General features: G+C 44.1%; 1 protein-coding gene, 2 non-coding genes and 1 pseudogene across 5 annotated transcripts; 2 read left to right on the forward strand and 2 right to left on the reverse strand.

The window, feature by feature from the left end:
• Positions 1–13,068: 13,068 nt before the first annotated feature.
• On the reverse strand, positions 13,069–34,664 carry PARP16 (poly(ADP-ribose) polymerase family member 16). Of its 3 annotated transcripts, XM_032342895.1 has the most exons (7): positions 34,587–34,664; positions 33,792–34,091; positions 23,054–23,191; positions 20,624–20,830; positions 17,818–17,989; positions 15,873–16,014; positions 13,069–14,520 (listed from the first exon to the last, which is right to left on the reverse strand). In XM_032342895.1, exons 2-7 carry the CDS (start codon positions 33,963–33,965, stop codon positions 14,385–14,387), a joined length of 969 nt encoding a protein of 322 aa, XP_032198786.1. In that variant the 5' UTR covers positions 33,966–34,091; positions 34,587–34,664; the 3' UTR covers positions 13,069–14,384. The 3 variants fall into 3 exon arrangements, with proteins under 3 accessions (XP_032198786.1, XP_032198787.1, XP_032198788.1); XM_032342896.1 differs by lacking the exon at positions 34,587–34,664 and having other exon boundaries at positions 23,111–23,191; positions 33,792–34,579; XM_032342897.1 differs by lacking the exons at positions 20,624–20,830; positions 34,587–34,664 and having other exon boundaries at positions 33,792–34,579.
• Positions 34,665–35,125: 461 nt separating this feature from the next.
• Positions 35,126–60,724, reverse strand: LOC116590075 (annotated as a pseudogene).
• Positions 45,121–45,238, forward strand: LOC116592102. The gene has a single exon (XR_004286296.1). It is a non-coding gene; the product is annotated as a U5 spliceosomal RNA (small nuclear RNA).
• Positions 50,258–50,373, forward strand: LOC116592101. Its single transcript, XR_004286295.1, has one exon. It is a non-coding gene; the product is annotated as a U5 spliceosomal RNA (small nuclear RNA).
• Positions 60,725–69,407: the final 8,683 nt, after the last annotated feature.

Here is a 69,407-nt window from a genome sequence, read left to right on the forward strand (position 1 = left end):
CTCTCCCTATGTGATCTCATCCTTTCATTTGACAAGTATACACTTGGATAAGTTTGACATATGTATATACCCATGAAATTATCAGTACAAGAAACATAAAGCACATATTTATTGTCCCAAAAGTTTCTTTGTGCTTCTTAGAAATACAACCCTCCCTCCCCCACCTCCCATCCCTAGGCAACCACTGATCTGCTTTCCATCACTATAGACTAGTTGGCATTTTCTAGAATTTTATATAAATGGAATAATATAGTATATACTCTTTTATATGTGGTTTAATGATTTTGACATTCATCCATGTTGTTCACTGTATCAATAATTTGTTTCTTTTTGTTGTTGAGTAGTATTCCATTATATGGATGTACCACAATTTAACCATTCACCTGATGGTGGACCTTTGGGTTGTTTCCAGTTTTCAGCTGTCATATATAAAGCTGCTATAAACATTCACATGTGGACTTAACAGTAAATACCTAGGGAAGGAATGACTGGATCATATAGGAGGTGTATGTTTAACTTTTTGAGAAATGGCCAAACTGTTTTCTGAAGTGTTTATACTATTTACATTCCCACAGCAGTGTAAAAGAGTTACAGCTGCTCCACATGCTTGCCAACATTTGGTATGATCAGTCTCTTCATTGTAGCTTTTCTGACTAGAATGTAATGCTATCTCATTGTGTATTAATTCACATTTCCCTGATAACCAAGAAAACATCTTTTCATGTGCTTATTTGCCATTTGTATATCTTCTTTGGAGAAATATCTGTCCACAATTTTTGCTGAGCTGCATATACTTTTAAAATATATTTTAGATACAAATCCTTTGTTCTTTATATATTCTAGGAATATAAAGAGGTTTTTTAAAAGTATATTTAAAAAGTATAAAAGTATATTTTAAAAAGTATATTTTTATAAAGTGTACTTTTAAAAAGTATATTTTAAAAAGTATATATTCAGGTTTTTTAAAAGTATATTTAAAAAGTATATTATAGGGACGCCTGGGTGGCTCAGTTGGTTGGACGACTGCCTTCGGCTCAGGTCATGATCCCGGAGTCCTGGGATCGAGTCCCACATCGGGCTCCCAGCTCCATGGGGAGTCTGCTTCTCCCTCTGATTTCTCCTTGCTCATGCTCTCTCTCGCTACCTCTCTCTCAATAAATAAATAAAAATCTTTAAAAAAAAAGTATATTATAAAATGTCTATATCTTTTAAAAAGTTTTTTAAAAGTATATTAAATAGTATAAAAAGTATATTTTGAAAGTATATACAAGTCCTTTGTTTAATATATGTTTTGCAAATATTTTCTACTGGTGACTGTGTTTTCACTTTCCTAATGGTAGAAAGCAAATCTCATTTGTCAACTTTTTTTTTATTGCTAGCTTTTTTGTGTGTGTCACATCTAAGAATTCTTTGCCCATCCCAAATTTATAAATATATTTCCTTCTGGAAATTCTATAGATTTGCTGTTACACTTAGATTTGTGATCTGTTTTGAATTTGTTTTTGTGTATGGTGTAAGGTAAGGGTAGAGGTTCCCCCACCCCCACCACAAACAGATACCCAGTTGTTCCAATGCCATATGTTGAAAGGACGATCTTTTCCCCGAACTATTCAATCTTTTACCATTAACTATGGTGTTAGCCTTAAGTTTTTCACAGATATCAGGTTGAGGGTATTCAAATTGAGGGAGTCCCCTTCTTTTCTTACTTTGCTGAGGGTTTTTATCAAGAATAAATGTTGGATTTTGTCAAACCCTTTTCTAGAATCTACTGAGGTGATCATATTTTTTTTCTTTTTAAATTGTTAATATGGTGAATTACATTACTTGATTTTCAAATATTTCTCCAACCTGGCCTTTCTCAATAAGTCCTAGTTATTTGATGAATTATTCTTTTAAAATTTTTTTTTGGCAAAAAAAAAATTTTTTTTGCATTTGTGTTCATAAAGTGTATTATTCTGTAATTTTCTTTTCTTGGAATGTTTTTGTCTGATTTACATTCTTAATTATCCAGTTATCATTAGTTGTCATTTATTGGTATTAGAGTAATGTTGGCCTTATAGAATAACTTGGGAAGTATTCATTCCTCTTCACTTTTCTGGAAGATTTTATATAAAATTGGTATTTTTTTTTTCTTCCTTAAATGTTTGGTAGAATTCACCAGTAAAGGCATCTAGGCCTGGAGTTTTCTCTGTGGGAAGATATTTAGATTATTTATTTACAGAGAGAGAGAGAGAGCGTGCACAAGCAGGGGAGCAGCAGGCAGAGAGAGAGGGAGAAGCAGACTCCTCACTGAGCAGGGTGCCTGACATGGGGCTCAATCCCAGGACCCGAGATCATGACCTGAGCCAAAGGCAGACACTTAGCAAACTGAGCTACCCAGGTGCCCCTATGGGAAGATTTTTAACTATAAATTTAATTTCTTTATTGGATATAGGGTTTTCATCTTATCTATTTCTTCCTGAATGTGTGTCATACTTTTGCTTAAAGCCCTGGGTGTTTCCCCGTACACCTACCTAAACTCTGGCTGTAGCTTATGAGGCGCTGTCTGGTCTGTCCCTGCCCTCCTTCCCAGCCTCATCTACAACAGTAGCTTCCCCTCACTCACCATGTTTCAGTCACGTTGGGTCTTCTAGGTATTCCAAGATTATGTCAAACTCTTCCTCAGCTCAAGGCCTTAGCATTGCTTTTCCCTCTCTGGAAAGCTCTTCCACAGGCTCTTTACTCTCATCCCTTAGGTCTCAGATTATGTGTCAAGGAGGTCTTCCCTGACTATTATATTCATGGTAGGGCCTGCTGGATATTCTGTCACACAGAATCCTGTTAACTTCCCATCCATAATATATTTATCACATTCTGTCACCATTCTTTCTGTTTGCTTATTGTTAGCTAAGAGCGGGGATTTTCCCTTTATGTTCACCACTGCATCCTCTGCACCCAGCATGAGATCTGACACAAGTGAGGTGGTCAATTACTATTTTTTGTATAGGTGGGCTCACTTAGAGGGTCAGTCAGGCAGTGAGGCAGGCAGTAAGTCTTCTGTGAGCCTGCGTATCAGGCTGAGGTCAGCCTGAAGTAGGTCAGGCAGGCACTGAATGGGCCGTTTACTCTATGGAGAGGATCTATGTGACTTATGAGCCACGCTGTGAAGTCAGGTCACGGTTCTGGGGGACACAAAAAAGTGCAAGGCCACGGCCCACCCCCAAGAAGCTTCTGGCCCACCTGTCTAATTGGAGGCTCCCTGCTTCCTATTGCCCAACCAGAAGGTGAAATGGGGATGAGACAGGGCAAGTCAGGGAAGGCTGCAGCGTCTGGCCAGGCCACTGGCAGCTCCTGAGCTTCTCGGCCACAAGCCTTTCAAAGCCCATAAAAATCTCACCTGGCGACTGCTGTGCTCAGGGAGAGCCTGTGTGGGAGACACAGAGAGACCTTTGTGGCTTCTTTCCCACCCCACCTCCCAACCTTCCCTGACCTGGGCCCTCTGGTCATGGAAAGTGCCCCACTGGACCTGGCTGCCTGGTCCCAGGAGACAGGCCATGGTGCATACTGGCCCTGCCTGCTCTCCACGGGGGCAGGACATAGGCCTGTACCCAGCTCCAGGGGCCACTCCTTGCAACTGAACCCATCCTTGGTGCCCCTCGTCATAGACCAGAGGAGGCCCAACTCTCTGGGCGAGGAAGAGACCTTGCATGGAAGCTAGTGACTTCACAGTTAATCCAAATTTCCCAAAGAATATCCCCAGCTCTGGGTCATGGGTGGGGCTGGAATCCCATCATTGATGAGTATGTGTAGGAGGGAGAAGCAGCTGCTTGCAATAATTAGGCAGCAGCACCCAGGCTGCCAGGGATCACCAAGATTCACTCCTGCTCACCGACAAACTCCAGGACTAGGAGGTCCTGCTCCGGTGACATCATCCTCCTCGCATACTGCTGAGGGAAATGAGCTCAGGGCGGCCATCAGAGGCAGTCTGTTTACTTACAGGGACCCTGGCTGTCAGCAGTGCTTTGACCAGACAGTCCCTGGCCTAGCCAGCATGAAGCAGAAATTTCCTTAAACATATTATTTTGGCTTCAACCCACCACTTGCTCCCTTGCTTTCAGTTTTTGTGGGTTTTTTGGTTTTTTTTTTTTTTTCAAGAGGAAAATTCCCAAGTCTAGCCCCAAATTGAGCAGCCCAGGGGTAGTGGGGGGAGATCACAATGACTCCCAGAAGACCTTTTGGAGGTAAAGTTGCTTCCACCTCCCCAGTAATCCCTGGAACTGGGAGAGTATCAAACCAATTCTCAGTCACCCATGTGTGCATGGGATCAGGGGGATGGCCAGCATGACCTCCAGGGCAGACCCTCTCTTTCAGGCCTCCCTCATGGCCTCAGCCACCCTGAGCTCATACACAAAGCATTTCCCAACTCAGCAACCCTGGCTAGGCCCTAGACCCCTCCCTCATTCCCTTCGGGTCAGAGATATTTCAGGAGAGTCCAAGAGCCGCCAGTTTTCACAGGCTCCAGAGGATTCCCAAGATGGTCACCCTCCCTGCCAGCCCTGGCTGAGAGGCACTATCACTTGTCCCACCCCAACTGTCTTCATGTTGTTCCTGCTGGAACTTAGCCATTCTAGGGGCCTTGAGAGGATAGGGGTCACACAAAGGGCTCCTCAGTCTCCCCACTGCTCCAGGATCCTCAGGCTACCTGTGCCAGGCAGAGCCATGCCCTCTCAGGAGTATCAATCATGGGGAACAGGTGCCCTCTGCCTAGCTGGATCTGCCCACTGCTGGGGCTGGTCAGGCAGGCCCAGACATGTCGGGGAGCCTGAGGCCTTTCCTGACCCAGCTCTGTCGTGTGGCTTGATCCTACTTAGCTCAGCATCCTACAGCACCAGGGAGGGGCTCATGGGCAGAAAGGTCAGAAGAGGGCATTGGATGTGTACTTCATAGCGCTTTACCTAATAGTGAGAAAATGTCAAGGGTCCATGTTAGAGAATGGGATAGAGGGTATGGCTCACACCCAGATCTGATTGGCAGCTTCTTAGAATACACTGATTTTCTTACCCAACTGTCCTTTTCCCCCCAGCAAGGCCAGAACTCTCTGAACATGTGGTCCCAATCATTGCCATTAGTCAACATGTCTACTGAACCCAGAATCCGTAAGGTATGGAAGCTGGAAAGAGCCTTGGTAAGGACAGAAGCTAGTATTTATTGAACACCTACTGTGAGCCTGACAGTATTCAACACTTCACATACATTATTTTATTACTCTTCATAACTCTAAGGAAGATTAACTAACTCTAAAGGAGATACAGTGGGACGCTGGGTGGGTCAGTTGGTTAATTCAGTTCAGGTCATGATCCTGGGGTCATGGGCTGGAGCCCTGCGTAGGGCTCCACACTCAGCAGGGAGTCTGCTTCTCTCCTTCTCCCTCCTCACCTCCCCTTCAAATAAATAAATAAATCTTTTTTTAAAAAATGAAGGAGATTCAGCTTGTATACAGCAGAGCTGGGATTCAAACACAGTTCTGTCTGAACCCACAGATTCTACACTTAGGCATTCTTCCATCTGACTTCTAGAAAATAATTAATTCAGGAAATCAATCACACTCCTACTGTAAACCAAGCAAGCAAGAGCTGCAAGTTAAAGATGTGGTCATGCAGCCCCTCCATTCTATAGATGAGGAAAATGAGGCCAGACCATGGAGTGAGTCCTCAGTTGAGTCTAGGACAGTGGCTCAAACTCAGATCACTGCTCCTTGTTCTGTGTTGCTGAATTCCAGCAAAAAGTGAGAGGAGTTGGGAATTCAAAATCAAATCCATGCCTCTGGCTTACTGGGATTAAATATTTTATTTAGCAGTTTGTTGTTGTGACTTACAACATTTTAAATATTTAGGCCTATGAATTTAAGCCATCATTTGTACTCTTGCCCTGGTTCTTGCAAACATTAGGAGCTGCCCTGGAAACCTCTCTAAACTCCCCCTGCCTGGTGCTTACAAAGTGCAAGCACTTTAAAGATGGCTGTTAGCAAATGAGAAAATCATTTTATGAACGAGTGAATAAAGTCTTCTGCACAAATCTAAATGTACGGGCATATACATGCTTTCAGGCACTCACCAACACATTATTGACAAAGATCTACCCAGAGACACACATGCCTAAACTTAAACCTAGGAGTGGTATGTCTTATACCAAAGTAACCTAAATGCTCATTTGAACCTAAATGCTCCCATAGAAGCATGTAGGCAGGCGTAGACCCGTTCACCTAGGCAGAGGCCCCCATGTTCACTAGAACATACCCACACTCATGAGCTTACACAGAGATGTGGACTCCTAGATAGGCTAGCTAGCAAACACACAAGTACATGCTTTCCCACCAAGGAAGCCAGCTCCAACCAGAAATGCCGCCAGCCAGACATACAAACACGGAACAGTCCCATCAATTCACACTGATACACGCAGCTAGACAAAGACAAGACTGTGAGCCTGAGACGGACTGGGAGGGAGACACCTGTCCACAGAGACCCCTGGGCTGCCCTGGGCTCCCACACTGTCTGCCTCCCTCCCCCTTCTGTCTGAGGCCAGAGGGGACTCCTAGAGGAATTTCTTTTGCAGACTTGCTGAGAAAGGCCGCTCTCTCTCCTCCCCCGCAATCCCAGGCCAGAGTCCTACAGGCAGAGAAGCAGATGGTGTGTGCTGGGGGTGCTCCCCTTTGCCAAGGACTCTGCCCTCCACAGATGGTGTGTGCTGGGGGTACTGCCCCTTGCCAAGGACTCTGCCCTCTGTCCTCAGGCACCGCCCATAGCCTGCCAAGCCCAGGCTGGACACTGGCCTCTAGACGGTAACAGAGCCCCACTCAGGTCCTGCTGCCCCAGCTCTGCTCCCAAACGCATGATTTAGGAGGGGCTGGTGAACAGTGCTTTTCCAGAGGCCTTACTTCCTCAGGAAATGGCTCGGCCACAAGCCTGATCTCCAAAACAGGCGTAGGATGAAAACACCTCTGCTCCTCTCCAAAAACATGGGCCGCCCCTCTCACTCAGAGCCCCTATGTCATTCCAGCCACAGCAGCCACGGCATCCCAAGGCAGTGGAGAGCAGTGAAAGGTCCAGCGTCTGGTCCTGCTTCTGCTGCTGACTTGCTATGTCCGCCTCTGCAGAACGAGCCATTTGGGCGTGATGCTTCGGGCATAGCTAGAGTGATATAGGTGTCTCAGATTTCCCCGGGCAGTCTCTGGGTAAGGGTGAGGGCCTCCAACCCTGGGGACAATGGCCTGGTGTGGGCCTCCTCTTAAGTCACAGGGTCATTATTACAAGCGCTAGGAGTGGCCTGAAACGGAGGTGCCTACGGTGAGGCAAAATGAGGACTCAGGCAGGGGAATGTCCTGTGTGGCCCAGAGACAATGACCTCTCCTCCCCTTTCCCACCCTCCTGCCAGGTTCCTTAGGCCTCTGCTGGAGGTGGACACAGGGCTGCAGCCCCACCCAGCCGGGTGGGCCGAGAGACAGGAATGCTGCTCAGCACAGCTGGCCGGACAGGGGAGACTGTTTATTCTCTGCTGTCGGGAACATCCCAGACAATCAGGGGGATCTGGCTATTGGCAGCCCCTGGATTGGAGGACTCCAAGAAGTCAGCTTAATCAGAGCAGGCTGGTGGCACGAGCTCTGAGAAGGCAGTGGAGGTGGAAGGGAGGGGCCACCCCTCCCTGCCCCACATTCCATGCCCCGTGTTTCTGAGCTCATCTCCTGGGTCTGCAGGGATGGGGTGGAAAGGTGAATGGAGCTGAACCCAAAGCTCTTGTTAATAGTGTGGCTGTCGGGAAAGACTTTCCACGGTCCCACACCCAACATCCCAGGTGCCCCCTGATTAGGACACAGCAGAGCTCATGGCCTTAGCCCAGGAAAGGAGCTCATTTTGCATCCCCCAGACCCAGTATTGCCGGTTCCAACCTCCCTACACCACCAGCCCAGATCTTTTTTGCTCTGGCAGCCCCTTGAGCTGCAGCCTTATGCTTGTCTGACTTACCATTACTCCAGCTTTAGGCTCAGCTTTGGCACTGTCTCTTTCAGGACTTTTCACCTTGGGCAAGTCACTTCTCTAGTGTGTGTGTGTGTATATATATATATATATATTTATTTATATATTATATAATAATAATATATTATATTTATATATATAAAAATTATAGTGCCTGCCTCACAAGGATATTATGAAGACTAAATCATTCTTTCAATACGCCCACCACGCAGGAGGCTCTGCTCTCCACTGTGATGTTTAACACCAGGACCAGTCTCCCACGTTGAGGACTTGGCGGGGTTTGGGGGGGTGGACAGTGGGGATGAATGCAAGCACCTCTTTCCCAACAGCACCGGCGAAAACCTTATAGTCTCCTATTGAATCACATATTAGTATCTGAACCAGTCTTTAAGGTCAGCAGAATGCAGCTTGCTGATTGGCTCAGGCCTGAGCCACTGCTCTGCCCCTAGAGTGTGTGGGTAGAAGGGACAGTCTGCTTTACCCAGAACCAATGAGGGTGGCAGAGATTGGTGTCCCAGAGGGAAGGTGGGGTATGGCACCAGGAGAGTAAATGGACCATGGGCCATGAGAACAACAGCTGTCATCCAAAGGTTCAAAGAGCTAACAAGACTAGTACTTTTCAAGCACCCCCAAGCCCTCTAAGAATAGATTGCCAGTTTTAAATCCCTGCAGATCTCTGATAGGCAATGTGTTACTGGGCCCATTTGGAATAGCCTATATTTGCCTAGGATCAGTAAAACTTCATCTTTTTTTTTCTTTTTTTTTTTTTTAAGATTTTATTTATTTATTTGAGAGAGAGCATGAAGAGTGGGAGGGTCAGAGGGAGAAGTAGACTCCCCGCCGAGAAGGAAGCCCGATGCGGGACTCGATCCCAGGACTCCAGGATCATGACCAGAGCCAAAGGCAGTCGTCCAACCAACTGAGACACCCAGACCTCCCAGTAAAGCTACATCTTTAAGCCAATCTGTAATCCATACGTCCCAGGAATCAGACTGGCCATGTCTTCTTCCTGCCCCCATTAGCAGGCAGTTTGACTGACCTGTCCAATGCTGTGGGGGCTGGAAGGCCCTGTCGGCTCCACAGACTGTTTGCACACGGATCTTCTCTCAGCTACGTGGGCACTGAAAGAAGTTTGATGCTAAGTGGGCATTGAAGGAAATTTGATTCCAGTAGCCCCAGCCTTCCCTTTCTCCCCCTACCCCCTCAAATCCCTTGCTCTTTAATCTCCCGTGGTTGCTTTTTCTCTACCACCACTCTCTCCAGCTTATTCCTAAATCCTGTTCTTAGAAAGGACATTATCACCAGTCACTTATGTGTGTATGAATAAGCATCATATAAATAGCTTAACCTTTCACTGGACAATTTGCATTTTAATTCAGTCTTTTCAGTGAAACAAAAGGCCCTGTCCTGCCCACCCCTGACTATTCACAAAAGGTACAGAGAGCAAATGGGACTCTGAAACCAAGCATCAAATATCCACAACCTTCCCAGAAACCCTCACCCATGCACATGGCCTTGCCAATGGGTTTTTTCTCAAGTCTAATTTCAGTCATCTTTGCTGACATTCAGTCATTACTCTCTGCTATGGCAGGGAAGTTTCTTGCATGTTTTCATCCATTTATTCCCTCAACAAACTTTTTTTGAGTCCCACCATATTTGAGATTCTTGGGTATACCAAGACAGCCTGGGCCCTGCCCACAGCTTGCAGTTGATTTAAATGCAGGAAATGTCACCTTCACCACCAGATTTTTAAGGCACACAAAGCCAAGCCCAGTGGCTGGTATACAGTAGGTATTCAATAAGTGCGGTGTCCCCTTCTCAGGGCTGCATGATGTGGAAAACACTGGAAATTTTCTAAAACCCTTTCCAGGTGGACAAGTGTGCCAACAGGAGTGGGTGGAGATGGTGGTTTCTATCTTGCTTCAGAATGTCATGATTTGTTTTGGATGTTCCAAATGTCAGGTTGGAGATCATACAAAGGAGAGGGGCTTATTCTAACCAGATCAGGACTAGAGGCAGCCCAGGACACCGTCTCCCTGGTACACAGCCCCAGACAGTTTGGAAACAAACACAAACCCATCCAGAGGAGGGAGACTGACAAAAGCAAAACAAACAAAGGCCAAGAGATGGAAAACTCACGAGGTGGGGCAGGGTGGAAGGGCGGGGAGCAGGGAGAGAGATGGGTGGGGGCTGTGAGGGAGCTTAGGGAAGGGAATGGTCGTGGGTGTGGGTGTGTGTGTGAGAGAGAGAGAGAGAGAGGCTGAACCCAGCTCCCTTCAACCAGTCCAAGAATCACCATGGCAATGGGGAAGGCGAGTGCAGCTGATTCCAAGCCAACACAAACCTCCAGGGCTCAGCGTCAGGAATGGTCTCAGATGGATGGGGTCATGTTCTAAAGTAAAAAATCCAAATTGCGCTCTTCATGTCACAAACTCCTCACATACTCCTGGTTTTGTTGGCAATCAGCGTTTAATGAAATGAATTAATCAGAAACAACAGTGAACCACATTCCTCCTCCATGTCCCTCTCACATACACACATACACTTATCCAAAAACCCCTTCCCTTTGTTGGGGGTACTGACAGCTCATCGGATTCTTGGCACTTTCCAGAAGCAGGGCCCAAACCTATGGGAGTTCTACTTGCCACCCCTCCCCAAACTGTCCCCCATGACAGTGGCATTAGTGACAGAGGGTTGATGGGGTTGCTTTCACAAGACCAAGGCAGCTGGGGCTCCCATGTGAGGTGACTCCAAATGAACCACCATCTGGTCTTCTCTGCCATCAGCCACCTGCTGAAGCTCCTGGCCCAGAAGGGGTTTGTCAGCAAGGAGACCGCTTCTTCCCGCTCCATGAAAAGGTGTTTGCAGCATGAGCCCCCCTGAGCTCCCAAACCCCAGCACCCAAAATTGTCCTTCCCTAGCGCTGGCTGCTTTATGGGGTCTGCCTTGGATATCAGGTTGGAGCTAAACAAAACATAAGTCTTTGTCCCCTTCCTGTCTCTCCATTCCCAGCTACCCAGGGATCTCACACTATCCCCCATTACCCTGGTCCAGGGTTGACTCATCCATTAGCATAGTAGGCACAGGGCCTAGAGTTCACATTATAAAAATGTTTTAATTTCCTTTAAAATCAGAAGGAAAAAACAAGCTTTTAAGTGGAAGCGAACATTTTAGTATTTAGCAGTAATATTAATCTTTATACCAATACAATCATAGAACAATTTTTAAAAAAAATTTTTTTTTTCGTTTGAGAGAGAAAGAATGAGCAGGGGGAGGGGAAGAGGGAGAGGGACAAGCAGACTCCCTGCTGAGTGTGATTGCAGGATCTGGAGATCATACCCTGAGCCAAAGTCAGATGTTTAACGAACTGAGCCACCCAGGCACCCCATAAAATATAATTTTAGATATTTTTTATTGAGGAAGGAGTCCAGAAAGGCAAAAGGGCCCGTAAAGTCATGAAGTCATAATGTCGTTCTGCTCTCATCTCACTTTCTGCTCATTTCAACCCTCGAGCCTCCAGGGATTTCCTTCTGCCATATTAAAATATACCTGTCCAATGGCCCTCCACTAGCCTAGGAGGTCCTGGAGGATAGGACCATTCTTCATTCATAATGTCCCTGCCCTCCCCATATGCTCAAATGCCTGTCCCGCACTCACATAAGGAATTGCATTGACTCTGGGGGAGGCAGAAGGGCAGAAACCTCAGAAAAAAAGAAAGGCTAGGTTTGGTTTTTTTTTTTTTTAAGATTTTATTTATTTATTTGACAGACAGAGATCACAAGTAGGCAGAGAGGCAGGCAGAGAGAGAGAAGGAAGCAGGCTCCCTGCTGAGCAGAGAGCCCGATGCGGGGCTGGATCCCAAGACCCGAGGATCATGACCTGAGCCAAAGGCAGAGGCTTTAACCCACTGAGCCACCCAAGTGCCCCGAAAGGCTAGTTTTTAAAGAAATATTGCTTGCGAATTGCTGGAAACGGTGAACATTTCATGTCTATGCAGTCAGACTTTGTCCACATCCCCTGAGCTGAACTCTACTGAAACTGTTCCCACCAAATTCACCAGTGATCTCCAACTCGGTAAATCCAAAGGATACCTCTCAGGTATAATCTTGACCATTCCGAAGCATTTGACAGAGCACATCAAGACTTCCCTTTTGGCTTCCATGACAATCTGCTGTCTTGGTTTCCTCCCATTTCCCTGGACGTTGCTGCTGGGTCTCCTTTGCATTCTCATTCCCTCTACTGGGCCATTAAAAACTAAACTCACCAGCTCTTTGCTCTTTGCCGAGCCCTACTGTGTCAGTCCTGTTAATCCTCAAAACCATGCTAAATCTAAATCTGCAACCACCAGCCAGAGGGGTCTTCCTGGAAAGCAAACCTGATCCTATCATTTCCTTGCTTAAGACCTAGTGGCTCTCCCTCAGTTCTGATGGTCTTGCATGACCTGGCCCCTGCATACCTCTCCAGCCCCACTGCTCACCACTGTACGGCCCTCCTGCTTTTAACTTCTCCAGCGAGAACTCTGGGTCTTTACATGTGCTGTTCCCACTGCCTGAAACACTCTTCCTCCCCTTCTTAGCCTAACACCCATGGCTCTGTCGGGTTTCAGTTGGATATCACCTTTGCCAGGAACCCCTGGGTGCCATCGAGGATACTGGTTATGACAGTCACACTGGAACCTGCCCAGCGCAGCTCCCAGCTCTGTGCCACTTCCTATGACCACGCAGCCATGGGCTAGCTAGGAAACTCTGGGACTTCAATTTTTCATCTGGTGTCAGGATTAAATAAATCAGTACCCATAGGTGCTCTGTAGTGCCACACATGTCATCTCCGTATTTCCTGACCCCAGATGAAGGTGAGGCTCCTGGCCAAGTATTTCCCAAAATTCCTTTGTAATATCATATAATCCAACCTCACTCCTGGGAATGCCTGCCCATACCCCACCTGGCCAGACCTCGGCTCCAGGAGGGCGGGGCATTTTGACCTTGATCCTGCTACTATTTTTAGTGCCCAGCACACAGCAGGGCAGGCTCTCACTGAGGCTAAAAGCAGTCACAGCTCAGTAATTAGGAAAATACCTTTATTATTTTTGAAATGTTGCCATACTCAATGTAAAAACCATGATAGTGGCTTTTTCACAACTTCACAGATTATAGAAAGCTGACTTTCCACCATCTTTATAGAAATCTACCCCCCACATCAGATGCGGCTCCACGATGGCTGAAACAGGGCAGGAAGGAAGGGCAGAGAATCAGCAAGGACAACTGCAGCTCCCGCGGGCAGCCAGAGGCTTCCTCGGCACTTTTAAAGCCCAGGCTGAGTCCCAAAGACCTGCAACCCCTCTAAGGAAGGCTCAGTCCATGCACCTTTGTGGCAGACTGAGGCAGACCTCTGTCCTGAAGGCCGGCAGCCCACAGAAGGCCTGCGACGTGGCACTTGTGGCTGGGAGGCCACAGTCAAGGCAGCTTCGTGAGAATGAGAAGAGGGGGAAGGCCTGCGGCTCTCTAAAACATGGCCAAGAAAGAGACTACAGGCACTGGCCAAAGAGTGCTCTAGGTTTAGAAATCTCCCTTTTACTCAGCTCCCGAAGATGAATTTGTCAAATAGCTATTTAAAAAAAAGAAAAAAAAGAAAAGAAAAACAAAAGAACACAAACATGTGTTTCCATTTCAGCTGTAATCAGCAGTTGGTAATTTTTAGAAAAAGATGACATGAGTTGCTCATTGTCAAGTTTGTCTTTTTTATCAAGTCTCTGGCTCCTTCCTTTCTCTTCCATGGTTAGGGCAGGGGGGTGACAACTGTAGCAGAAGGCTGTTTGTGGATTTGAGAAAACTGCGAAAATGTTTTGCACTCACGTACAAAGGCTGATGGAATTCAGAAACGATCCCACCGATTTTTATGAGAAACATGACTGTTCCTCTTGGGTGTCTCAAGTCAAAACAAGGCAACCACCTCGTGATTTATAGTCCCCACTACACATATTCCGCCTTCCAGAAGGCATTAGAGAAAGGGCCAACGTCCGCCAGGAGCGATTGTAAACATACCACTGACAGCTTGGACACTTTGTTTTTAAATGCAGCAGGGTTTTTTCCTTTGGCCCTGACAGAAAAGCCAACTCCCTAGGATTGTTTAGGAAGGAGCAGACAGGAGGACTCCCCTGAAACTTCAGAGTGAGGAGCCTCCTGGTCCCCACTGACCGGAGTGTGGCCAGGAGCATTGTCAAAGGCAATCAATACATTTATGGCGTATGAAAATTGTCCTGTGGTCCCCAGCTGGCCCCCAGACTCCACCCAGTTGGACATGGGGCAAGGGAGATACAGAACAGATCATATCGTAAGGCACGTGGTTGAGGTGGCCCCCACACCAGGCCCCAAGGGATTATCTCTTTGCACGATTCCAAAAGTGATGGAAAGCTGAGGAATTGATGGCACTCACAATAAGCAGCAGCAGCAGATACAGGGATATCATGACCATAAACCAATGGCTGGAAAACCAGGACAGCTGGCTGGAAGCCCTGCATAAGGGGGGGGGGGGGGGTTGGCAAGAAGAGAAAAACATTTTTTTTTAAGTGTATGCAAAAACTTCTGGCTCAAAGAAGATGAAATGATGAATTTCATCCTCTGGGTAAGCCATGAAATGAAGCTTCATGCATGCTACTTTGCTCAAAAAATCTGGGGCTATTTGCCCTGGCACAGACACATCTTTCACCAGAACATTTTCTAAATGTGCAAAGACAGCTATGCAATTAGCTCATCCTGATCATCTCTCTTATGGCTCCTCTTGTACCTTTTATGACCTGTTTTTTCTTTGGTGAGACTTTGGGATCTAGAAGATTCTTGCTCAGGGTGTTTGCCCAGATGGCAGCAGGTGGCAGGTTACTTAGCAAAAGTCTCTTCATGGTGCACTTGTACAGATATCAGTCGGAGCTGGGGGAGCCCTCTTTGGCCCACCAGGAGATGATCTAAAGTGTCCGAGTGTACACTAAGAGACTCTCCAGGGAGAAGTGGGAGAGGAATGGAATTTTCAAGTAGAAAAAGCCAGATGGTTTTAAACCAAAGGATAATGTTCCTCAGACTCAGTAACCCTATCCAAATTTCCCCAAATGTGGGGGACGGCCGGGGGAGGGGAGGATTTTACTGGTTTATGAAGTCTTGAAGCGTGGAAACCACTGGAGTGGGGCATATTAAAGGTGACCCCTTTTCCTATCTTACCTGCTTCTCTACTGCTTATCCCCATCAGAAGCCCTGCCACAGATCCCAACAAGGCAATAGGATCTTAAAACAACCCTTGACCCTAGAGATCCCTGCACATCCACCAACTACCACATTGCTGAGATGAGATGAGGCATCGGCCATGGCTATGACGGGCTGAAAGGTCTCATCTGCTGTTGAATTCAACTCCCATTTTAGAGATAAAGAGGAAGCAGCTCAGGTGCAGAGAGCAGCAGGTGGTGGGTCCACACCACCGCAGGGAGTGACCAAGCAGGGTGCACACATTCCCAGCTGGTGTCCAGGCACCACCCAGCCTCTCAGCTTCACCTCAGTCAGTGGGTGCCAGAGCACAATCAGGAGCCTGGGTGGTGATGGGGGCCTCGTGCTCTGGGGCAGCCAATTTGGCTTCATTTAGTCCCTCATGTCATTTGTGTTTACAAGTCTCTACCTTCTTCACTAGGAACACACAGTCCCTCTTAGGGCCAGGACCCCATCTCCTCAGACCCGTCTTCCTCATCCCTCGTGTTTTATATACTTCACACACTGCTCAAGTCTAAGGCCGGGGAGCAAGGGACGCTGGCAGCAGAGAACCCACCACTCTGAATGCAGCTTTGCGGTGCTGCCCTGGGCCTCTCACGGGGACCGCCTGCCTTACCTGCTGGGCTGCCTCTGTGAGTACACCAGCAGGTACTTCACTCGCAGGAGTTGGTTATTTGTGACCACAAAGTACTTTGGGGGGACGTCTCCCCCTTCGCTGTGTTTGATTCTTGCTCTCCTGCGATCCATCTCCTTGGAATCTGAACAAGGAGAATGAAGCACAGCTTTACTTGGGGACATTCAGGAATAAGAGAAGCAAATTATGAATAGAAACAGGTCAAGCCTCCTGGTCATGAGGGTGGAGAAACCCCAGCAGGCTGAGGAAAGGTCTGGGTGTATAGAGGAACACCAAAAAAATGGGAGAATCTGACAAAAAAGATAAGAGGGGATGGGCACCTGGGTGGCTCAGTGGGTTAAGCCACTGCCTTCAGCTCAGGTCATGATCTCAGGGTCCTGGGATCAAGACCCACATCGGGCTCTCTGCTCAGTGGGGAGCCTGCTTCCCCCTCTCTCTCTGCCTGTCTCTCTGCTTACTTGTGATCTCTCTGTCCGTCAAATAAATAAATAAAATCTTTAAAAAAAAAAAAAAAGATAAGAGGGGAAAAAAACCACAAAAACAAAAACAACAAAACAAAACAAAAACCAGGAAAATAATAAGGGATACAAGGGAAAAAAAACTGAGTTGGGAAAGCAGAGGGAAGAAGCAGACTGATGGCCATCACAAAAAAATTATCTGGGCTTAGGTACAGGACTTGACCTAAAATGAGTCCCTTAGCAGGCATTTTAAATTAACCATCCAGATTTTCGAGCTTCTTAGAACTCTCATGTTCCATCCTTTGTACCAAGACTTGTTTAAAAAATAAAACAAAAAAACACCAAACTTTTTAATAACATGATGAAGCTTGATAAAAACAAACAAGCAAAGTTATGTGACAGCAGACACTGCAAGGTCTTGTTCTGTTGTTTAAGGTCAGAGTTTGCAAACTTCCTAAGAATTATAAATGCAGATATTCATGCTGCCTGCTTTGGAAGGGTGGCGTCAGACCTGGGCCCATTCCTCAGGATTCCAGTTGTTTTACATTAGAGGCCAAGGAACAGACAGTTTTCTCAGTGGAACCAACCAGTCAGCTCTGGAGACTAGAGTAAGAGTTCTGGGACTCTTTTGCCACTAAGGGCAAAACAGCAGAGCACACAAGGCAGAGACTCGAAGGAATGGATCAGACTAGAGGTGGCTAGCTAGTCATCCGCTCCCCAGAGAGCCCAGGATTTACTCCTCACAGCTTCAGGTGCCTCTCACGTCATCTGGGTGCCTACCCAGGCACACACCAAAGTAGCCTGGAGGGATGGGTCTGGACATGTGTCTTTAGCTTCAGTTGACCAAATACCTACTAAATGCCAAGTAGGTTCCAGGTTCTCTGCAGATACCAGGTGCCCAAGAGTGACTGAAACCCAGTTTCTGCCTTCAAAGAGCCCACATTCTGGCCTCACACCTTTCATCTACTTTTTAAATTATTTATTTATTTGCAAGAGAGAGAGAGAGAGAGCACAGAGTGCGAGGGAGAAGCAGACTCACCATCAAGTGGAGAGCCCGATGTGGGGCTCGATCCCAGGACCCCAAGATCATGACCCAAGCCAAAGGCAGACACTTAACCAACTGAACCACTCAGGTGTCCCTTACCTATTGAAGCTCCCTCTACCCCAGAGCTTTCCCTGAGCACTTGGACATACTATGATTGTACCTTCCTCTCAGCTGCCCCTGTGGACCTTATCAGCCGCCTCCCGTGGTATGCTCTGCCTACCACCTTGTAGTAAGTGTACCTTTTTTATCACGTGTCCCCAAGGAGACTGCTCGCTCTGTGAAGGCGAGCTCCTGTCCCACGTTGCTTTGGACCCAGCCCATTCCGTGGCAGGCAATGGGTATTCCATTTAACAGATGAGCCAACGGTAAGAGCCTGTACATTTAATAGGCCTGCAGCCCGGGCCCAGGCCAAGCGCTCACTTACCCTTCTTCTTCATTTGGCACTTGACATCTGGATGATCAATGACTTCACACACAGCCACGCAGCTGAGGATGGGGCCAAGGAGGCTGCGCTGCCATCCCAGGCCGTGGGGGCTATAAATGAGGGCCAGGCTCAAGTCACTGGTGAGGTAGGTCCCTTCCCCAAACAAGGACGTCTGGAATGGCAGAGGTTAACAAAGAAACAGGGCTGAGCGAATGTAAAGTTGGCACAGCAAGATGACATAGGTCTTTCTTCAATAAAACTGTAAACAACAAATTCTTAAGCCTCTTTTTCCCCTGGGAAAAGGTATATAATGTCAGTTCATTCTAAGACATCATCTCAGAGTTGTAGTTAAACATATTCCCATCTGATGACAGTTTAACTTGATTGTGGATGTGCCCACCTAGCCTGGCAAATTAGTGGTCAAGTTTGAATGAGAAAAACATAGATAGAAGAGACCTGACAGACCTGAGTTTGAATCCTAACTGTACCTCCAACAAGCTGGCAAGTTATAGAAACTCTCTGGGTCTCGGTTTCTACGTCTACAAAATGTTGACAAGTGTATCTCCTTCACAACATCACAGAGGAGTATTCAATGAGATAATGTGCTGAGCAGGACCCCAGCACATGAAAGGAGAGGGCGCGTGTGTCAAAATATATTAGTCATTCGTGTTACACGAATGCATCTAGCATGGTCACACTGACAGCCTCCAGAAGCCAAGTCATGCACTTATGCACAGGGAGGAGGATCACACTTGAGGGTAGAAAGGACCTAAATTGTCGTGTGGGAAAGAAATGAATCTCAGACCAGAACCTGTTACCATATAAGGCAGGCCTGTATTAAGGGCAGGGTAAGTATTACTCTTCGTATTGGTGTCAACCAGGAAAATGTCCAAAATCTAGGAGGCAGGTCCCTAGTGGTAGGGGCTAACTTGATGTCCTCCATGAGGAAGCATGTCAGGTGAGAGAGAATGAGCCCAGGTGATATACCCATAGGTTGAGGCTACAGCAGGCATAGCAAACTCATCTTCTGCCCACAGTAGACCACAGCAAAGGGTCAACAATCAACCATGATAGCCAGCAGAACAGTACCGGTCATGGCACTCAGTCATCCTGACTCTGAATCCTTCTCATTTCAGGTAGCTGCTACCAATGGATGGACTTTGAAATTGAAGTTGAAATTCAATTGCTATCTTCGGGCTGCACTGTCTGCATCTGTTGAGCAAACTCAAACTGCTCACTGAACATCCTAAGCTTGGGGACTGAGAGATGTCTTTTTCAGGGGCCCCAGGCTTCCACAGTTCTAAGCTGGTTCAGTGAAGCTTAAGGGGAATGAAACTCGAGCCTTTGCTTTACCTTTGGGAAGCCCCTTGCCAACTTAGATACTGTCCCCATGTCTCAGAAGCTGCCACAGACCTTCTCCAAGGACACTGGATGTCATCTACTCTGACTCCACACCCACTCTCAGCTCTGGCTGCAATATATACACAGACGAAACCCCCCTCAACTCAAGAACCTCAAGCAAAACTGCTCTGAGCAGAGAAACAAGAGTGGGAAAGGTCGGGTATCTGTACTATGAAAATAATCTCACAGCTTCAACTGGCAAGTAAGCTCCCTCAAGCAAGCCCCTCACTGGAAACCCAGACAGAAGTGGCCAATGGAGCATCCGCTTTACCAATGGACCCTGACGAGATGCCTCTACGCAGCAACTCCCCAGACAGTGAAGTGAAGGTCTGCTGTATAAGCCTGTAATCTGCAGGCAGCTTCTCCAGGCCGGCTCTGCCGTGAAGCAGAGGCCCCCTGGATTCCAGTAGCCTGGCCATAAAAATACGCTGAGAGCCAGTATAAACAAGCCCGTCATCCTACGCAAAACCCAACTGCACTAATCAGCTACAGCAGTGCTGGAAAAGTCTCTCTAGCCCCGAGGCTGCAAAAGCCACAGCTGAGCCCATGGCTCACAGAACCAGACCCTCTGATGAGGCTGCAGCCCTCCAATTACCCCAGATTCCCTCTCCATCCACCTATGAAAGCAGCCCTTGCTTTCTTGGAGTCTAGTACGGGAAGAGCCTTTTGCATATATAAACTGTTTGAATCCTCTCAGCACACCAGAAGGTGGGTAATGACATCCTATTTTACAAATGGGGACGCTGAGGTTCAGAGAGGTTAATGAAATTTGCCCAAGACACAGACAGAGCTGCTAAAGTGGTCTTTTCTGGCTCCTAGGAGGCTCTCCTCCTAGGCAAGTGCTTCTCAAATTTTTAGGTGCCTACGAGTCACCTGGTGAGCTTGTTAAAGTGATCCCATATCAGGTGATCTTGGGTGTGGCTGAGATTCCCCAAGTCCAACAAGTTCTCAGGTGATGTGGATGCGGCTGGGCCAGGGACCATGCTGAGTCACAAGGATTGCCTATACCCTGGAATCACCAGACTTTTAAAGTATATTGGTGTCTGGGCCCATACCCAGACATCCTGATTTAATTGGTTTGGGAGGCAGGCAAGCACTGGGATTTTTAAAAGCTCCCCAAATGATTCCAAATGGGCAGCCAAGGTTGGGTACCATCTTCAAATCAATACTTCTCAAACTGTAATCAGTATAAGAATCACCCAGAGAGCTTATTAAAAATCAGATTCTAATTCAGAAGGTCTAGGGTGGGCTCAAGATTCTGCATCTTCACTTCCCAGGTGCTGGTGTTACTACTGGTCTACAGACTATACTAGGAGGGGCAAGGCCTTAGTGAACCCCTCCCCCCACCCTCTACCAGCAAATCCCCCAGGGTTCTGACCCCCACGTCAGGAGGTTTAGGCCCCACCTTGTTCAGGTGGCAATGCAGCCCATTGTGGATGATGGAATGGAAGTTTTCAAGGCGGCTCCCATGGAAGGCGTAGATTAGGTCCCGTTCTCCTTTGGTCTCATAAAATTTGGCGTTCGCTGGGTTGGAGTATTCAATTTCAAACAGGAAGTCCGGCACGGGGACAGGCGTGTGAGGGGCACCAGTCAGCTTTTGGATCTTTTCGAACTTGAAAACACGTAGGAAGTGGCAGTTTTATTTGGGAACCTGGTAAGATGTGCTGCCAAAATGGCATCCTAAAGCTTTGGGCTTACCTCCTATGGGCTCTGCTCATGAGAACAACTAGTTGCACGAGAATACAGACAACAGTTTATAAATAAGCTCAGAGCTTACAGCTCAAGACTGCTTCCCTCTAATAACTATTTTTCCCTACACCAAGCTGCAAAGCATGAACTCTTTCTTCTAACTAAAGACTACCTCTAATTTTCATAACACTATCGCATCCATTTCCTGCATTCCATCTTTACAATAATCTCAGGAGGTAGAAAGGTGGGATCAAGTGCAAGAATGGCCAAAAATGTTTCCTCCCATCCTTGTCCATTTGCCCCTCTTTAACTGACTTTGCAGGTGGGAACTCCAGAACTCCCCCAAGAGGTAACATCTACTTATCTGCCCCTTGAATCTGGACTTGGCCATGTGACTTGCTCTGACCCTGGCCAAATATAGCAAGCAGAAACTTGAAAAGGGCCAGCTGCTATGAACCCTTCACTGCCATGGGGACAACCCCTGCTAGCCTTCAGTAGGATGAGGGCCTCACAGAGGAAGCCCCCACCAAAGCAGCCATTCCAGCTCAAGACCTAGACCTGTGAGGCTACTCTAGATCATCCAGCCCCATCCATAAGAACAACCCAACTAACCCACTGAATCTTGAGAAACAATCAATGTTTTTTTAAGCCGCTAGGTTTGGGGAATGGTTTGTTACACAACAAAACCGAATGGATACCGAAGAATAAGCTCTTCCTGACGGGCAGTGATCCTTCTCAGGGCAGGGACCACATCATTTGGGTAATTTCTAAACAGCAAGTCATAGACCAAAACCAGTCTGTGGCAAAGTTTTCTCTGGGTTGTGATTAAATGAGAAAACTAAGGACAAAGTAACAAATACGTTTATATTGCTGTCAGGTTGCCACGAGCCCGTCTGTGTCATTTTTTTGAGACCATCCTCCTTTTTTGTACTAAAATATATTTTTATAAAGTGATGAGACATAGCAGCCTAATGTCCTTACTTGAGCTATAAAATAAAAATAAGAAGCTAATAATCCTCACTCCATATGTGGAGTACCAACACTCCACTCCACATTTTAACGAAATTTAAATGACCCATAATTAAAAGTCAAGGAACCACTGTCTTATCTACTTTAGCTCCAGCACCCAACATCTAGTAGATGCTTGAAGACGATAAATAAAGGAATGAATAAATCTCAACTTAGCAGATGACAGAAGTGAAACGGAGATATCTTCTCTGAGTCAGCAATCCAGCCCAGACTTGATTATGGATCTCCTAACTACCACTCCAGGGCTCTCTGTTACTGACCCTTTACCAACATAGGTGGACACCCCTAGACACCAGAATCTGAAACACCCAATTCTCTGCCACTTGATGAGGGTTTTTGTCTTTGGCAGGAGCTTGTAAAAATTAAATGCTCTTAAATTGAAACTGATGAAGTAAAGAACAACATAGATAAACCCCTGCTTCTGTTCTGAGGCAAGAGCACAAGGCCAGAGGGTCTGCAGTACCATGCTCCGGTCCTTGTCCTCCCAGCCTGGCCCTGGGAGATCCTGGCCAGGCAAGGGAAACCAGATTATGGAATGTCTAGTCTGTGCCACAAATTATACTGGGGGTGCCATACATTCTACCATAGCTCCCCTCTGTGATAATATTAATATTCTCAATGTACAAATGGGGAAAAGGAGACTGAATGTTAGATTGAAGTGGGATTTGACCCCAGTGCCTGAAGTGTTTCATGAACCAGGTTCTGCCTTTGTGTTTCCTGACAACTGGATGAGGCCAGTGTTTCTTAAGGTGTGGTCAAGGGTCCACCGTTGTGATACCCAACATTTCCTGAGCCCTTAGATTGTACCCCAAGGCATTCTTCTAGCTGGGAATATTCATGCCATTCTCACAGCCAGTTCCCTATTTATAGATGAGGAGACGGAGATACTGAGATGTACCCGCTGGCCTGCTCCAGGTTCACTGTAACGGGGAGAACACTGCTTCGCACTGCCAGTGTGCAAGTTCCTGAGCCCACTCCAGACACAGAATCAGCATCTCTCAGGGCAAGGTCCAGGAAGCTGCATTTTCAGCAAGCTTCCCAGGCCTTTCTGGTGCAGGAGGAGGTCCCAGAGCTCTTCAGCCCTAGGGATCTGCTGTCCTATAGACCAAAGTCTCACCTCTGACTTCCCTGCACTGTGGATTGTCAGGACCTTTGAGGATAAAATCCAGCTCACCAGATCCCTGGCCCGTACGTCTTTGTCTCCAGAAGACTGGAGAAGTTCTTTCAGGTTGGGTAACTTGCTGGCATCTGCAAGCTGCAATGAGGAAAAAACCTCCATTAGCAAGGATCCTGAACAAAATGATAACGGGGTGCCCTCTCATGGTGAAGTAGGCAAACTGCACTTCTTTCATGTTTCAAGGAATTTCCTAAGAGGGAAAGAAAGGTACAGCTCTGGGAACCCCCTTCCAAACCAAACTCCAAAAGCTCTGAACACTGAAACATAGTTTCATAACCCATTTGGTACAAAACCTGACCTGAGATGCTTTGAGGTTAGTTTAATCTTTACTTTTCCCACTTCCTGTTGCTGTTGATGGGATACATTTGGCTGCAGGAATATTAATGTCTGATTATGGGATACCACCACCTCCCAGGAGGTGTTACCAAATACACGGTATATCCAAGTGTGAGTAGAGGGTGAACAAAGCCTTTTCCCTTCAACATGACTTAACTCCCTGTTAACATGTCTCTTGGAGTATGGCAACTCCACACACAAGCAGGAAATACTGCTTTGGGAAAAATGACCCAGAATGGTAAACTGTACCTGGACTGGAAGAATCTATGAGTGGGGAATCCATGGCTTTGGGCTTCCCTGAGTGTGAGTGTGGTGACTTCTTTGAGGACCCCAGCAGCTATGTCTGTGGTGTTCTCACAAAAGAGGCCAGTCTCTGGGGCATATGGGGCTTCATTGAGGCGCCCACCCACTCATCTCCTCACTCCCCACTGCTTCCATGTTGGGTTGCTGAGAAGAAAGAAGGTCCCAGGTCTATCTCTACATGTCCATTTTTTTTCCTTTCCATTTTTCTAGAAAGTTGGCTGTTGCTGACCTTGGGGGCTTTATTTCCTAACTCGGCAAATGAAAATCAGAAACATTTCGGGGCTTCTTTATTCCCATCTCTATTTCCAAAGAGTTATCACTAGCGCTGAACCTCTTTTATTTATTTATTTATTTATTTGACAGACAGAGATCACAAGTAGGCAGAGAAGCAGGCAGAGAGAGAGGAGGAAGCAGGCTCCCTGCTGAGCGGAGAGCTAGATCCCAGGACCCTGGGAGCATGACCTGAGCCGAAGGCAGAGGTTTTAACCCACTGAGCCACCCAGGTACCCCTAGCCTTGAACTTCTAATAGAACCCTCTCTACATGCCTTGTGGAGCGTCAGTGAGGATCCAGTTAAAAACCATGGATGACGGTCCCTGGATGGCTCCGTCGGAGGATATTAAGTACTCCAATGTTAGTGGACTGTCATGATGGTTGTCATTATGAACTGTAGGAGGCTCCATGTGCCTGGGGCGTGGGGGAGGGGTTACCAAGAGGAGTGAGAGGGTAACATCAGTCTGTGAATGACCTTGACCCACCCTGGGGACTCTTGGCTTTGTTCTATAGACTGTAGGGAGCCACTGAGGGTACCCTCCAGTGGCCGTCCCCACTGCCTGCTGCCTGCACAGAGAACACACCCCAGCAGCCTGTGGCCTCTGTCCTTCTTTTCTTCTCCTGGTCCATCCTTGTTATCACAGGGACAGAGCTGAGTATTCTCTCCCACAATGACTGTCCTCATCACTCCTATTCTCCAATTCCACCTGTGAGCCACAAACCCTTGCCAATAGTCCTGGGCACAGGGAGCGTGCAAAAGGCCAGTCAGCTAAGCCAGGCCCCTTTTAGGGGTTCAGTCTGGGAAAGTGGGAGAGAACCCTCCTGGCTCTGGGTGGGACCCAGGCCCCCCTCAGGCCTCCTTGGAGCCAGCCTTCTTCCAGAGCTCCGGCCCTCTCACTGCTGCCTGTCCAGACAGGACCCCTATGTGTCCTGCCAGGCTGCCTGCTTTATCCCCACTCTTTAACCCCTCAACTGACCTCCCTTAACTCCCATTTCACTTTCATGCTACTCTGAAAAATAAATCTGCTCCAACAAGTTAACAGAATTCTTCCTCCTGAGTAAAACCTGTCTGCACTTGAGCAGGGCCTTCTGGGAACCAGGCATACAAGCAGGGTTGCCAGATAAAATACTGTCTCACCAGTTAAGTTTGAATTTCAGGTAAACAACAAAATTCATTCTTTCAGTGTAAGTATAACCCATACAATATTTGGGGGCATACTTGCACTTTCAAAATTATCTGTTGCTTATCTGAAATTCAAATTTAACTAGGTGGCTTATACATAGTTTGCCAAAGCTAACAACACTTCCTTTAACAAGGCCCTTGGACATCTGGTCTGACCTGGCCTCTCTTCCTAACAGCGCCTCTTACCACAAACTTCCCACCCACTGCCCCCATGCTATTCCTCCCTTTATTATGTTTCTGCAGCTGCCCAGCATAACATTTCATGGGGTCCTCAAGGCCAGCCTAAATTCACCTCCCTGTCCTTGACCACCCAGGATCTCTGTGTTCCCCTGTCCTCTAGGCAAAATCCCATGTTGGTACTTGACTCTCTGGAGTCACCTCAAATCCGGTTGAGACAAGCACTTCCTGAGGGCCAACCACATCTCATGTCTCCTGGAGACCCAGCAACTGGCCTAGAACTTGGCACGAGGTTCAGAACAAGACAGTAACAGCTACTATTTATTCAGGCCTTACCATATACCAGGCGCCAGGCTAAATGCCAGGCATGCATCATCATTTTAGCCTCCACACAGCCTGTGTTAAAGGGGGAGGGAACAGGTCTGGAGAAGTTCAGCTTTTTCCCAGGGTCACACTGCTATTCAGTGGTAGGGCAGAGACATGAAGCCTGGCGGCCTGACTTCAGAGTCCATTCTCTGGGATCCTCTCCCAACAAATCAATGGAGAAATGTATTTATTTGTTTGTTTTAAAGGTTTAAGTAATCTCTACACCTAACGTGGGGTTTGAACCCACAACCCCAAGATTAAGAGTTGCATACTCCACTGACTGAGTCAACCAGGCACCCTTCAATGGAGAAATTTTTAATGGATTCAGTATTTTAGCTCCAAGGAGCAATTCTGACAAAACTTTAAGAGGGTGCTTGGGAAGCTTATCTGGTATGTTCCTGGAGACACCTCCCACCCCACCACCACCACCAAATAATACAACTGAGACAAATACTGGCTGAGCCTAAGCCCTGTCAAAGTTACAGAGAAATACATATGTCACCTGTAGTATGGAGCAGGGTCAGGAATCAGAAAACCCTCCATGCAGATAAGAGACAAACCGCAGCTCAAGATAGTGGAAGGCATTTCTCAAAAACTTGACTGAGGAGAAGAGTTCAGGAGGAAGGAAGGCATTTCTGGGGATTCGAGGAGAAGGTGGAGGGAAGGGTTTATGGAGTGGGTAGGACACAATGGTGGGGAGGATTCTGAGAGGCAGAGCAGATGGCACTCTCAGTGGGACAGGCAAAAGGTGGTCCCAAGCTCAAATGCCTTTGGAGCCAAAGAGTCATGAAAATGAGCATGGGAGGCATCTAGGAGAGAGTGGTGAGGACTGCGTTGAACTGGACATCCCTGGCCCAACAAAGGGCCCAGCCACTAACCCCCAGCTGGTTTCTATCCAAAGGTGCCAGGATCCAGCTGGGCTATGGAGGCTCAGATGTCTTTAAGAAATCAGCAAGCTGCTGCTTTTTTTTTTTTTTTTTTTTTTTTTAATTTACCGATTTCTAGAAGGCAAGGGGAACAAATAGAGCCTGTTATCCCACAGACCCCACTTTCACAGCCTCTGCTCTGAGAAATAAAGAAGTATTCAGTTGGAGAAGGGGTCAAGGAGCCTAGGCAGGGCCTGACTGGTGACCAGCACTGGTCTCTCAAGAAAGAGGTGGTTTGGGTTACTGAGAGATCAAGGGTAAGGAACCACGAGGGGACACACAGAGGAAAGAGAAGACCAATAACCAAGCAACTCCTGTGCTTGCTTTGAGTCAGGAAGTGACAGGACAGCCCAGTGGACGGTCTGCAAACACCAAGATCACAATCTCCTGATGAGGAGGCCCAGGAATCTGTGTTTACAGATGTTCCCACAGGCGATTCTCACCACCAGGAAAAGGTGGGGAGACTCACGTTTAGATATTAATTAATGTTGTTCTAAAAGGGCAGGCAGCAGGAAAGAAAGAACTCCGGGGTGGGGGATCCTTACCTATAAAGATACCAGAGATCCTAATTACTAGATGTGGGAGAAGATGCTAGAAGGGAATGAACCAAAAGGTACAGCCAAAGTCACTGGCCTCAGGAACCAAACTGATAAAGTGACACCTAGAAGGGCAAAGTGGGTGGGATGGGGGGGAACCACTGGGCTGCTGGGATGAAGCCGGGAAAAGTGGCCACTGCTGTTATATGTAGGTATACCTTGGTTTGCACAAAAATCCAGATTCATGAAAACAGACTGAGGGTCAGAATCTACTTTATAAGAGAACTCTTCACACAAGCAGTCATTGTGGGGTCCCTCTAAAGGAATGGTTCTCTGAGGGCAGGCCGCCATTATCTAGGACCTGGAAGGTGGTGTAATACCCACACTGAGACTGATTAGCTGATGGTGACAGAGATGATAAGAGAACCCCTATCACTGAGTCGTTATGATTAAATGAGTTCTACCTACAAACAGTACAAAAGAGTGCCGGGCAGGTAGCTCAGTGCTATTAGTATTATGTAAGCATTAGATACTGTACTATTATTAATCAAATGCCTCCTCTCTCCTGCTCATCAATTCAATAAGGAAAAGCCTGCATTTCTGGGATGGTTGGGAAGGAAGGAGGTAGTCTGTACTGAAGGATGATCCCACCCCTGGGTTCTCCATATTGTTATCCCACAGGCTGAGACACCTTTCTAGCCACACATCTACCAACAGTCACACCACATAACCTACGTCTGATCCAAATCTTTTTATATCTGTATACCTTTCTATATCTGTATATTCTATATTTATATATCTGTATAGAATATAGAAACATATTCTATCTTTCTATATCTGTATATTCTTCAGAGACCACCTCTGAGAGAAGGGAACTAAATAGGTAATCTGAGATAGAATTTTATCTTGAGATATCACATATGTACCTAAATGGACACTTACGGGCTGGATTGAATCTAATCATCATCATTTCCTCACTACCCAGCAGATGGGTGTTCATGAAAATGATCAATTAATAGGAAAATCTTAAAACTACATATTCTCAGACAACCCTTTGGGTCCCCTCCCTCTTTGGGTGCTTTGTGCTATCACTTTGCTATTGCTCAATAAACCTTGCTTTGCTGCTAAAAAACAAAACAAAACAAAAACAAAAGTAAATAAAATTACATATTCAGGAGTGCCTGGGTGGCTAAGTGGGTTAAGCCTCTGCCTTCGGCTCGGGTCATGATTTCAGGGTCCTGGGATTGAGCCCCACATCGGGCTCTCTGCTCAGTAAGGAGCCTGCTTCCCTTCCTCTCTCTCTCTGCCTACTTGTGATCTTTCTCTCTCTGTCAAATAAAAATAAATAAAATCTTTAAACAAACAAACATATATATTCTCTGCAAATAAACACAATATCCCAATGCCCAGGCTCCACCTCAGAGATGAAATCGGAATCTCCAGGGATAGGGCCCAGACATCACTATTTTTCAAAGCTTTCCAGGGGATTCTAATGCCAGCCAAGGTTGACAGTTTTATAAAGAGTGACCTTCCCCAGTAAATGTCAATATTCAATTTATAATCTGAAAATAAGCATTAAAAGTCTCACTTAGAGAGGTTGCTTACCCTTTGAGCCAGCAATTTCACCCTTTAGAATTTATCTCAAGAAAATAACTAGATATGTAAACAATGATTACTCTACAAGGTAGTTTGTCATAGCAGCATTTAAAAGAGCAAAATTTTTTAAATCTTGAAGGCTCGCAAAGGAAGGACTCCTAACTGCTGGGGGTAGAGGTTGAGAATAAGATGAGGTTCCAGTTATGTCCTAAAGCATTAAGAAAAGTTTGTCTGGACAAAGAGGGAGATGGTGTGGAGAGGACAGGCATTCCCTGGAGTCAGCACAGAGAGCAGCTTATTCATGGTTTAACTCAGACATTGGGGACACAGATTGGATAGACAGCACAAGACACAGACCAGAACCAGAAGAGTCGATTAGTGCAGTTCAGCCCCCAAAATAGTAGAAAGGAATGGGGTAGGCTAGATACAGTGCTTCTCAGACTTTACAGTGCACACAAATGCCCAAGAATCTTATTAAAATGCAGGTATTGATTGGGTAGGTCTGGGGAGGAGGGGTCAACATTCTGCATTTCTAACTAGCTCCCATGTGATGCTGATGTGGCTGGTCCTCAACCAGACTCTGGGTGGTAAAGGGCTGGAATTAATACAAAGGAGCCATTCCCCCACAACCGCCTACCCCTTAAAAGGGTCTTCAGGCTAATGGTGAACTGGGGCATGATGTTTTCCAGCAGAAAAACAAAACAAAAAACTTAACAGCTGTGATGCCAGTGACAAGATTCTGTGTAAAGTGACTCAGGGAATATGAACTGTACCCAGGATAGCTCAACCTTAAGTTCAGGGGTCAATTGTCAGGGCTACAGGACATCCCGAGAATCTTAGAGGGTCTCTTACCTTATAAGAGCTTAGCCAATCCTCTTCCCAAGGGAACAGGGTTAGAAACCCTCAGTCAGAGGCAAACCCTCAGTCAGTCACATACCTAATATGATTGTTCAAACATGTGATAAGCACATCTCAGGCCAGACCCTGGGAATACAAAGAACTCCCAGTGCAAAACTGAAGAGCTGACTCAGAATGGAAATGTCCTCCAAACAAGGCACTGGAGAGATGATTTGGGACTGCAGGGACTGTGGCAAAATAAGGCCAGAGCCATGCCTAAAGCCAAGAGCTTGGTTCAGTAGGGGATGTTCTCAGGAAAGCCACAGTCAATAAAGTAATTCATCCAGAGCTCTAAGTTTTGGAAATAACCCATGTGTTATAGGTGTGTATTAACAGTGGAGAGAAAATGATTTAAAAGTGGCTGAGGGGCGCCTGGGTGGCTCAGTGGGTTAAAGCCTCTGCCTTCAGCTCAGGTCATGATCCCGGGGGTCCTGGGATAGAGCCCCGAGTCGGGCTCTCTGCTCGGCGGGGAGCCTGCTTCCCCCTCTCTCTGCCTGCCTCTCTGCCTACTTGTGATCTCTCTGTCAAATACATAAATAGATAAAATCTTTAAAAATAAATAAATAAATAAAAGTGGCTGAAAATGATACACTGTTTCACATTATTTCCAAGAGCTCTTAGCTAACAATGAGAGACTTTTTAACAGCTCTATACCTTCATTCTTCAGGTAACCACAAAATAATCCAGAAGGCCAAATCCGGACCTGATTCCGTTTTCTCTAAAAGCTAACTTTTGAGGGGGCACCTGGCTGGTTCAGTCAGTACAGCACGGGACTCCTGATCTCAGGGTCATGAATTCAACCCCCACATTGGAGGTACAGTTTACTTAAAAATAATAAAAAGCTAAGCTTTGAGTCAGGTACAGGTCCAGATACCAAGTTCTCTGCATCTTTTCTACAATTCATGTAACATGTGGCAAAATGAAACCTAAAGTATATTTATTTAAGAATGTGTGCAGGCCCCCAGAAGTCATGGTGCAAGGCCCTGCCTGGTGAGTGGCCTTCTCCAGGGAAACTGCTCGTTAAAACCATACCTACCCACAGCCAAGAAGCTGTTGAGCCTGGCCTAGCTTCCCTCACAATAAGGAATAAGGCACCAGAACAGGATGGGAAGAACCCGTCCATGTTTCTTAAGTGGCACCTGAGAGCAAGGGTGCCCTGGCTAGAACTGACACAAAGAGCCCCATGCCTAAACAGTCTGTCCCTACAAATGAGATGCTGCTATCTGGGGTTACCTTAATCGCCAGTGCTCTCCTAAGAGGTTATAGATATGACAGGAAGGAAGAAAGTGCCTTCAACTGAGAGCACTGATACCTATGGGGAATGTGGAATGCTCTGCTGGGGGCACTTTTACTTTATCCATATCATTTGTATATTTTTTAACAAAAATATATACAACCATTGTTTGCATAATTAAAAATAAATTTTTAGGGGCGCCTGGGTGGCTCAGTGTGTTAAAGCCTCTGCCTTCAGCTCAGGTCATGGTCCCAGGGTCCTGGGATCGAGCCTGCATTGGGCTCTCTGCTCAGCGGGGAGCCTATTCTCCCACTCTCTGCCTGCTTGTGATCTCTCTCTCTGTCAAATAAATAAATAAAATCTTTTAAAAAATTAAAATAAAAATAAATTTTTAAAAAGCACAAGCACATCAAAATAATTCCAAAGCTCCCTTTGCTTTTATCCCATATTTGTCAAACCTCATTCTGTTTGCGGAGAAGACCTTCCAGCAGGAAAAGAACATAATGAGCATTCTAGTCCATTTGGATGTTTCTTGGTCAGAATTAATAAGGTGCATTGTGGGGCACCATCTCTGTTGAGTTTGGTCCCTCTGACCCTAATCTCTCCTCCTCTGTCTACTCCTCCTGACATATTCCCTCTCTCACCCTGCCTCCTCAGGGGTCTTTCAGAAATGCATCCTGGGGGCACCTGGGTGGCTCAGTCAGTTAAGCATCTGCCTTCAACTCAGATCATGATCTTGGGGTCCTAGAATAGAGCCCAACATCGGGCTCTCTGCTCAGAAGAGAATCTGCTTCTCCCTCTCTCTCTGCCCATCCCCACTTGGGCACTCACTCTCAAATAAAATCTTTTTTTTTTTTTAAGATTTTATTTATTTATTTGACAGACAGAGATCACAAGTAGACAGAGACACAGGCAGAGAGGAGGAAGCAGGCCCCCTGCCAAGCAGAGAGCCCGATGCGGGGCTCGATCCCAGGACCCTGAGATCATGACCTGAGCCAAAAGCAGAGTATTAACCCATTGAGCCACCCAGGCGCCCCTCAAATAAATAAAATCTTAAACAAAACAAAACAACGCATCCTGGATCTCACCATGCCCTCCTCTGCCCAAGGGTAAAATCAACACATCTTTGGCAAAACATGCCCAGCTCTGTGTGCTCTGGTCAACCTCATCTCTTCCTGTTCCCCTTGGTAGCCACACTAAAGTATAGACTTGTCTTTCTCAATGAGCTCCTGGCTTTCTGCCCATCCTGCTGCTCCTCCTGGAATACCTCTTCCCTGCTCTCTGCTCCTCAAAAATCCTCCATGTCCCTGGGGACTCAGCATGGCATCAGCCACAGCCCCTACTTAGTGCTCCCTGACCCTAGTCCACTGCCAAGGACTGGGATTCCAGCCCTGGACTTCTATGTTGTATATACAGACTTACTCCATCATACAGCTGAACACACTGTAAATCTCTCCTTGGGTCTTTAATTCTGTACCCTTAGCACCTGGCCCACAGCAGACATCCATAAATATCTCCTGACAAAACCGAAGGACGTTTTATCCCCAAGGCTCTGATACCACAAACTCACAAAACTGAATATCTGAATTTTCAGAACAAACCATGAGGGAAGTCAGTTGGCTTATCTTTCTCCAACCCCCACTCCCTGTATCCTGAAATGCCTATGCACTGTGGTCAAGGCCTGGGGTGCCCTCAACACATCCCTGGCCTGGGCTGTAAGGGACCAGATAAGGCAGGAGGCTGGGCCTTTGTCCCTAGACCTCTTCAGAGTGATAGCAAAGAGGGAATCCGACCCTGACCACCTCATCAGAGAAAATTCTAAGCATCTGTTGATTCAAAATATCTGCCTTAATCTGTTAACATGGTTCATAACATTCACTGATTTTTTTTAATGTTTAACTAATTGTGATACCTGGAATAAATCCACCCTGTTCATGGGGAATTATTCTTTTTATACATTGCCAGAATCAGGATGCAATTTTTTTGGAGGATTTCTATATTTATACTCACAAGTGACACTGGCTTATAATTTTCTTTTCTTATGTTATCCTTATCAGATTTAGATCAAGCTTACATTAGCCTCTTTTTCAATACTCTGAAAGAATTTTACACAAAATGAAACTGGAAGAACTTATTCTCTCAGTGTTTGGTAGAATTCACCAAGGAAACCGGGTAGGTCAGGAGTTTTCTTTGAGGGAAAATCTTTGACTACTCACTCAATGCCTTTAATGATTATAGGCTATTTTGATTTTCTACTTCTTATAGAACTGATTTTTGTAAACTCTGTTTTTCTAGGTAATTCCAAACATTTGAATTACAAAGACAACTGATCTCTGGAATGCTGACCCTGAGGTGAACTCTGTAAGAAATTAAGTGCCTTCTGAATCATGGGAGAAATAACAGCTGACATGCAGACGGTATGTTACAATTACATAAAAGTACTGCCCACATATTACCTCATTTGAAGATCAAGGTCTGGGTGGCTTTGGTGATTTTTAGTGTCTGATTACTTGTAAAGAGATGAATAACTTCTTACTTAGTAGAAGCATCTGATTCAGATCAACCCCCCTACTGCTGGCCATGGTAGGAAATTTTGTGGAGGCTTGTGCGACTATTGAATTCTGACTTCACTCCTGGGAGTTACTTGTCATTAACATGAGGGAGTAACCACCAAGGGACTTGGGATTGTCGATATTAGGGTATGGGTGTTGTGAGTTCATGGAAACCTTCCTTAAGGCCCGGCTGGGAATGTTAAGTCTGGGGGCTGGCGTGTTCACTAATACGGGTCCACAGGCCACGTGGCCTGGGACGCAGAGGACAGCGCGGCAAGGGGTGGAGAGAAGCACACTCACCAGGGCCTCAAAGTCCTTGCAGTCGTGGCGGGCATAGGACGCGGGGAAGGGCCGCAGCACCGAGTCGCGCTTGTAGCTCTGCAGCGCCGAGGCGAAGAGGCTGCACCGGAGGTCGGCGGCCAGCACGTCGCGGCCAGCCGCCTCCTTGACCGCCGCCCAGCCTCCCGGCTGCATCCCGGGTGGCGGCGCGTTGCCGGGGGAGACGCGCGGGTCAGGGGCTAGGGCCGAGCCTGCGGTCAGCGCGGAGCCAGGCCCAGGGACAATGGGCCAAGGACACCGGGGTTCCGGGGTGGCGCTGGGCTGAGGGATGAGATGACAGGGGTAAGAACGTGTGTCGAGTGTCTTCGGCTGGGGGCCGGGCCGGGGTGCTCGCTGTCTGGGGAGACGGGCCGGTGGAGGAAAAGGACCCGGCCGGGACCTCGGTTCTGCGTGGGAGGTTGGGCCTGGGAATAATGGGGCCGGGGGAGGGGGTGTCCCAGGCCTCGGGGAGGGGCTATGACATGGGGTGAGACGACAACGGCGGGAACGTGCTGACACGTGTCCTCTATAGGAGCCTGGGGCAGGGGTGGGGCGGGCACCCTCAGGGGGAAGCAGGGGACGAGCCCCCTCTCCGCGCCGAGAGAAGCTGCTGCGCCGCCTGTGCCTTCCTGTTCCGCCTCCGCCCTGCACCGCCGAAGCCCCGGCGCTCGCCCGGCTGCCCCTGGCGCCGCCTGCGTTCCGCTGGCGGTGCGCGTCAGCCCGCGGTGCCCTGCCCGCTGGAGGGACTCCCGCGTCCGACTGCGCGCCCCGGCCTACCTCCCCTCGCGGCCGCGCTCCGCACGCTGCTCCGCCCTCCTCCCAGCCTAGCCGAGGGCCCGCCCCTTCCCGCGCCCGCCCCCGCCCGGGTGCCGGGTGTGTCGGCCCTCCCAGATCTGAGGGACAGCGACGCGAGGTGTGGGACCCCGGTGGAGTCGCCCACGCCGCTGCACGCCGTCGTCCCAGAAGCCAGGGATAGGAACTACCCAGGCGCCCTTTGACCCACCCTTGGATTTGCCTTTGTCCCAGCTCCGCGGGCTGAGCCTGCGGGAATTGCCGAGCTGCGGCCTCCCTCCTGAACGTTTCCCTCCAAAACCGACTGCGTAGAGGGAACCATTGAACACCCAGGGAAACTGCATCTCAGCGTGCTGCACTGCTTGCCCAAGGTCCCACAGCCGGATCGGGTGAACCTGGAATTCACGTCTAGATCTGAAAACCAAAAGACCTGTCCTCTGCTTCTCAGCCTTCAGAATTCACTGCATCGCTTTAGTCTCTGGCCTCTCAGACAAGGGTCAGCAAGATCCTTCTTTGGAGTCCTGTCAGGAGAACCTGGAGAGACAAAAAATGGGGGAGACCAAAGGGGAGGTTGACCTAACTCGGCAGAAGGGAAGGGACTAGAGTTCCATCCCCTCTCCCAATTCACAGCCCCGTTAGAGAAAACCCCAGTTTGGCCTCATGGTCACCTGGAAATCCAAACACAGGTAATTGCTAACTCCTAGACCAAGAAGCCCTTCAGTACCCTGGCCCCCACGCCCATACCCTAGCTTCCTCCAATAGAGGAGCTTCCCCTCCTTCTCCAGGCTGAGCTGGGCTCTTGCTTCAGAGAAGAGGTGGTCCAAGACTTTGGATTGTATATATGACTTTGGGAGGAAGAGCAGTACTGGACCCCCATACACCACAGGGCTTCCCAGGCCAGGCACTGAGTGCAGACTGCTCCCAGGAATCACATCAAACCTCTGGTTGCTAGGAGGCCCAGACTGGGCCAGACGAACGAACAAGTATCTTAGAGACTTATATCCTCAGACAAGACTCCTAGTGCCCAGGACCTCATGGGATCCAGGAACTAACATGGCTGCTGAAGTTCAGGCCGCAGGGTCAGCAACAGTGGGACAGGAGACCTGGAAACCCTCCTTCATTCCACCTCTTCACTGTGGGCCCTTAGACAAGACCAACTCTTTGGCCTCAAGGATTATTTGCTGGATGAAAACATGAAATTTGCTTTTCTGAATATGTTTTCTCACGCATGAAATGAGAATCATGGTGAAACATCCACAACTGAAGGGGGTGTGGGAACCGCTCTGGGGATGCAATTCTGAGTGTCTGGGCACTCTACAAAACAAGCTGAGTTATCATTGTGTTTATTTTCTTCCTTTCTTTTTTTTTTTTTTTAAGTTATTTATTTTTTAGTAATCTCTACCCCAACGTGGGCCTCAAACTCAGGACCCTGAGATCAACTGAGCTAGCCAGGAGCTGGCTATTTATTTACTTTTTATAATTTTTTTTTACTATTTACTTTTTATATTTTTAAAAAACAGCTTTATTTACCTGAAATGAATATAACATTGCATACTAACTAACTGGAATTAAAATAAAAACTTAAAAAAGAAACAGCTTTGTTGAAGTATAGCCTACAGCCCATACAATTCACCCATTTAAAGTGTAAAATATAATAGTTTTTAGTATTTCCATGGATACGGATTTAGGATTTCCACGGATTTCCACCATCACCACAGTCAATTTGAAACATTTTCATCACATTCAAAAGAAACCCTGTGTAGTTAGTACTTGTGGTACCTGAGCATGGAATATCTTTCCATTTATTCAGATCTTTAAAAAAAAATTTTTTTTTTCACCAATGTTTTGTAGTTTTCTGAATATAAGTCTTGTGCTTCTTTAATTAAATGTATTCCTGGGGCACCTGGGTGGCTCAGTCGGTTGAGCTGCTGCCTTCAGCTCAGGTCATGATCCCAGGGTCCTGGGATCGAGTCCCGAATCGGGCTCTCTGCTCAGTGGGGAGTCTGCTTTTGCCCACCCAGCCCCCATGCCTGCCTCTCTGCCTACTTGTAATCTCTGTCAAATAAATAAATAAAATCTTTTTTAAAAAAATTAAATGTATTCCTAAATATTTCATTCTTTCTCATGATATTGTGAGTGGGATAATTTCTTAATTTCATTTTAGATTGTTCATTACCAATGTAGGGAAATATCATTGCTTTTTATATATCAATCTTATAGCCTCCAAATTTACTGAACTTGTTTAGCAGTTCTAATAGTTTTTTTAAATAGACAGATCCTGTCATCTGTGAAGAGAGATAATTTTGCTTCTTCCTTTCTAATTCAGATACTTTTTATTTATTTATTCTGCCTAATTGCCCTGACTAGAACCTCCAATACAATGTTGAATGGAAGAAGCGACAGCATGTATTTTGTCTTGTTTCTGATTTTACCAGGAAAGCATGAATACTTTTTTTTTTTAATCATAGCTGTGGGTTTTTCAGATATGCCCTTTGCTAGGTTGAGGAAGTTCCCTTCTATTTCTAGTTTGTTGAGTGTTTTTCTCGGAAAGAGGGTTGTGCTTAGTCAAGTACTTTTTGTACATCTACTGGGATGATGATATGGGTTTTGTTTTTTATTCTATTGATATAGTGTACTACCTGCTTTTCAGATGGTTAAACCAACCTTGCATTTTGGGGGCTAAATCCCACATACTTAGGTGCATGATTATTTTTCTGTGTCGCTGGATTTAGGTTTGTTAGTGTTTTGTTGAGGACTTTTTCATTCATATTCATAAAAATATTGCCCTGTAGTTTTCTTGTGATGTCTCTGTATGGTGCTGATATCAGGGTAATACTGGCCTCAAGGAATGAGTTGGAAAGTGTTCACTCCTATTTTTTTTCAAAGAGTTTGTGAAAAATTGGTATGAATTCTTGTTTAAATGTTTGGTAGAATTCAGCAGGAAAGCCAGGTCTGCCTGGGCTTTTTGTTGTGGGTAGTTTTTTGGTTTTGGTTTTGGTTTTGTTTTTTTTTTTTTTTTTTTTTTTACTAATTCAGTCTCTTCCCTTGTGATGGGTCTATTCAGATTATCTATTCCTGAGTCAGTTTTGACCAGCGCGACTCTTTAGGAATTTGTCTGTTTCATCTGTTATCTAATTTATTGAAATACAATTGTTTATAGTATTCTTCTATAATTCTTTTCATTTCCAAAAGATAGGTAATAATGTCCCTTTCTTCATTTCTGATTTTAGTTTTTTTTTTAAGATTTTTAAAAAGGATTCTCTAGGGCACCTGGGTGGCTCAGTGGGTTAAGCCGCTGCCTTCGGCTCAGGTCATGATCTCAGGGTCCTGGGATCGAGTCCCGCATGGGGCTCTCTGCTCGGCAGGGAGCCTGCTTCCCTCTCTCTCTCTCTGCCTGCCTCTCCATCTACTTGTGATTTCTCTCTGTCAAATAAATAAATAAAAATCTTAAAAAAAAAAAAAAAAAAAAGGATTCTCTATACCCAATGTGGGGCTCAAACTCATGACCCCGAGATCAAGAGTCATATACTCTATCAACTGAGCCAGCCAGGCACCCCTGATTTTAATTTTTTTTTTTTTTTTAAGATTTTATTTCTTTGAGAGAGAGAGCACAAGTGGAGTGCAGGGCAGAGGGAGAAGCAGGCTCTCTGCTGAGCAGGGAGCCCAGTGTGGGACTCCAACCTGGGACTCTGGGATCATGATCTGAGCTGAAGGCAGATGGCTCAACTGACTGAGCCACCCAGGTGACCAGCACCCCTGATTTTAAATATTGTTTTTTGTTGTTGTTTTAATTTAATTTTAGAGAGAGAGAGAGAGAGCATGAGTAGGGGAAGGGGCAAAGGAAGAGGGAGAATCCCAAACAGACTCTGAGCTGAGTTCTGGAGGCTGATATGAGACTCGATCCTCTGAGATCATGACCTAAGCTGATCTCAAGAGTCAGACGCTTAACCAACTGAGCCACCCAGGCACCTCTTAAATGTTTGAGGGTTTTTTTAAGATTTTATTTTTAAGTAATCCCTATACCCAACATGGGGCTTGAATTTGCAACCCTGAGATCAAGAGTGACATGCTCTTCCAACCAAGCCAGCCAGGCGCCAATGATTTAATTTTTTTATTTTTTTGGATTTTGTTTACTTGACAGATATAGACACAGCAAGAGAGGGAACACAAGCAGGGGGAGTGGGAGAGGGAGAAGCAGGCCTCCTGCTGATGAAGGAGCCACATGCGGGGCTCGATCCCAGGACATTGGGATCATGACCTGAGCTGAAGGCAGCTGCCCAACCACTGAGCCACCTAGGCTTTGGTCAGTCTAGCTAAAGGTTTGTCACTTTTTTTGGTGTTATCCATGAGCCAGCTTTTGGTTTCATTGTTTGCTCTATTATTTAATAGTCTTTATTTCATTAAGTTCTGCTCTGATCTTTTTTATTTCCTTCTCTCTGCTTTTTCAGATTTTTCAGATTTTCCTTTTTAAGTGTGTTAAAATGGAAATTTATTATTTTGAGACCTGTTAGTTTATTGTATTGAGACCTTTCTTTTTTCTTAATGTAGACATTTACACCTTTAAATTTTCCTCTAAGTACTGCTTTTAAAAAAATTTGTAAGTTATAAATTTATAAAATTTCCTGTAAGCACTGCATACAGATACATTACATGAGCTTTAATAGGTTGTATCTTCATTTTCATTCACCTCAAAGTGTTTTCTAATTTCTCTTTTGATCTCTTTCTTGACACATTGGTTATGTAGGAGTGTGTCATTTAATTTCTGCCTGTTTGTGAGTTTCTCAAATCTCTTCCTGTTACTGATTTCTAGTTTCATTTCACTGTGGTCAGAGAACACTGTTGTATTACTTCTATCCTTTTAAATTTATTGAGCTTTGTCTTATGGCCCACCATACCTCTATCCTAGAGAATGTTCCATGAGCACTTGAGAAAAATGTATATTCTGTTGTTGGATCGAATGTTCTAAATAGATGTCTCTTAGGTCTAGTTGGTTTATAATGTTTTCTTTTTCTTTCTTTTTTTAAGATTTTGTTTATTGATTTTGACAGAGTGAGAGACAGGGAGAGCAGGAACACAGGCAGGGGGAGGGGCAGAAGTAGAAGGAGACACAGTTCCCCACTGAGCAAGGAGCCCAACTCAGGACTCAATCCTAGGACCCTGGGATCATGACCTGAGGCAAAAGCAGACACTTAACTGAGCCACCAGGGTGCCTCTAAAATGTTTTCAAATCTTATATTTCCTTATTGATTGTCTAGTTGTTCTATCTAATTTTGAAAGTGGAATACTGAAGTCTCTATTATTTTGAATTGTCCATTTTTGTTAGTTTTTCTTTCATGTATTTTGGTGCTTTCTCATTAGGTACTTATTTGTTTATAATTATTATATCTTCCTGATGGATTGGCCTTTTTTGAATTATAAAATGTCCCTATCTCTAGTAACATTTTTTTTTTGTTTTAAAATCAATTTTGTCTGAAATTAAGATAATCATTCCAGCTTTCTTTTGTTTGCTATATGCAAATGATATATTTTTCCAGCTTTTCTTTTTTTTTTTTTTTTTTCCAGACTTTATCTATTTAGTTGAGAGAGAGAGTGAGTGCACAAGTAGGGTGAATGGCAGGCAGAGGGAGAGGGAGAAGCAGGCTCCCCTCTGAGCAGGGAGTCAGATGTGTAACTCCATTCCAGGACTCTGGGACCATGACCTGATCCAAAGGTAGATGCTTAATCAACTGAGCCACCCAGGTGCCCTCCAGCTTCTATTTTCAGTCTCTTTGTATCTTTGAATCTAGTGTGTCTTCGGCAGGCAGAATATAGATGGATCTTGTTTGTTTGTTTTAAATCAAGTCTGACAATCTCTGCCTTTCAGTTGAATTGTTTAATCCATTCACCTTTAATGTTATCATTGATATACTTGAAGATATACTCAACTTTTTGTTTTCTATGTGCTTCATATCTTTTATGGTCGTCTATTCTTTTACTGGTTTCTTTTTGCATTACATGAATATTTTCTAAGTTAGCATTTTAAGTCCTCAAATGATTTTTTAACAATTTTTTAAAATTTCCCTAGTGATTTCTCTAGGGCTTACCATACACACCTTAACTTATCAGAATCAACTTCAGATTTTTACTTCTTTCCTGCAATATATAGAAATGTTACTCCTATATAGTTCTCTTTCCTATGCCCTTTTTGTAGTCTTACTGTTAGGTCAGACCTATAAATTTTACAAGCTAAACAAAACATTGTTATCATTATGACTTTATATAATTTTATGTCTTTTTAAAGAAGTGAGGGAAGAAAAGAGAGCAAGTATGTATTTATCATTTTTATAATATTCTCTTATTTATCATTTCTGGTTGTCTTTATTCTTCTGGATTTCAGTACTTTAGCTCAGCTTTGCTCCCTCACAAACTCTATGTGCTCTTATTGATAAAAATGTTACATTTCTTTTTTTTTTAACATTACATTTCTGTGTGATAGACCTAACAATACATTATAAACAAATTGTTTTACATAATTGATTTTTTTAAAGATTTATTTATTTATTTGAGGGGGGGGGGGAGAGGGAGTATGAGCAGGGGGAAGGGCAGAAGGAGAGGGACAAGCAGACTCCCTGCTGAGAGGAGAACCAGATGCCGGCTTGATCCCAGGACCCAGAGATCATGACCTGAGCTGAAGTCAGATGCTTAACCAACTGAACCACCCAGGCACCCTACAATTGCTTTTTAAATAAGTTAAGAAGGGTGCATGGGTGCTCAGTCAGTTAAGCATCTGACTCTTGATTTCAGCTGAGGTAGTGATCTTTCACTTGGGGTCATGATCTCAGGGTCGTGAGATCGAGCATGGTGTCCAGCTCCATGCTGAACATCTGCCCCTCCTCCAGCTTCTCTCTCTCTAAAATGAATAAATAAACTCTTCTTTAAAAAATCAGTTAAGAAGAAACAAGGATAACAAAATTGCATTTATTCTATCTTCTGTAATTACATAATTACCTGGTAATTACATAATTATGGTTACTCTTTGGTTTTTTTGTGTGGACTCCCATTTACTCTCTGAGGTCTCTTTCTTTCAGCTTGATGAACTTCTTTTATTTCTTGTAAGGCAGGTTTGCTAGTAACAAATTTTCTCAGTTTTTGTTTACCTGCAAATTTGCCTTCTTTTTTTTTTTCAAAGCTGAGGGACCCCTAGACTTCTTTTTTTTTTTTTTTTTCATTTATTTATTTGAGAGAGACAGTGAGTGAGAGAGAGAGAGCACAAGTTAGGCAGAGAGGCAGAGGGAGAAGCAGATTCCCCACTGAGCAGGGAGCCTGGACGACGGTTTCAATCCCAGAATCCCGGGATCATGACCTGAGCCAAAGGCAGATGCTTAATTGAGCCACCCAGGTTCCTCTCCTTCATTTTTAAAATAGAGGTTTTTTGGGTATAGGATTCTGGTTGGCAGTTTTTTCTTTGAGTACTTTTTCTAGAAAAGATTTATTTACTTATTTGAGAGAGAGGGAGAGAGAGAAAGCATGAGTGGAAAGAGCAGAAGAAGTAGGAGAGAAAATCCCAAGCAGACTCCATGCTGAGCATGGAGCTGGGACTCAGGACTCAGTCTCACAACCCTGAGATCATGCCTTGAGCCAGAACCAAGAGTTGGTTGCTTAACCAGCTGCACCACCCAGGTGCCTCTTCTTTGAGGACTTTGAACATGTTATCTCATACTTTCTGCCTGCCATTGTTGCTGTTAACTTCATTTGGGTTCTGTTGTAAGTGATGACTTATTTCTCTCAAACTGCCTTCAAGGTTGGGGGGCGTCTGGGTAGCTCAGTCATTAGGCTTCTACCTTTGGCTCAGGTCAGGATCCTGGGCTCTGGAATCGAGCCCCACATCAGGCTCCCTGCTCAGTGGGAAGCCTGTTCTCCCTCTCTGACTTCCACGCCCCATGCTTGTGTTCCCTCTCTTGCTGTGTCTCATTCTGCCAAATAAATATATAAAACTTAAAAAAAAAAAAAAAGAGGATTCACTCCTTGGGGTGACTGGCTTACTCTGTTGATAGAGCATGTGACTCTTAATCTCAGGATTGTGAGTTTAAGCCCCATGTAGGGCATGGAGCTTACATTAAAAAAAAAAAAAATTCCTCCTTGTCTTTGGCTTTTGGCATTTTTACTATGACGTGTCTGTTTGTGGATTTTTTTTGAATGTATTCTATATGGAATTCATTGGGCTTCCTGGATATGAAAATCATTGTGTTTCTATAATTTGGGAAGTTTTCAGCTATCATTTCTTCAAATATTTTTTTCTGCTCCTTTCTCTCTTCTGATACTCCCATTACACATATCCTGATGTGTTTAATGGTGTCCCATTTCTCTGAGGCTCTATTAATTTTTCTTCATTATTTTCCTCTCTGTTCCTTGGATTATATAATCTCTATTGATCTATCTTCAAGTCTGCTAGTTCTTTCTTCTGCTAGTTAACATCTGTGAATCCCGACAATGTATTTTTCATTTCAGTTACTGTACTTTTCAACTCCAACATTTTCACTTGTTTCTTTTAAAATAAATTTTATCCCTTTATTAATATTCTCTATTTGATATGACATTGTCCTCATACCTTACTTTACTTCCTTAAACATATTTGTAATAGCTAGTTTCAAGTCTTTGTTAAACTCAACATCTGGTTGCTTTCACAGGCAGGTTTTTTTTTTTTTAATTTTTTATATTTTATAAACATATATTTTTATCTCACAGGCAGTTTTTATTGACTGCTTTTTCCCCCAACATATAGGTCATACTTCTTCTGTTTCTTTGCATCTCTCATAATTTTTTTGCTGCAACGGCAAATCCAGCCTCTCACCAGTTTCTCTGACCAAACAACTATAAATTGGAGGTTCTCATGATCCCCCTCCTCAGATTTTAACTTGCTAGAGCAACTCACAGAATTAAGAAAACAATTTACCTACTAGATTACTGGTTTATTATAAAAAGATATAACTCAAGAACAGCCATATGGAAGAGATACATAGCCCAAAGTGTGTGGGAAAGGATGCTTTCCATACTCTCTCTGGGTACACTGCATTCCCTGCATCTCCAGGCATTCACCAGTCCTGAAGCTCTGAACCTCATCCTTTTGGGTTTTTATGGAGACTTCATCATTTAGGCATGATTAATTAAATCACTGGCCATTGATTCAACCTCCAGGCTCCTCTCCTCTCTGGAGGTAATTAGAATCATCCTATACCAGTAATGATAAATCATGTAGATGTATGTACTCTTGAAATGAGGTGATGAAAAATGCAATATATCATCTATGTAGTTTTCCTCTCAAAAACATATTACTCCAGTCTAATCACAAGAAAAATATCAGATGAGTCCTAGTAGAGGGATGTTCTACAAAATATCTTACCACTATGCCTGGGGCCTTATGAGCACAGAGCTAGGGCCTTATGAGCATAGGGTAACTGCATAGACTGCCCACCCATGAAAACCCACCTGTCTACAGCAAACCTCACACTTAATGGTGGTCCAGTGAAAGCTAAGACGAGAAGAAGAAAAAGATGCCCACTATCATTGCTTCAGTCCAATGTCTTTATTAGATTTCCCACCCAGTTAAATCAATCAAGAAAAAGAAATAATAAAAAGTATGGATTTATAAGGAGAAAACAATGTTGTCACTTTCAGATGAATATGCTTGCATACATACAACATCCAATAGAATCTACAATCATTAGAACCAGAGTTTAAGAGTGTCGAATGCAAGAGTGATAAATAAAAGTCATTTGCGTTACTATATACCAATAATAAGCAATTATAAATTGCAATTAAAAAAATCTATACTAGTCGAGTTGGTGGCTCAGTTGGTGGAGCAAACAACTCTTGATCTCAGGGTTGGAAATTCAGGTCCCACCTTGGTATAGAGATTACTTGAGAATAAAATCTTTAGAGGCACCTGGGTGGCTCAGATGGTTAAGTGTCAGACTCTTGATTTTGGCTCAGATCATGATCTCAGGTTCATGGGATTGAGCCCAGGGTACCAGTCTCAGCAGGGGTGTCTGCTTGTCCTCTTCCTCTGCTCCTCCACCCCCTGGAATAAATAAATAAAATACTATACCTTGGCTAATTGAATATAAATTTAAAAAAAAAAATCTTTTTTAAAAATAAAATAAATCATACTCAAAGTTCTAATTTAGGAACAGAGACCATCAGAATGTGTCTAGTTGACCAAGACAAAATTTAGATGTCAGGCAGCTGAGTCTCTGCGTTGGCCCTTAAAGGTTGCCCCAGAGCAACGTTTTGAACACTATTTCCGGAGTCTGTAGGGTCATTAGTCAGCGTCATTTGCATACCCATAATACATTGCAAACAGTATAATTGTTTTTCAAGTAAAAAAAAAAAATTCCTTATTTGACTTTTCTAAGTGTGGGATGTTATTTTCAGAATTCCTGGGATAAATTTCTGCAGGCACAAACTCTTGTAATAAAGAGCCACCCTCGGTGTATTAGGAGTTATATTTACCTGAAAAATGAGTTAGGTGAGCTACTTTTCAATGCTCTGGTTTCTCTTCAGATCGTATAAATCTTTCGCCTTTTACTAAAGATTTCCGTGGAGAGGAACAATTCTGAGTTTTGACTCAATTTTTTGAGGCCTTGTTAATTAGCAAGGCTATTCATGAAGGTTAAAAAGGAGAACGATGTGGTTTCAGCAGGATTTAAGAAGTGTCTAGGTTTTTGCAGCGGGGCATATTATATGAGAATAGTTAATCTCTTGGAGTGCTATGTATAGAATGCGGTTGTTGAGATGGTTGTTTATGTTTTCATTTTGTATAGTTTTGCTGAAATATGTTTTTTTTTTAATTGCATTGACCTTTAAGTTGGTGTATTGAGTTGGTGTGTCATCTACCTTACTCTCTTGGCCTAGTATGATTTTTTTGTTTTGTTTTTTAAGATTTTATTTATTTATTTAACAGAGAGATCACAAGTAGGAAGAGAGGAAAGAAGAGAAAGAGGGGGGAAGCCGGCTTCTGGGCTAAGCAGAGAGCCCAGGGCGGAGTTCAATCCCAGGATCTTGGGATCATGACCCGAGTTGAAGGCAGAGGCTTAACCCGCCGAACCACCCAGGCACTCCAGTATGATTTTTTTCTGGCCTTTCGTGGTACTTTATTCTGTGAGAAGTGAATAACTTTTTCTGTACCTAAGGGGTTCTGAATATGCAGTGTGCATACCACATCTGTTGTGGATTGGGTCTAGGACTTTTCAGTACCCTATCTTCTCTAACCCATGGAGTCAGACACTAAAGCTCACTTTCTTTTCTTTTTTTTAAATTAATTAATTTATTTGACAGAGATCACAAGTAGGCAGAGAAGCAGGCTCTTCGCTGAGCAGAGCCCGATGCGGGGCTCGATTCCAGAACCCTGGGATCATGACCTGAGCCGAAGGTAGAGGCTTTAACCCACTGAGCCACCCCGGCACCCCTAAAGCTCACTTTCTATGTTAAGGAACTGACTCACACAAGGAGGCTGAGAAGAGATCTTATGATCTGCCATCTTCAAGTTGGAGGCCCAGGAAAGCAGGTGTGCAGTTCCAGTTGAAATGAAAAACTGAGAACCAGGGGAGCCAGTGCTGTAAGTCTGGGTCCAAGGCCCAAGAACCAGGAGTGCCAAAGACCAAGAACAATAGAAAATGTGTCTTCCAGGGACGCCTCCGTGGCTCAGTTGTTAAGCGGCTGCCTTCAGCTCCGGTCATGGTTCCAGGGTCCTGGGATGGAATCGGGCTTCCTGCTCCGTGAGCCTCCTTCTCCCATTGTGGTCTGCTTCCCTCCTTGTGCTCTCTCTCTGTCAAATAAATAAAAATCTTTAAAAAAAAAATGTGCTTCCCAGTTCAAGCACAGAGAGTAAATTTGCTCTTCTGCCTTTTTGTTTTCTGTTTGGGCCTTCTGTTCATTGGATGATGCTCACTGCAGTGATGAGAGTGATCTTTCCTCACTCCACTAATTCAAACGCTAATCTCTTCCAGACACACCCCGAAATGATGTTTATGACCTATCAACTATCTGAACTTCCCTTAGCTGACATACAAAATGAACCATCACAGGGGCGCCTGGGTGGCTCAGTCCTTAAGCGTCTGACTTTGGCTCAGGTCATGAACCCAGGGTCCTGGGATTGAGCCCTGCCTCAGGCTCCTTGCTGATGGGTAGCCTGCTTCTCCCTCTCCCACTCGCCGGGCTTGTGTTCCCTCTCTAGCTGTGTCTCTCTCTATCAAATAAATAAATAAAATTTTTAAAAAATAAAATAAAATAAAATGAACCATCACAGGGGTGCCTCGGTGGGTCCATCAGTTAAGCCTCTGCCTTCAGCTCAGGTCATGATCCCAGGGTCCTGGGACTGAGCACGGCATCAGGCTCTCTGCTCAGGAAGATGCCTGCTTCCCCCTCTCTCTCTGCCTGCCTCTCTACCCACTTGTGATCTCTGTCTGTCAAATAAATAAATGAAATCTTTTTTAAAAATTCTAATTAAAGGTTTCTATGATCTTTTTGTTGTTGTTGTTTTTAGGGTATATCTTCTATTAAATATCAGTATGAATTGTTGCCAGGAATGGAAGTGCCAGCCCCATCACAAACAATGAAATTGAAACTCCACCTTTGCAATCAGACATGGGTTCAAGCTTTGGATTCAGAAGCCCTGGGAACTCCACGACTCTAGGGAGCATGGAATGCTAAAAACAAAAGTTAACCTTCCTTTTGGTTCTCTAACCAGTTAAAGCTGCTCAAGACCTTTCCATAACGAAGCAGAGAAATGTCCAGAAGGTGAAGGTCCTTTAAAGCTTAGGAGCAGGGAAACACTCTTCATAGCATTCAGATTTGCTCCTTTCCTATTCCATCAGTATCTTCGCCCCTGGACAATGCTTGTGAGCCTAGCTATTATCATAGGGGGGACCTTTGCATGTTCATGGATCTCTAACTTCTCATTACACTGAGAAATATAAAAAACATGCAAAAAGTATTAAAGCAAATGTATGCACAGATGAACCCAGCAGACATGACTCTAAGTGAAAGCAGCCAGTTACAGGGGCTACATGTTGTCTGCTTCCATTTATATGAAATATCCAGAATAGGTACTTTTTTTTTTTTTTTAAAGATTTTTTCTTTATTTATCTGACAGAGATCACAAGTAGGCAGAGAGGCAGGCAGAGAGAGAGGAGGAAGCAGGCTCCCTGCAGCGCAGAGAGCCCAATGTGGGGCTCGATCCCAGGACCCTGGGATCATGACCTGAGCCGAAGGCAGAGGCTTAACCCACTGAGCCACCCAGGTGCCCCCAGAATAGGTACTTTAGAGACAGAAAGTAGAATAGTGGTTTCCAGAGGCTGGGGAGCAGGGAGTGTTTATGTGTGTGTGTGCTGCTCATGGGTAGAGTTTCTATTTGAGGGGACAAAAATGTTCTAAAATTAGATTGTGGTGATGATTGTACAACTCTGAATATAGTAAAAACCATTGAATTATACACTTTAAATGGATGAATTGTATGGCAAGTAAATCATATCCCATAAAGCTGTTTTAAAATTGTAATAACCTTTTATTTTTTTTTATTTTAAATTATTTATTAAAGATTTTATTTATTTGACAGAGAGAGGGAGGGAGGATGCAAGCAAGGGGAGGGACAGGCAGAGGGAGAGGGAGAAACAGGCTCCTGACCTAGCAACACCCATGTATCATGACTTGAGCAGACTTTAACCAATTGAGCCACCCAGGTACTCCTATAATAGACTTTTTAAAAAATTAAGATGTGAAATTTAAAATATATGTCACATCTGATTGACTAGTTACAAGCAAAGGAACCAGCAAAGTGAGAAAAAAGTGCCAATTTAAAGAAGGTGTCAAAGTTGGGAAGGAAAATGTTTATATATATATATTCAGCTAGAAGAAAACAAAAAGAGCTGTAATTTACTTTTTCAAGGTTGCTCAGTTGCCACAATAGTTAGGGAACCCTTGCAAGCAGTTCAGATCTAGTAACAGCACTGCCGAAGAAAGAAAAGCACATTTTTTTTTCCTTGGGTGGGGTGGGTGGGGTGGGGGGTGATGTCTTTTTTAAAATTTAAATTCAACTAATTAACATATCGTGTCTTATTAATTTCAGAGGTAGAGTTCTGTGCTTCATCAGCTGTCTGGAACGCCCAGTGTTCATTCCATCCAGTGCCCTTCTCAACGCTCATCATCCAGATAGCCCTTCCCCCCACTCTCCCCTCCAGCAAGCCTCAGTTTGTTTCCTATGACTAAGAGCCTCTTATGGTTTGTCTCCCTCTCTGATTTCATCTTGTTTTATTTCTCTCAGGTTTGTTTCATCTGCTAACCAGAATCAACAAGCACATCAAAGAACAATACATAGGGAACAGCACATTTTTAAAGCCTAATAAGGGTGGGGTGCCTGGCTGGTTCAGTTCAAAAAGCATCTGTCTCTTGATCCTGGGATCATGAGTTCAAACCCCACACTGGGTAGAGATTACTTTTATTTTTCAAAGAGTCTATTTATTTGACAGAGGGAGATCACAAGTAGGCAGAGAGGCAGGCTGGGGGGGGGGGGGGTAGGGGGCGGGGAGCAGGCTCCCCGCTGAGCAGAGAGCGATGCGGGGCTCGATCTCAGGATCCAGCATGACCTGAGCCGAAGGCAGAGGCTTTAACCCACTGAGCCACCCAGGCGCCCCTAGAGATTACTTAAAAAAATAAATAAATAAATTTAGGGGCGCCTGGGTGGCTCAGTGGGTTAAAGCCTCTGCCTTCGGCTCAGGTCATGATCTCAGGGTCCTGGAACCGAGTCCCGCCTGCCTCTCTGCCTACTTGTGATCTTTGTCTGTCAAATAAATAAATAAAATCTTAATAAATAAATAAATAGATAAATAAACATTAAAAAAAAAAAAAAGTAAAAGCATAGGATAAAGAGACCCGGGTTCTGAAACTGGAATACGAGATTTCATCTCCCAAAGCAGCAGCGCAGCAGCAGGTGGGACAGGAAACCTGAGGCCAAGCACGCCGGCTCCCATTTTAAACAGGATACCGAGAGGAATTCTTCTCAAACGGCAGACGAAAATGCAGAATGGTGAAGAGTGTATACCCTGCAGGTGCACGGTTAAACCAGGACCAACGAACACCCGTCTGCCTACCACGCAGCTTAGGAAAGAAATACAACTCTCGCGTGCTCTTCTCAACCTGACCTCTCCCTCCCCACTGAAGGGAGGAACCACCGCCCTGAATTTTGTATCAGTCTCTTATTTGTTAATTTTCTCTTGTTCAATTTAATGACAGTCTTTACTCGACAGAAAACAAACTCAGCTGTACAAATACTTCAAACATAAAGACCGAGTCCCTTATCAATAGGCGTTTAGGTCCAGTCAATCCTCTTCTTCGCCCCCTAATGGAGACGCCGAGGTACAGTGTGAATATTAACCTATTTTCCGAACCCAAAGAGCGGCGACTCGATTATTTGCATACCCACAGTGCACTGCACTGCACACGGTACAAACTTAAAACAATAAAACTTAAAAATTCTTTCACCTGTGTGTGTTTTACATTTAGATATATAATTACAGAGTAACCTAAAATTTTTTATTCAGGCAGTGAATCTTGCCGTTAACCAGCCACCATCATTGTACTAGGAGTTTCTTTTACCTGAGGTGTGAGAAAGAGACGTTAGCATTATACTCTGGTTTCTCTTCAGATCGCATAAATCTTTCGCCTTTTACTAAAGATTTCCGTGGAGAGGAACAATTCTGAGTCTTAACCCAATTTTTTGAGGCCTTGCTTTGGCGAGGCTAATTTGTGAAGTTAAAAACAGACTTATGTGGTTTTAAGTTTTGCAGAAGATGGCGACGTGACTTTGTGGCTTATAACGGACTCGAGTGCTTTAATGCTTTTTCCATTTATATGTTTTCGGTTGGGTTTTGAGAATTCAGTCGTTTGGTTGCAAGTGCTGGTCCGTCCTTTTTACTTATGGTTCTCATGTCGGTGGTTTAAAAACTTGGTCCTGTGTTTGTCTTAGTTTTGTTTCTTTTCCCCTATGTGTGTGTATTGAGTTTGTTCACTTCCACATATGAGTGAAGTCATATGGTATTTTTGGTTTTGGTTTATTTTGCTTAGCGTAATATCTAATATCTAGTTCCATCCACGTGTTTGTAAGTGACAGGATTTCATTCGGGTTTAACGTTTTACGAGTCAGTTACTTCCTCTCGTCAAGTAGAAGCAGGGGGTTTGAAGTTTTGTTTTGTTTTTTGGGGTTTTGTTTTTTTAAAGCTGGTTAACTAAGAAGAAGGAAAGTGTATGAGGTTGATTTTTTTTAAATCTAGTCCAAGATCTTTAATCGTTAAATCAGTATAGAAGATTAAAAGTGCTTGTATCATCTTTTTTGGTGCTAAATCTTCTAAATCCAGTGTGTATTTGTACGTTGTGTATTTCATTTGGGGTCAGCTGCTCTACAAACGCTCAACCAGCACGTGAAACTAATGACAGTATTGGGCAGCACAGGTCTTGTATTAATTACATTGCCCCAACAGCCCAGTTTAATAGATCCTTTCTCTCTTCTTGGAGGTTTGGTTTCTTTTCCTAGATTTTGGTTATTAGAATGATTTTACTCACAAAGAGTGTATGCAAGACTTTCTTTTCCTAAAGTGTAGAATGGAAACCGCTGGGTCAGGGCAGGTAAATGTAATAATTTGTCTCAGGAGTTAATGTACCCATTTCCACTTCCATCAGCGGCATTTGTGTATTCCTATAGCTTCTTGTCTTCACTAGCCGTTGGTTTGCTGACTTTTATTTTTGCCCATCTGGTAGACATGAAATAGTACCTGACAGTTTTAATGTGCATTTCTCTAATTACTACTGAGGTTGAATATCTTTTTGAAGATTTTTTTGGCCATTATGGTTTAACTTCATTGAAGTGCCTGTTTGTGTCTTTTGCACATTTCCACCCCCTTATATTGTGAATCTTTGTCTTAGTTAACACAACCTCTAGACTCTAGAGACTTTTAAATTTTTTAAAAGATTTATCTATTTTAGGAGTGCCTGGGTGGCTCAGTGGGTTAAAGCCTCTGCCTTCAGCTCAGGTCATGATCCCAGGATTCTGGGATCGAGCCCCACATCGGGCTCTCTGCTCAGTGAGGAGCCTGCTTCTTCTCTCTCTGCCTGTCTCTCTGCCTCCTTGTGATCTGTCTGCCAAATAAATGAATTAAAAAAAAAAATTTTTTAAGTTTAAAGATTTATCTGTTTTAGAGAGAGAGCGCACTCGAGGGTGAGGAGTAGAGGGAGAGGGAGAGAGAATCCTCAAGCAGACTCCACACTGAGTGCAGAGCCTGACTCTTGATCCCACAGCCTTGAAATCAGAACCTGAAACCAAGAGTCTGACACTTAACCTACTGAGCCACCCAGATGCCCCTATAGAGGTTGCAAATAGTAATTTGTTGTTGGTTATATGATGCAGTTAACTTCTTTCTGTTTTTAGCTTCCCTCTCCATTCTTCTTATAGTATGTCTTGGTGAACTGGTCTTAATTTTAATGTCAAATCGATTTTTTTTTTCTTTCTGACATGTGCTTTTTTGGTGCATTTTTATAAATCACTACCTCAAGTTATTAAGGAAATTCTATCTTTTAAAGTTATGTCTTTCATATTTAAGTGCTTGGTTCTTCTGGAACTGAATTCTTGTGCATAGTGTGAAGTGTGGATCAATTTTTATCCACTCTCTGCCCCCGACTGATTTATTTATCAGTTTATTTATCCTGGCACTGTTTATTTATCAATTGGTGTCTCCTTTCCCACTGATCTTCAGTGACAACTTTGATATACACCAGCTTTCCTTATGTACATGGCAATGTTTTTGAGCTTTCTCTATTTTTTTCTTTTTCTTTTTTTTTTTTTTAAAGATTTTATTTATTTATTTGACAGAGAGAAATCACAAGTAGATGGAGAGGCAGGCAGAGAGAGAGGGGGAAGCAGGCTCCCTGCTGAGCAGAGAGCCCGATGCGGGGCTCAATCCCAGGACCCCGAGACCATGACCCGAGCCGAAGGAAGCGGCCCAACCCACTGAGCCACCCAGGCGCCCCTCTCTATTTTTTTCTTTTTCTTTTTTTTTTTTTTTTTTTTAAAGATTTTATCCATTTATTTGACAGAGATCACAAGTAGGCAGAGAGGCAGGCAGAGAGAGAGAGGAGGAAGCAGGCTCCCTGCCGAGCAGAGAGCCCGATGCGGGACTCGATCCCAGGACCCTGAGATCATGACCTGAGCCGAAGGCAGCGGCTTAACCCACTGAGCCACCCAGGCGCCCTCTATTTTTTTCTTAAATCAGTCTACTGAAGTATGACTGAATACGAAAAGCTGTACTATTTAACGTTTACACCTTCTTAAGTTTAGAGGTAAGTATACACATCCATGAAACCATCTCCACAGTCAATGCCATAAACATTGTGGGCTTTCTATTCTGTTCCTTTCAATACTATACATCTTACTTGCTATGGATTTAAAATAACATAAAACTCGAAATCCTACAGGCTTAGTTCCTCTTGTTTTCTTTTCAGGGGTAATTTGGCTATCCTTTGGTCTTTAAAAAATGTTTAAAACTGCCTTGTCAATTTTCCTGAAAATCCCTGTTGGATCTATATTAAACCCATAAATTAATTAAGGAGAATTGAATCTTGTTAATGGACAGGATTTGTCTCTCCATATGTTTAAGTCTTCTTTGTTATTTTTCAGTAAAATGTTAAATGTTAAAATGTTAAAAATGTCTACTAAAGATCTTATACCCTTTGCTAATTTTGAAAGTTACATTTGAAAGTTGCTACAGTGCTCTTGTAGCTAAATGTAGTTGACTCTGGGGCATCTGGCTGGTTCAGTTGGTAGAGCATGTGACTATCTCAGGGTTCTGAATTCAAGCTGCATGTTGCGGGGTAGAGCCTATTAAAAAAAAAAAAGTAGTTGATTCTTGTGTAGAACCTTATATCTGGCAATCTTACCTACTCTTTCATTAACTCCAATAAATTGTGTGTAGATTCTTTGAATTATCTATTTACAAAATCATATTATCTGGGACCTTTTCATTTCTTCCTTTCTATTATTTAGATTTATTTTCTTTCTTATTGAGCAGTCAGTCTGTACAATGTTTATTATATAATAAGTAGAAATGAGTTCAGTGGACCCTTTTTTCTGAAGCCTATTATAAAAGCGTGCTTTCAAATGCTTCTCCATTGAGTTTGATATGTCCTTTAGGTATTATATACATTTTATGGGGTGAAGGATGTTTACTTATATATTACTTATATTTACTAAGAACTTCTACTGAATCTATTAAGATATGATCATATGGTTTTTCTTTTATTTAAAAAAAAACCATTTTTAAAAAAGATTTTATTTTTTATTTGAGAGCGAGTATGAGCAGGGGGAGGAGCAGAGGGAGAAGCAGCTTCCCGGCTAAGCAGGGAGTCTGACTTGGGGCTTGATCTGGGACCCTGGGATCTGACCAGATCCCAAGGCAGATGCTTAACTGCTTAACACATTGAGCCACCTAGGTGCCACTTTTTTTTTTTTAAGATTTTATTTATTGATTTTTTTCTTTTCCTTTAGATTGTTAATGTGATGGATGGCATTGCATGAACAAATGTTGAGCCAGTCTTGCATTTCTAGAATAAATATGTTTTAGACAAGATAATATAAACTGGGTTGTTCAAACAACAAAACTTTACTTCTCAAGGTTCTAGAGGCTGAAAGCCTGAGATCAAGGTGCCAAATGATAGCTGCTGGCCTTGCCACTCCCCCAGGTTGCAGACAGCTGGCTTTTTTTTCTTTATTTTTTTTATGGGTTTTTATTTATTTATTTGAGAGAGAGAGTGAGTGAGAGCGGGAGAGCAGAAGCAGGGGGAGAGGCAGAGGGCGAAGCAGGCTCCCTGCCCAGCCAGGACTCTGGGATCATGACCTGAGCTGAAGGCAGATGCTTAATGATGAAGCCACCCAGGAGTCCCTCACAAAGGAATTTTAGGGGGCACACAAATACTCAAGCCACTGAAAAACCCAAATTGGTCACATTGTATTTTTTAAACATTCTTGGACTCAGTTTGTTGACACTATTAGACTTTTTTTAGACTTTTATATTTAATTTCTCTAGTGAGATTTGCCAGTGAAAATATTACTTTATTGTTCTCTCCTTGTCTTGTTTTATTATCAAGGCTATAGAAACTTCTAATGAGCTGGAAAGTATTTTTTTTCTCCACCATCCCTCTTTTTTTTTTTTTTTAAAACCTCCTGATTTTGTATCAGGCTGGAATGATCTAGTTGTTACTTGAATGTTTGCCAGCAAAGCCATCAAGTCCTGATATTTTGCTAGCGATTCTTGTCTTTTATAACTTGTTTTTAATGACTTTCAGGTTTTCTATTTCATGAGTCACTTTTAAGTTATATATATATATATATATATATATATATATATATATATATATACATATGTATATATACGTATATATGTTATATACTTATATCTAAGTTATATCTAGGTTTTATATGTTATATATGTATAATATATATGAACATTTTCTGCAGTTTTAAAATGTATTGGCGCACAGTTCATATTCTCTATCATTTGACTCTGCTCTGTTGTAATGTCCTTTTTTTCATTCCCTGTATTATTTATTTATACCATCTTTTTTTTTACCTTATAAATCTTGTCAGAAGTTGTCAATTTTATTAGTTTTTTTCTCAAAGAACCAAAGTTGGAGTTTAATGATCCTCTCTAGTGTATCTTTTATCACCCCACTATTTTCTGGTTTTATCTTAAGTATACTCTTCTATACTTTTTTGGTAGTTTGTCTATCGTTTTAAGAGAAATTCTTGTGGCATTCAGCAAGGTGACTTAAAAATTCATTTTGGGGGAACCTGGGTGGCTCAGTTGGTTAAGCCTCTTTTTTTTTTTTTTAAAGATTTTATGTATTTGACAGAGGAAACACAAGCAGGGGGAGTAGGAGAAGGAGAAGCAGTCTCCCCACTGAGCAGGAAGCCCGATGCGGGGCTCCATCCCACGACCCTGGGGTCATGACCTGAACCAAAGGCTCAACAACAGAGCCACCCAGGCAACCCCGCATCTGACTCTTGATTTTGGCCAAGGTCATGATCTTGGTACCTTGAGGTCGAGCCCTGTGTCAGGCTCTGTGCTGTGTGTGGAGTCTGCTTCAGATTCTCTCTCCCTCTCCCTCTACCCTTTCCCCCTCTCCCTTTCTCTCTCTCTCTCAAATAAATAAATATTAATTTAAAAAAACAATTAAAATTCATTTGGAAAAGAAAATGGTCTATTACAGTGATGCTTTGTTACTATACCTCGTTTCTCATGTCCCACTTGATTTTATTCTTATTTTGCTTTTCCTCCCAGACTAGAAGCTTCTAACAGTCTCCGCCTCATCTTTTCTTGTATGCCCTGGCCTGAGCCATGGAATAGCACTTCCCAGGAAATGTGGAAGGAAGCAGCAGGAGGACGACTGTCTTCCATTAAGTGGTCTCAAGAGGAGCCAGTCTTCTCTGTGAGGAGACAGAGGTTTCTCCCTGCCTGCCTCACAGGGTTTGGTGAGAAGCAGATGAAAGGATGATAGAAAAGGAAAATGTTTAAAAGTGATGTGTAAAATAAAGCGTTGCTCTAATCTTCCCAAACAGGCCAGTAACACAGAGGCTCCCTGCAGAGCTCCTCCCTGTGTCTTCAGGACAGATAGGACCTTCTCTAGAAAGGCAGAGGCAGATAAGACACAAACACACGCGCACACACACACCCCAACATCTGCTCCATATTGGAGGCTTGAGGTAACTTGTGCCTTCCACACTGAAGAAACCCCACTGCCCAGCCAGTCCCTGCAGTCAGAACTGTGGGTACTGCTCTAGCCACACCATGTCACAGTGCAAATGGCGCCTCAAGGAGGCAAGGATGGGGCCCTCCGGTTAGTGAGGACACCTCACTTTGGGTCTTCAGAGGGTGAAGAGATTACTCCCTTATGCTTAGCCTAGCACACAGCTGAGAAAGCAAGCCCAGGCACTCACTTCTCTTTCCTCAATGTCTGAATCAGCCCCGCTGGGGGAAAGTCCCCTCACAGCCCAGAACCTCGGTCCCAGCCCTTCTTGGGATCCCCCACCGGCAAGCGCTGGCTGCCTCTCTTTCCAAAGGACTCCCTACGAGATGCCTGTAGCATCCAGCCTTTCTAAGAAAGTCCTGGAGGGTCTCCAGAACACATAGGAATTCAAATTACACTCCCTTTCCAGGACATTGGGACTGTTGTCTAGGGGAGCCCCTTTCCTATCAATGGAGCCTCTTCATTTTCTCAAGGGCACTTTACCTTCTGTGGGGATGCAGGGGACTTTCTGATCCTTTCTCTCTCTCTCTCTCTCTCTCTTTTAACAGATGTATTCAGCCATTAGGAGATATTTATTTGGGGCATTTTTTTCAAAGCTCTTATTTAAATTCCAGTTAGTTGGGGCACCTGGGTGGCTCAGTTGGTTAAGCATCCAACTCTTGGTTTTGGCTCAGGTCATGATGTCAGGGTCCTGGGATGGAGCCCCACACCGGGCTCTATGATCAGCGGGGAGTCTGCTCGAGATTCTCTCCCTCTGCTCCTCCCGCTGCTCGCTGCTGCTCATCTACTCTCTCTCTCTCTCAAATAAATAATCTTTTTAAAAAATTCCAGTTAACACACAGTGTCATATTAGTTTCAGCTCTACAAACACTGATTCAGACTTCCATACATCAGCCAGTGCTCATCACAAGCGTCCTCCTTAATCCCCGTCACCTACTTAACCCACCCCCACCCTCCTCACCTCCCCTGGTAACCATCAGTTCTCTCTAGTTAAGAGTTTATTTCTTGGGTGCCTGGGTGGCTCAGTGGGTTAAGCCGCTGCCTTCGGCTCAGGTCATGATCTCAGGGTCCTGGGATCGAGTCCCGCATCGGGCTCTCTGCTCAGCAGGGAGTCTGCTTCCTCCTCTCCTCTCTCTGCCTGCCTCTCTGCCTACTTGTGATCTTTCTCTCTGTCAAAAAAAAAAAAAAGAGTTTATTTCTTGGTTTGCCTTTCTCTCACTTGCTCTCTTTTTTTTTTTCCTTCGCTCATTTGTTTTGTTTCTTAAATTCCACATGTGAGTGAAATCATATGGTATTTGTCTTTCTCTGACTTATTTCACCTAGTATAATACACTCTAGCTCCTTCCATGTCATTGCAAGTGGCAGGATTTCATTCTTCTTTATGGCTGAATGATCTTCTTTTTAAAAAAATATATTTTATTTATTTGACAGAGATCACAAGTAGGCAGAGAGAGAGAGGAGGAAGCAGGCTCCCCACAAAGCAGAGAGCCCAATGTGAGGCTCAATCCCAGGACCCTGGGATCATGACCCAAGCCAAAGCCAGAGGCTTTAACCCACTGAGCCACCCAGGTGCCCCTGAATAATATTCTTGTGTGTGTGTGTCTACCCACCACATTTTCTTTATCCATTCATTTGTCCATGGACACTTGGGCTATTTCCATAATTTGGCTATTGTAAATAATGCTGCCATAAACACAGGGGTACCTGTATCCCTTTGAATTGTATTTTTGTGTTCTTTGGTAAATACCTAGTATTGTGATTTCTGGATCAGAGGGTAGCTCTATTTTTAACTTTTTGAGGAAACTCCATACTGTTTTCCATGGTGGCTGCACCAGTCTGCATTCCCATCAGCAGTGCAAGAGGGTTCCCCTTTCTCCACATCCTCTATAGCATCTGTTGTTTCTGTGTTGTTGGCTTTAGTTTTTCTGACAGGTGTGAGGTGAGCGCTCATTGTAGTTTTGATTTGTATTTCCCTGATGATGACTGACATTGAGCATTTTATCATGTGTCTGTTGGTCATTTGGATGTCACCTTTGGAGAAATGTCTGTTCATTTCTTCTGCCCATTTTTTATTTTTTTAAAGATTTTATTTATTTATTTGACAGACAGAGATCACAAGTAGGCAGAGAGGCAGACAGAGAGAGTGGAGGAAGCAGGCTCCCTGCTGAGCAGAGAGCCCGATGTGGGCCTTGATCCCAGGACCCTGAGATCATGACCTGAGCCGAAGGCAGAGGCTTAACCCACTGAGCCACCCAGGCGCCCTTTTCTGCCCATTTTTAAATTGGATTATTTGTTTTTTGGGTATTGAGTTTTTTTTTTTTTTTAAGATTTTATTAATTGGAGAGAGAGAATGAGAGAATGAGAGCACATGAGCAGGGAGAGGGGCAGATGGAGAAGCAGATTCCCTGCCAAGAGGGAAGCCCAAGCAGGGCTGGATCCCAGGACCCTGGCATCATAACCTGAGCCAAAGGCAGCCATTTGACAGACTGAGCCACCCAGGCACCCTGGATGTTGAGTTTTATAGGTCTTTTATATATTTTGGATATTAACCCTTTATCAGATGTCATTTGCGAATATCTTTCTCCCACCAGTAGATTGCCTCTCAGTTTTGTTGAGTGTTTCCTTTGCTGTGCAGAAATTTCTTATTTTGATGTAGTCCCAATAGATTGTTTTTGCTTTTGTTTCCCTTGCCCCAGGAGACCTATCTAGAAAAAAAGTTGTTGCAGCTGATGTCAGAGAAATTACTGCCTGTGCTTTCTTCAAGAACTTTTATGATTTCAAGTCTCACATTTAGGTCTTTTTTTTTTTTTTTTTAAGATTTTATTTATTTATTTGACAGACAGAGATCACAAGTAGGCAGAGAGACAGGCAGAGAGAGAGGAGGAAGCAGACTCCCCGCTGAGCAGAGAGCCCGATGTGGGGCTTGATTCCAGGACCCTGGGATCATGACTTGAGCCAAAGGCAGAGGCTTTAACCCACTGAGCCGCCCGGGTGCCCCTCACATTTAGGTCTCTAATCCATGTTGAGTTTACTTTTGCGTGTGGTGAGAGTATTTTCATTCTCCTTTCATTAACTTTCATTCTTCTGCATGTTGCTGTCCAGTTTTCCCAACACCATTTGTTGAAGAGACTGTCTTTTTCCCATTGGATATTCTTTCCCACTTTGTCTAAGCTTCATTGACCATATAACTGTGGGTTCATTTCTGAGTTCTGTTCTGTACTGTTGATCTGTTCTTACGCCAGTACCATACTGCTTTGAAAACTGCAGCTTTGTATATAACTTGAAGTCTGAAATTGTGATGCCTCCAGCTTTGCTTTGCTTTTTCAAGGTTGCTTTGGCTAGTTGAGGTCTTTTGTGGTTTCATACAAATTTAGTTTTGTGGAAAATGCTGTTAGTATTTTGAAAGAGATTGCATTAAATGTATAGATTGCTTTGGGTAGTATGGACGTTCTAAATTTGTTCTTCCAATCCATGAGCATGGAGTGTCTTTCCATTTCTTTGTGTCGTCTTCAATTTCTTTCATCAGTGTTTCATAGTTTTCAGAGTACAGGTCTTTCACCTCTTTGGTTGGGTTTATTCCTAGGGTTTTTTAAATTTATTTTTAAAAATTTAAAAAAGAGGGCGCCTGGGTGGCTCAGTGGGTTAAAGCCTCTGCCTTCGGCTCAGGTCATGATCCCAGGGTCCTGGGATCGAGCCCCACATCGGGCTCACTGCTCAGCGGGGAGCCTGCTTCCCCCTCTCTCTCTCTGCCTGCTTGTGATCTTTGTCTGTCAAATAAAAAAAAATAATAATAATAGTAATAAAAATATTTTGTTTATTTATTTGAGAAAGAGAAAGCAAAAACAAGCTCTCGGGCCTTGGCAGTAGCCTGAGTTGCCCCCAGGTCTGTGAGCTGCCGAATCTTCTGGCTCCTGATCTCCATGACAGCCTGTTTCATGGCTTGCTTCTCCTTCAGAGCTGGCTAGATTTTCTCCATTTGCTTGCCGAGGAAGTCTGTCTTCCTCTCACAAAAGTCTTTGGCATCCTCAGGTGTCTTTTCTACACAGTAGCCTAGTCCACAAATGAGTACACGTTCCACATCGTGTAGCTTCTCAGGGACACACAGAACTTGTCAGTGGGATGAGTGATGCTTTCCCCTTGTTCTTAAGCACATTCACAGTCCCTGGCTTCCACGTACTTGGTCTGTACCCCATGACTTGGACAATGGACGTGGACAAGAACTCCACTTCCTGTTTCGGCTCATTCTTGAGCATCTCTAGCTGTGGCAAGATTGGTTTGATGTTAACTGACTGCCCCATTTTGGGCAGGAGGACTGACTATCTTATTTATTTATTTTTTTGGTGCAGCTGTAATGGGATTGATTGCTTAATTTCTTGTTCTGCTGCTTGGTTATTAGTATAGAAATGCAACAGAGCAGCACTTGGGTGGTACTGTCAGTTGGACATGTGACCCTTGGTTTCAGCTCAGGTCTGATCTCAGGGTGGTGAGATCAAGCCCCGCATTGGGCTCTGCATTCAGCGGGGAGTCTGCTTGAGCTTCTCTCTCTCTCTTCCTGTGCCCTTCCCCACAGTGTGCTCTCTCTCTGAAATGAATAAATCTTTAAAGAAATGCTGCAGATTTCTGTACATTGATTTTATATTCTACAACTTTATTGAATTTGTGTTTCGGTTCTAGAAGTTTTTTTGGTGGAGGTTTTCTATATAGAGTATCATGTCATCTGCAAATAGTGAAAGTTTTATTTCTTCCTGCAGATTTGGATGCCTATATTACTTTTCGTTGTCTGATTGCTGAGGCTAGGAGTTCCACTACTATGTTGAATGAAAGTGGTGAGAGTGGACATCCTGTTTTGTTCCTCACCAAAGAGGAAAACTCTCATCTTTCCCCCATATAGAATGATAATAGCTGTAGGTTTTTCACATATGGCCTTTATTATGTTAAAGTAACCTACTTTGTTGAGGAATGTATCCAGGAATGGATGTTGAATTTTGTCAAATGTTTTTTCTGCATCTGTTGAAATGATCACATAGTTCTTTTTTTTTTTTTTTTAGATTTATTTATTTATTTTAGAGAAAGTGTGCACGCATGAGTTGGGAGAGGGGCGGAGGGAGAGAACAGATGCCCTCCTGAGTGCAGAGCCTGATGCAGGGCTCAATCTTACGACCTCGAGATCATGACCTGAACTGAAATAAGAGTTGGACATTTACCAGCTGAGCCACCCAAGCCCCATGAAATGAGCATCATTTCTTATCCTTTCTCTTATTGATGTGATATATTATATTGATTGATTTGCAAATATTGAACCACCTGGCAGCCCAAGAATAAATCCCACTTGGTCATGGTGACTGATGTTTTTAATGAATTATTGGATTCAGTTTGCTAGTATTTTGTTGAGGATTTTTGCATCTATATTCCTCAGAGATATTGGTTTGTAGTTCTTTTTTTCTTTCTTTCCTTTTTTTGTGGCGTCTTTGTCTGATTTTGGTATCAGGGTCATGCTGGCCTCATAGAATGAATTAGAAGTTTTCCTTCCTTTTCTATTTTTTGGAATAATTTGAGAAGAATAGGTATTAATTCTTCTTTAAATGTTTGGTAGAATTTGCTGTGACGCCATCTAATCCTGGATTTTTTTTTTTTTTTTTTGGATGTACTCTCTTGACCCCAAGATCAAGAGTCACACGCTTTTACAACTGAGTCAGATGCCCGAAATTTGTTCTTCCTAGTTTTATTTTATTATTTATTTATTAAAGATTGTATTTTATTTTTCAAGATTTTATTTATTTGACACAGAGAGAGTGAGCACAAGTGGGGGAGTGGGAGAGGGAGAAGCAGGCTCCCCGCTGAGTAGGGAGCATGATGAAGAACTCGATTCCAGGGGCACCTGGGTGGCTCAGTGGGTTAGGCCGCTGCCTTCAGCTCAGGTCATGATCTCAGGGTCCTGGGATCGAGCCCCGCATCGGGCTCTCTGCTCAGCAGGGAGCCTGCTTCCTCCTCTCTGCCTGCCTCTCTGCCTGCTTGTGATCTCTCTCTGTCAAATAAATAAATAAAATCTTTAAAAAAAAAAAAGAACTCAATTCCAGGACCCTAGGATCATGACCTTAGCCAAATGCAGATGCTTAACTGACTGAGCCATGCAGGCACCCTAAAGATTTTATTTTTAAGTAATCTCTACAGCCAAAATAAGGCTCAAACTTACAACCCCAAGATCAAGAGTTGCATGTTGTAACTGACTGAGCTAGCCAGGTATCCCATGGTCCTGGACTTTTGTTTGCTGGGAGTTTTTGGTTACTGATTCAATTTCTGCTAGTTATCAGTCTATTCAAATTTTCTATTTCAGTTTTGGTAATTTATATGTTTTTAAGAATTTATCCATTTCTTCTGTGTTGTCCAATTTGTTGGCATGTAGTTTTTCATAATAATCTCTTACAACTGTTTGTATTTCTGTGGTGCTGGTTGTTATTTCTCCTCTCTCATTTGTGATTTTATTTATTTAAAAGGTCCTTTCTCTTTTCTTTCTGATACGTCTGCTTAATGTTTTTCAATTTTATTAATTTTTTTAAAAGAACAACCTCCTAGTATAATTGATCTGTTCTATTGTTTATTCTTGTTGTGTATGTATGTATATCTGTAATCTCTGTGCCCAGCATGGGTCTTGAACTCATGACCCCAAGGTCAAGAGTTGCCTGCTCTACCAGCTGAGCCTGCCAGGCTCCCCTGTTCCTGTGCTTTTTCAGTTTCTAAATCATTTATTTCTGCTCTAATCTTTATTATTTCTTTCCTTCTGCTGGCTTTAGGCTGTGTTTGTTGTGATTTACCTAGCTTTTTTAGGTAGAAGGTTAGGTTGCTTATGTGAGATTTCTTTGGCTTCTTGAGGTAGGTCTGTAATACTATATACTTCCTTCTTAGAACCACTTTTGTGGGGGCACCTGCGTAGCTGAATCAGCTAAGAATCCAACTCTTGATTTTGTCTCAGGCCATGATCTCAGGTTTGTGCAATTGAACCCCACGTGGGGCCTGCACTGAATGCAGAGCCTGCTTGCGATTCTCTCCCTCTCCCTCCGCCCCGCTTCGCAACCACCCCACTGGCTCACATGTTCTCTCTCTCAAACAACAACAATAACAAAAACACTTTTGCTGCATCCTAAGGCTTTATTTGTGTTTTTATTTTCATTTATTTCCATGTATTTTTTAAATTTCTTCTTTTATTTCCTAATTGACCCATTCATTGTTTAGTAGCATGTTATTTAACCTCGATGCATTTGTGATCTTTCCAGATTTTTTCTTGTGGTTGACTTCTACTTTCATACCATTGTGGTCAGAAAAGGTGCATGGTTTGACTTTGGTTTTCTTGAATTTGTTGAGGCCTGTTTTGTGGCCGAATATATGATCTGTTCTAGAGAATGTTCCGTGTGCACTTGAAAAGAATCAAGTATTCTGCTGTTTCAGGATGGAATGTTCTGAATATATCTGTTAAATCCATCTGGTCTAGTGTGTCATTCAAAGCCATTGTTTCCTTGTTGATTTTCTGTTTAGGTGATCTACCCATTAATGTAAGTGGAGTGTTAAAAGTCCCCTACTGTTATTGTATTATTATCGATTAGTTCCTTTATGTTTGTTATTAATTGTTTTATGTATTTGGGTGCCCCTGTGTTGGGCACACGAATATTTATAATTGTTAGATTTTCTTGTTGGATTGTCCCCTTTATTATTATGTAGTGTCTTTCTTTGTCTCTTTTTACAGTCTTTGTTTTAAAGTCTATTTTGTCCAGTACAAGTATTGCTACTCCAGCTTTCTTTTGACATCCATTTGCATTGCAGATGTTTCTCCATCCCTTCATTTTCAACCTGCATGTGTCTTTAAGTCTAAAATAAGTCTCTTGTAAACAGCATATAGATGGATCTTGCTTTTTTTAAAAAAGATTTATTTATTTATTTATTTGACAGAAATCACAAGTAGGCAGAGAGAGGGAGAAGCAGGCTCCCTGCTGAGCAGAGAGCCCGACGTGGGGTTCGATCCCAGGACCCTGAGATCATGACCTGAGCCGAAGGCAGAGGCTTAACCCTCTGAGCCACCCAGGCGCCCCTTTTTTTAATTTTTTTATTTTTTAAAGATTTTATTTATTTATTTGACAGAGAGAGATCACAAGTAGGCAGAGAGGCAGGCAGAGAGAGAGGAGGAAGCAGGCTCCCTGCCAAGCAGAGAGCCCGATGCGGGACTCGATCCCAGGACCCTGAGATCATGACCTGAGCCGAAGGCAGCGGCTTAACCCACTGAGCCACCCAGGCACCCCCCTTTTTTTTTTTTTTAAATGTGTCCTGACACTCTCTTTTGATTAGGGCATCTAGTTCATTTACATTCAAGAATTATTGATTTTATTGATTTTTTTTATTTTTAAAGATTTTTATTTTTTTGACACAGATCACAAGTAGGCAGAGAAGCAGGCAGGGTGGGTGGGGGAAGCAGGCTTCCCTGCTGAGCAGAGAGCCTGATGCGGGGCTCAATCCCAGGACCCTGGGATCATGACCTGAGCTGAAGGCAGAGGCTTAAGCCACTGAGCCACCCAGACACCCAAATTATTGATTTTAAAAAGGTAGTTATTGATAGATAAGTATTTATTGCCATTTTATTACTTGTTTCGTGATTGTTTCCAGAGATTTTCTCTGATCCTTTTATATCTTTCTTTCATGATTTGCTGGTTTCTCTTTAGTGATATATTTGGATTACTTTCTCTTTATTCTTTGCATATTTATTTGTAGTTGTCCATTTGTGGTTACCATTAGATTTGTATGTAACATCTTCTGCATACAGCAGTCTGTATTATGTGATTTAAGCTTGCACATGCTCTTTACTCCTGTCCTCCCCATGTTTTAGATATATGTTGTCATATTTTACATCCTTTTTACAAATGAGTTCCTTGACTGATTTTTTAATAGAAATATTCATTCTTACTGCCTTTGTGTTTCCTACCTTCATACTGTCACTTTTGGTCCTTTTCCATTCACAGAGTCCCCTTTAGTATTTCTTGCAGGCCTGTTTTCATGGTCATGAACTCCGTTAATTTTTGTTTATCTGTGAAACTTAGTATTTCTCCTTCTACTTTGAATGTTAGCCTTGTTGGATAGAGTATTCTTGGCTGCAGATTTTTCCCACTTTGAATATATTATGCCACTTTCTTCTGGATTAAAGAGTTTCTACTGAAAAATCTCCTACCTTATGGGTTTTCCCTTTAAAGTAACTGTCTTCTTTTGTCTTGTTGCTTTTAAGATTTTTTTTTCCTATTCACTCTATTTTGCCAGTTTAATGGTAGTATGTCTTGGTGTGGGCCTGCTTTTGTTGATTTTGATGGCAGTTCTTTGTGCCTCCTAGATCTGGATATCTGTTTCCTTCCCCAGATGAGGGAATTTTTCAGCTATTATCTCTTCAGATAAATTTTCTGCCTCCTTTTCTCTCTTCTTGTTCTGGGAGGCCTATAATATGAACATTACTACGTTTGATGGAATTACTGAGTTCCCTAAGTCTATTTTCGTATCCCCTAATTCTCTCTTTTGTTCAGCTTCATTATTTTCCATTATTTTGTCTTCTTTGTCACTAATTCATTCTTCTGCTTCTTCTTGCCTACTGTTCATTGCATTAAGCCTATTACCAATCTCATTTATTATATTTTTCATCTCTGATTCTTTTTTACCTCTTTTATTTCTAAAATAGTAAGTAGTAGTAAGTATTTCACTAATGTGTTCTATTCTTTTCTCAAGTCCAATGAGTAACCTTTTGATTTTGATTTAAATTCTCCATCAGGCATGTTACTTTTATCTGCCTCACTTAGCTCTCTGGTTATGGCCTTATCTTGTTCTTTCTTTCTTTCTTTTTTTTTTTTTTTTTTAAGAATTTATTTATTTATTTGACACAGAGAGAGAGAGAGAGATCGCAAGTAGGCAGAGAGGCAGGCAGAGAGAGGGGAGGAAGCAGGCTCCCTGCCGAGCAGAGAGCCCGACTCGGGGCTTGATCCCAGGACCCTGGGATCATGACCTGAGCTGAAAGCAGAGGCTTTAACCCACTGAGCCACCCAGGCACCCCTCTTGTTCTTTCATTTGGGATAAATTCTTCCACCTTGGCATTCGGTCTAACTCTGCCTTCCTCTCTGTGTTAAAAAAGCCAGTTGTATCTCCTGCTCCTGAAAGTAATGATTTTATGAGGAAGATATCATGTAGTGCCCAGGGCCTGGTGCTTCAGGGAGTGTCTCTGGTGTGTGTTGTATGTGATCTGATGTTGTGTTTTTTTTTTTTTTTAAAGATTTTATTTATTTATTTGACAGAGAGAAATCACAAGTAGATGGAGAGGCAGGCAGAGAGAGAGAGAGAGGGAAGCAGGCTCCCTGCGGAGCAGAGAGCCCGATGCGGGACTCGATCCCAGGACCCTGAGATCATGACCTGAGCCAAAGGCAGCGGCTTAACCCACTGAGCCACCCAGGCGCCCTGATGTTGTGTTTTGACTGCTCTATCCTTCAGGCCCATCATCTGCCAAGGCTCTGCTTGGTTGCAGTTGGTTCCTGGCCTGAATGTGATGAGTTTTAACTAGGTGTGTTCTGGCCTGCTTGTGAAATGAGACCTGTCGCCACCTTCACCAGAACTGAGGCCCTGAAGAATTCTGGTTGGGAGATGTGGTGTGGACAGGGGTTTGTGCTGGTCTTCTGGGGAAGGGGCCTGCTGGGCTGGGACTAAGGCAACCCTGACTGAAAAGGGCAGTCCTGCCAGAGCACAGCAGGGGTGGGACTTGGCATAAGCAAGTTAGGCAGCCAGTGTCTATGCTGCTTCCCACAGGTGCAGGTGGCTCTGCGTTTATGCTGAGCAGCAGGGGAAGGAAATGGCACTAGCCAGCTCCTTTGTTCCTGGTCTCTCTCTCTGAACACTGCCTCTTATGGGCATGTTCCTAGAAGAGCAAATAATTCCCACCCCTGCCATGTGTCCCTGGTGCTCTTCAGATTGCTCTGCCCCTAGGTTGTTTGCCTGCCTTCTCTTCTGGAGCAGCCCAGATGCCTTCATACAGGAGACCAGCCAGGCCTGCCCGTACTTTAAAAAACTTCAGGGGGCGCCTGGGTGGCTCAGTGGGTTAAGCCGCTGCCTTCGGCTCAGGTCATGATCTCAGCGTCCTAGGATCGAGTCCCGCGTCGGGCTCTCTGCTCAGCAGGGAGCCTGCTTCCTTCTCTCTCTCTCTCTGCCTGCCTCTCAGTGTACTTGTAATTTCTCTCTGTCAAATAAATAAATAAATGATCTTTTAAAAAAAAACTTCAGGATTGGGGCATCTGGCTGCTCAGTTGGTTAAGCGTCTTCCTTCAGCTCAGGTGATGATCCGAGAGTCCCGGGATCAAGCCCCTTGTTGTGCTCCCTGCTCATCATGGGGTCTGCTTCTCTTCCCTCTTCCTCTGCCTGGCTTGCTCCCTGCTTGGGCTTGCGCGCGCTCTCTCTCTCTGTCAAATAAATAAATAAAACTTTTAAAAACAAGACAAAACAAAAAAAATTCAGGATTTGAGCCCCGCTGTGGCAAGAAATCAGAAATTTCAGCCCTTTGTGCTGTCCAAGCCACTGGCTATGAAAAACATTCTCCTTGTGTGTTCCCCTGTGCGCTCCTCTCTCTCTCTCCCTTTTCTGGCTCCCTCCCCTCTGCAGCACCATGTATCTGCACTTTCTACCTTCTTCAGTGTGGCCTCTTCTCTCCCTTTAGTTGTGGGGTTTGTCCTATCAGTCTTCAGATCAGTTTCTGGGTTTTTAGGATGATTTGATAGTTACCTAGTTGCGTTCATGGGATGAGAGAGCCTAGGGTCCTCCTACCCTGCTGCCATCATCTCCCCTGTGCGATTCTTTCTCTTGATGAAGGGACCAAAAAGCACTCAAGTTCAGTCTCTTAAGGCTCCTGTCATATGATCATCCTTTATCCATTCATTTCACTAACATTTTCAAAACTTTCATCAAAAACACAATCTAATTTTTTTTCTCATGAACCCCACATACTGAGAGTTTTGCCCACTGCATTTATCAGGTAAAAACTTACTCATTTCCTATTTGTAATTAATCAAAAACATATTTGACCACCAGTCAGAGTTCCGATCAGCATGAAGAGTCTAGGGTGCTCTCTCACAGCGCTGGGGAGGGCCATGGGGAAGGGACCCATGGGTGCAAGAGGACCGGGCTCTGGGGGCCTCAGATCAGGTTTGGCCACTGACCACTGACAAAATACAAAGGCAGCGAGACATGTGGCAATGAAACAAGGAATTTGTTTCAATGAGGCCAACACCAGTAAGAACAGAACTAGCGTCTCAAAGACTATCTTCAAAGTGCTGAAAATACCTGTAGGTTTATATAGGGAGAATGTGGGAGAAAGGTTGCAGATGGACCATCATGGTCAGGTGGATCATTGTCTTGGGGTCAGTCATGGGCAAGGTCTTGCTTCCTTAGGGCAGTCCCTACTGCTTGAGGGGGTAGTTTCAGTTCCCATGGAGGCATGGTTGGCCTGCAGGATCATTCGCCAGAGTTAAGAGATTAGCTGGAAAGAATTTATCAGTGAGAAAGCACATACTGAGCTCAGAATGGAGTAGTTGAAACCCTCTGTCAGCCTGGTCGAAGACGCTCCCACCTCCGAGACTACCTTCTCCTCTCCGTGTCCTCAGCCCCAGCCTGGGAACTGTGGTCCTCTTATTTGCATCCCATGGGGCGGAAGCCTGGGCACTTGGGCTATAGCAAGAGTGAGATAATCTCCAGATTTCCCTCTAGGCTCTCACCTTTTATGATGCTAAACCCTGGGCTCAGGAGAGTGGAGGTGAGAGTAGGACAGAAAGCCACAGCACAGCAGGTGATCAAAACCGTCCCAGCTGGTCCCACTGGGCCAGTGGAAGACACTGCTCCCTGTGGGAATGGAAGACAAGCTGGGCCAGAGCAGGGCTGTCTGCTCACACCCAGGTGGCCAGGTTAGACATACTGATGTACCCCATACAC

Source organism: Mustela erminea, chromosome 5 (genome assembly GCF_009829155.1).
Source record: "Mustela erminea isolate mMusErm1 chromosome 5, mMusErm1.Pri, whole genome shotgun sequence".
NCBI lineage: Eukaryota > Metazoa > Chordata > Mammalia > Carnivora > Mustelidae > Mustela > Mustela erminea.

Bases quoted from the DNA above. Each gene is read 5' to 3' on its own strand.
- PARP16 (XM_032342895.1), bottom strand. From the start codon at position 33,965: ATGCAGCCGGGAGGCTGGGCGGCGGTCAAGGAGGCGGCTGGCCGCGAC. The intron at 23,192-33,791 runs GTGAGTGTGCTT...TCCTCATTGCAG, and splicing joins GCAAGGACTTTGAGGCCCTG to CTTGCAGATGCCAGCAAGTT. The intron at 20,831-23,053 runs GTGAGACTTTGG...CGTGTTTTCAAG, and splicing joins ACAGTGCAGGGAAGTCAGAG to TTCGAAAAGATCCAAAAGCT.